Source organism: Cervus canadensis, chromosome 7 (genome assembly GCF_019320065.1).
Source record: "Cervus canadensis isolate Bull #8, Minnesota chromosome 7, ASM1932006v1, whole genome shotgun sequence".
NCBI lineage: Eukaryota > Metazoa > Chordata > Mammalia > Artiodactyla > Cervidae > Cervus > Cervus canadensis.
The window spans coordinates 90,329,630-90,401,718 of record NC_057392.1 but is presented as its reverse complement, the minus strand read 5'-3'; the positions used below and the strand labels follow the sequence as shown (position 1 = coordinate 90,401,718).

The window sequence follows — 72,089 nt, the reverse complement described above, 5'->3', positions numbered from 1 at the left end:
TCTTCCACCATCATGAGACCTCCAAACAACACAAAAATCCAGAAAGTAGTTCCTCTTCCTGAGTTTGGGAACATCTAATCTGGTGGCTGATATATTATCAAATGGAGCCATGGCGAGAACATGGACCCAAGGGGCACCCAGATCCAGTTCAAATGTGGCTCTGATTCTCAACCCCTGAGGAAATCCTCAGTCTCTCTCAGGCTGAACATCTTCATCTCCGAACAAGAGGTGATAATGCTTATCCAGTAGCGTTGCTGTAGAAATTCCATGAAGACACATTTAAGCATTTACCACACTGCCTGGCACGTGCTAAACACTTATTCTTTTCCATCTCTCTCTGTTCTCACTTTTTCTCCATTTTCAAGGAACCCTGCTAAATATGCAATTGTTGTCTCTTGTTATACAATTCTTTCTACTTTTATATATACTGGAATTCTCCATTATAAAAAAGTTTTAAATAAAATAATTTAAAATGATCATTTGAGAATGTTAGCAATGTTTAGTAAATGCAAATAATCTTTTAGCCCTGTAGTTTTGGGTAACAATACATTTTAAAGAGAATAATAATTTAGAAACTAGAGAATATCATGTCATTCAAACTGAGACATAAACATCCAATATTCTTAAGGAAGTTTTTTTTTTTTTTTTGGAAGTTTTATTCCAATATGGTAACTCTCTGGTAAGGCTATAATCACAGATGAAGTTAACTATTACATATGAAATATTATTCTGATTATGTATATACATGTCTGGAAATACTATTTTTATCAAAAATATTACCTATTTCTCCTTTCAGTGTATGTAATTCAGAATAATCACAGGATAATTCTGTAATTATCTACAAATAATTTTGTAGGTGCCCAAATTGGGTATCTTTTCAAATAAATGTTTTTTTTTTTATACTTGTTTTTTAAATTAATTTATCTATTTGGGTATGTAGGGTCTTAGGTGTGGCACACAGGATCTTTGATCTTCATTGCAGCATGTGGGATCTAGTTCCCTGACCAGGGATCAAACCCAGGCCCCCTGCAGTGGGAGTGTGGAGTCTTAGTCACTAGGCCACCAGGGAAGTCCCTTAAATAAACTGATTTTGTCATCAGCTGTCATATGTATGTAGCCTGAATGTTGATCAATAACTGATGAAATCATATTCAGTTTGATACATTTAAATAAAATTGGTTAGTTCATGGTTCAGAATAAATATTTGTTTATGTTTTTGCAAAGTACTATCTTCCACTTAAGAGGCAATATTTTGCCCTTTGTAATAAGAGCTCATGCTTTTTACCTAAGTTATAAAATATAAACATGTTAATCCTTGGTTCTATGTGTTTCTTGGGACTAATGTGGTTAAATGCTTAAGGTCAACTCACTTGGTCTCTCTAAATTTCAGTTTCCCAAGTTAGATAAATAATAATACTTTCCACTTATAATAAACCTTTCTTTTAAAGAGTTCATAATGCATTGGACTACTCTATTATTAATTCTGGAACATTCCTGTAGACTTAGTTAAGGGTATCTGTTAAATGCAGCCCATTTGGTAAAAATGGGAAGCATGGTACATATACACCATGGAATATTACTCAGCCATTAAAAAGAATTCATTTGAATCAGTTCTAATGAGATGGATGAAACTGGAGCCCATTATACAGAGTGAGGTAAGCCAGAAAGATAAAGACCATTACAGTATACTAACACATATATATGGAATTTAGAAAGATGGTAATGATATCCCTATATGCAAAACAGAAAAAGAGACACAGATGTACAGAACAGACTTTTGGACTCTGTGGGAGAAGGCGAGGGTGGGATGTTTCGAGAGAACAGCATCGAAACATGTATATTATCTAGGGTGAAACAGATCACCAGCCCAGGCTGGATGCATGAGACAAGTGCTCGGGGCTGGTGCACTGGGAAGACCCAGAGGGATCGGGTAGAGAGGGAGGTGGGAGGGGGGATCGGGATGGGGAATACATGTAAATCCATGGCTGATTCATGTCAATGTATGACAAAAACCACTACAATATTGTAAAGTAATTAGCCTCCAACTAATAAAGATAAATGAAAAAAAAAAAAAAATGGGAAGCATGGCCATGGGCTGAATGACTTGTCCAAAGTCATAGATACATAGTTATAAGGGTGAAATGATATGATACATGGCAAGAGTTTAACAACCATAAAGTGTAAAATGAGTGCAAGGTATGATCAGAGATGTGAACAGTTACATAATCAGTTCTTACAGTTATTGACTGCTATTCTTGACACTCTTTTCCCTTGATTTTCTAGTCAAACTAAAATAATACTTGCCACCAAAAAACCTCTAAAACATAGTAAGGAATAAAGAGAAATGGGAAGTATATAGAACTCCTTGGAAATATGGTGCCTTGTTATTTTTATGGATATTAATAGTGACCCTGCTATTGAAATAGCCTCCATGATCCATCTACTTATTTATTTTTTAAGACTAAAACAATTCATATACTTTAACATTTAAAAAATAATAAAACAATTAAGTTTGGAATTCTGACCAAACTCTAACGTGGGACTTGACTTTCAGTACTTATTCTGAATGTCTCTTGCTGCGTCTACTCCATTCCCTACTTGACTAGGGAGTTACTGAGAAATCTCATAGTTCATTTGCAGTATTTGCCATGATGCCCTCAACGCAGCTGCAGAGTATCAGTAAAACTTGTGGATTATTCTCTGTTATTCTCACAACTGTTTCAGAGTATAATGAACTGCTTCGAAGAGGTCTGAAGGCCTCTAATGAAAGGTGTTTAGGACATGCCAAATACCATGGTTGCTATGAAAATTATCAGCCAACTAGAAACATTAGCTATTTTATGCCCAAAACAGTGTTTTAACAATGATTCATTTTTGGACTTTAGATGATTATCCTGAGTTCTCATTATATTAAAACTATATTGGCACCGAGAAAAAATGTTTTCAAATTTGGCTTCTTTTATGTGACGGTTCCATCTCTTATGTACCAACCATAAATTCTTTGCCTCTGGGACTGCAAATGCTTCAGGATGTAATGGAAAGTTGGTATCACGTGGCGAGACATTTGTTCCCATTGCAGAGTGAGGACAGCTCTGAAATTGAAACCCTAATGAGAACAAGTATGTAAATGAGAGCAGCCAAACCAAACATGAAGAAAACAAATCCCAAGGAGTCTATAAAAAAGACATTTTTTTAGTCTAGGTATTCATTAATCCATAACACTTAGACTTTATGAATTCAAAATAGACTTGTTTTTCCAATGTTTGTTACTATAGTGACATGTCTATAAGATCTATATTTTAAAAACTAAATAAGGACTTTTTAACCCCTAGAGTGATTCTATTTATTAAATTTTTCTATGTAAAGGAAATGCTATTTAAACTAAACTATTATACCAAATATTTAAGATATTTCAATGTGCCTTGAGTTAAATATGATTAAGAATGGCTAGCATCAAAGGAATGTGTATTCTTGATCAAAATTTCAACCTTCTGTTTTCTACAGAATACTAAAGATGCTATACTCTCAAGGACTTCTACATATGATCCAATATATATAGCTTGCATATCTTCTGAATTTTCTGCAAAAATTAAAATTGCTTCAATAAAAACCTTTATCTAATTTAAATATTTTTTCTTTTAAAGATACATGTTATTGCAGGGAATTTCCCACTGTTCCATGATTTTAGGCATATTGTTTTATTTTCATAATACTGAGTGAAACTGTAGGACATTATAAAAATGGAAAATTCATTTTTTTACACATTATTTACTGAGAATCTAATATGTGCCAGGCTCTATTAGAGATCTTGGAAATATAAGAATGAAGAAGACAGGTTAAAGACTTTGCCCTCTCCCTTTTCATTTTAGTGTGGGAAGATAGACAATAAATAAAAGAAATAACATAATATATTAGAAGGTAATAAGTACAATAGAGAAAAACAAAGCAGGAAACAGGGATAGATGTGGGAGGAGCTTATGGTTTTAAATAGTCAGGGTAGTCACACTGAAAAGGTAACATTTGAGAAAAGATTTGAAGAAGGTGAAGGAATTATGCAAATATCTCAGAGAAGGAGCAGAAGGTACAGTGAGTGCATAAGTCCTGATTCAGGAGGGTACCTTGAGGGAATCAGCCAACAACTAGCATATTCGAGTATTGCCAAAGCTAAAGCTCCCTTTCATGGATCATAGCCTTGTCTCAGCAAAGTGGCTCGTGGAATTCAATGAAGTTATGAGCCATGCCGAGCAGGGCCACCCAGGACAGACAGGTCATAGTGAAGAGTTCTGACAAAATGTGGTCCACTGGCGGAGGGAATGGCAATCCACTCCAGTATTCTTACCTGGAGAACACCATGAACAGTATGAAGAGACAAAACATATGACATTGGAAGCTAAGTGCCCCAGGTCAGAGGTGTCCAATATGCTACTGGGGAAGAGCAGAGGGCAGTTACTGATAGCTCCAGAAAGAATGAATCGGATGCGCCAAAGCAGAAATGATGCTAGGTTGTGGATGTGTCTGGTGGTGAAAAAGCAGAGAGATAGTGAAGGACAAAGGAGCCTGGTGTGCTGCAGTCCATGGGACTGCAACGAGTCAGACACAATTTAGCAACTGAACAACACAAATGCTAAAGCAAAAATGTTTTGTGGACCCATGTATATGTTGGCTGTTGCATGCAAAACCAAGGCTCCAATCTTGTTTTTTGGAAGTCTAGATTTATAAAATCTTAAAACCAAAAAGTCATCAAACCAAAAATAGTCCTCTCATTCAACCTGATTATTTTACAGATAAAGAATATGAGAGCCAAAGAGGTTATGACCTGTGCAAGGACACATAGCTAGACAGAAAGAAAGCTGCTGCGCATACAATAACAAAGGTGTCCTGACACACCAGTTGTATTCAGCTTTACTTCTCGTATTTTAAATAGTTTTCCATTCATGTCCTTTTAATTCCTTTTTGAATTCCTTTTTTATCTCGTAAGTTTGTTCTTTAAAATGTTTCTGCATTAATTTAATTCATCTGAAAAAGCAGTAATCATTCCTACTATTATCTTCTGATGGCATTCAAATATATAGTGCTCATGAGGGGCAATTTGTCTTTGGATAGCAATTATGAAGTTCCGTCTAACACATAAGTAAAATTATTGTCTCATATCTTCTGATACCTTTCTTAAGTCTCTTGGTTTAGGTAGCGTGTGTGAATACATTTTAAAAATATAATAGTAATACACTCAGATGAAAATTGCATGTGATCATTGCAGAAAATTTGGAAACTATTTTTTAAAATTAAACAAAAAAGCCTATAATCTCATCATCCAGAGATAGTCACCAAGTAAAGATATATTTTCCCCCAAATTCTTATCCTATGTGTACATGTAATTTTATCCCAAAGATGAGATACAATTTTGTTTAATGTTTTTTAACCTGATATTTTACCATCATTTTTAAAATATCAAATGATGACAAATGTTCATTTTTAAAATGGTTTTATGTCTCCTGCATTGGTAGGCAGGTTATTTATCACCAGCTCCAGAAAACAACAAAATCCTGTACAGCAATTATCCTTCAATTAAAAAATAAATAAATTTTTTAAAAATGGTTTTGATTATTGAAAATAGAAGTAAACCAACGTAAAATTCATTAATAGGGTAGGCTAAAGAGTCTGGGTGACTTTTTTCCACTAATAACAGTGTTATTGTAGAGTAATTTGATCAATATTCAAGCTGGTTTTAGAAAAGGCAGAGGAACCAGAGATCAAATTACCAACATCTGCTGGATCACTGAAAAAGCAAGAGAGTTCCAGAAAAAACATCTATTTCTGCTTTATTGACTATGCCAAAGCCTTTGACTGTGTGGATCACAATAAACTGTGGAAAATTCTGAAAGAGATAGGACTACCAGACCACCTGACCTGCCTCCTGAGAAACCTGTATGCAGGTCAAGAAGCAACAGTTAGAACTGGACATGGAAGAACAGACTGGTTCCAAATAGGAAAAGGAGTATGTCAAGGCTGTATATTGTCACCCTGCTTATTTAAATTACATGCAGAGTACATCATGAGAAACGCTGGGCTGGATGAAGCATAAGCTGGAATCAAGATAGCCGGGAGAAATATCAATAACCTCATATGTGTAGATGACACCACCCTTATGGAAGAAAGGGAAGAGGAACTAAAGAGCCTCTTGATGAAAGTCAGAGGAGAGTGAAAAAGTTGCCTTAAAACTAAACATTCAGAAAACTAAGATCATGGCATCTGATCCCATCACTTCATGGCAGATAGATGGGGAAACAGTGGCTGACTTTATTTTTCTGGGCTCCAAAATCACTGCAGATGGTGATTGCAGCCATGAAATTAAAAGACGCTTACTCTTTGGAAGGAAAGTTATGACCAACCTAGACAGCATATTAAAAAGCAGAGATATTACATTGTCAACAAAGGTCCATCTCATCAAGGCTATGGTTTTTCCAGTGGTCATGTATGGATGTGAGAGTTGGACTATAAAGAAAGCTGAGCGCTGAAGAATTGATGCTTTTGAACTGTGGTGTTGGAAAAGACTCTTGAGAGTCTCTTGGACTGCAAGGAGATCCAACCAGTCCATCCTAAAGCAGATCAGTCCTGGGTGTTCACTGGAAGGACTGATGCTGAAGCTGAAACTGCAATACTTTGGCCACCTGATGCGAAGAGCTGACTCATCTGAAAAGACCCTGGTGCTGGGAAAGATTGAGGGCAGGAAAAGAAGGGGACAACAGAGGATGAGATGGTTGGATGGCATCACCAACTCAATGGACATGGGTTTGGGTGGACTTCAGGAGTTGGTGATGGACAGGGAGGCCTGGTGTGCTGCAGTTCATGGGGTCGCAAAGAGTCAGACACGACTGAGCGACTGAACTGAACTCGATCAATATTCATAAGCTTCATAATTAAATTGTGAAAACATTTAAGAGTTTCAGAATATTTAACAAAAATACCACACTGAAACGTGAAATCCTTTTAAAGAATTTATATGATAACCTTGGCATACTACCCTTTTTCTCTTTTTAGTCTTGTTCTTTCTGCTCTTAAACATTTTTTTTTCAGATTCTTTTCTCTTACATTATTACAAAATATTGACTATAGTTCCCTCTTTTTAGTCTAATTTCTTTATAATCATACTTTCTAAAACACCAAATTCTATGAGAGATGATGGAGGATCACAAAACTTACTATGGTAATCATTTCATGATGCAAGTCAAATCATTATGATCTACATCTTAAATTCAATAAACAAAAAGTGTTAGTTGCTCAGCTGCATCCAACTCTTTGTGACTCCATGAACCATAGCTCACCCAGCTCCTCCATCTATGGGATTTTCCAGGCAAGAACATTGGAGTGGATTGCCATTTCTTTCTTCAATCAACAAAAAAACTGCCATCAAATAACAAATAGTATGTTTCAAAAGTATTGGACAAGGTAAGCAGGCTTTCTTTTTCCTTTTTGTTTGGAATTTATACCAGTGTGTTCACATTTACACAGGGGCCTATTAGTGCAAAACATCTAGGTGTTTCTTCTCCCGTGTTCAGTTAGGAAGACAGGTGCACTTTGTGTATTCCATAGGCCTGTGCATCTATCTCGGTGGAAGCACTCTGACATGACGGCCCTGTTTTGGAGTCCACCATGGTAAGAACTGGAGCGTCCCAGTGGCGCTAGTGGTGGAGAACCCTCCTGCCAACAGCACCGGAGATGTAAGAGATGGGTGTGGGGGTGGGTTGGATCCCTGGACAGGAAGATCCCCTGGAGGAGGGCATGGCAACCCACTGCAGTATTCTTGCCTGGAGAATCCGCTGGACAGAGAAGAGCCTGGAGGGCTACAGTTCATAGGGTCGCCAAGAGTCAGACAAAACCGAAGCGATTTAGCACACGTGCACGCTTAGTTAAGGGGCTTCCCTTGGGGCTCAGCTGGTTAAGAATCAGCCTACGATGCGGCAGACCTGGGTTGGGAAGATTCCCTGGAGAAGGGAAAGGTTTACCCACTCCAGTATTCTGGCCTGGAGAATTCCACGGACTGTATAGTCCATGAGGTCGCAAAGAGTCGACACAACTGTGTGCCTTTCAAATGCATGGTAAGAATTAATTTAACCTTCTTACACAAAGGACTGGAATCGGGAGAAGACAAAGGAAGGGGTGAAGAAAGTGGCCAGGCCAGCTGTGGCCACTAATACACCAGAGTGAAACCACTTTAAAGAATGCTATCTTAGTGTTCTCTTGCCAGCAAAGAAATAGCCCATGAAACCAAGTAAAACTCCCTAAAGGGAAATCAGGTAGTCATCTCTTAAAGAAAGTAAACCCAGCAATACCAAAATGTATGGCCTTGCCTCCTACCTCTTCCGAAATGGTTCCTCCTCTGTGGCTCTTTAACGACTCACCGAATACTTCAAAGTATCCCTAAATTTATCTATGGATATTTTTATCCCATTGGAAAAATGAGGCTCACTTCTGAGCCTCCCTAAAATTAGCTCTACTTGTTAGAAGTTCTTCTTGTCAGGTGGTCCTATCACACTTATCTAATTTTGCATTTAAGCAAAATGCAACTTTTTTCACCATTGTTTAGAGGTTTCGTTTTCTTTATATGGGGCATTTCACATTCTTCTTGAGTAATCAAAATCACTGCAATTAAGTTAGTTAGGGTTTCACTGAGAAAAAGATTTCTCTCTTATGAGTATTAACCTTTCATTTTGATATAAAGTTATTAAATCTCTATATAAGAACTGTCATGTAGATTGTTAGATATTTCTACCACTTTGGTATGACACAATATGATAGCCCTATAAACTTGTCTTTGACTATATAATGAAAAGCTTTAGCTTTGTCTAAACCTAATATACAACATATTCTAAACTATGAGAGATTAAGAAAACAAAAAGGGTTCTTTTTAAATGTAAATCAGGTTACATTAATCCTCTGCATACAACCCTCCCGTGGCTTTTCTTTACATTTAAAATAAAATACAAGTTTTTTGGCTTGGCCTCTGCTCCCTGCAGATGCTTCCCGCTCCCTCTCCACCACACACTGGTTTCCATCTCAGGGTCATTGTCTGCACCTGTCTCTCCTCCTTAAATGCTGGCTATTGACAATGAGCTTGCCCTTGACTCAAGAGAGTCTTTCCACAGGCCCACCTGCCACACACCTAAGGTGCCCTGGCTCCCACCTTCCATGATTGTTTTCCTTCTTCTTCACACTTAAAAATATTTGAAATTACAACTTTTTTTTTTTTTTTTGCTTTTCGGTGTCTGTTTCCCTGTTAAAACATAAGACCTTTAGAACAAGGGACTTTCCTTTTCTAGTCTAATTCATATGTGTTTTCTCCAAGTCTAGAGAAGAGGCCAGCATATAGTGGGCTTCTAAATATTTTTTGAATAAAGAAACAAATAGATATTTAAAGCTGTTTATTCAGGGACCTCCCTGGTGGTCCAATGTTAAGACTTGGCCTTCCAACGCAGGGGGTGCAGGTTCCATTCCTGCCCAGGGAACTAAGATCCTACGTGCCTAACAGCCATAAAAAACAAAACATAAGACAGAGGCAATGTTGTAACAGATTCAATGAAGGCTTTAAACAATGGTCCATGTCAAAAAAAAAAAAAATCTTTAAAGCTGTTTGTTCAAAATATAAGGCTAATGCTACCAGGAGATTTTTTTTCTACCATCAAAATATAATATTTCAGATGAAATATTAAAAAAGCACAACTATTTAAGCACAGTAATTAAGCTGAAAGAAATTCAGTGGAGAATACTTGGATAATGTGAATGAATCATTACCACATAATTTCTCTTTCTTGAAAATATGCATTTTTGTGGAAAAGGTTGACTATCTTTTCCTCCAAGGGTAGAACCGCTGTATTGACAGAGTACCTATACAGCAAATAAGACTGAAAATTTTATAAACAAAAAATCTAGAATTAGATCAGTCAGTGAATGAATGTATGCAATATGCAAAAAAAAGAGAAATTAGTATCGAGATCCAAAAAAGACAGGGAGAAGATGGAGAAAATATCCTAAATATTTGAAGATGAAAATATATTTGTATCTGGTCAATTTAGTTTAAAAATAGGTAAGTACCTCCAAATAGATGCCACAATAACAGTATTATGATTATTCATTAGGGATTTGACAGCCATAACTGGAATGACCTTTCGGTTAGCATTTCACCTTGATTTTGCACTTTTCCCCTATTTCCCTTCTTTTCCAAAGATCTTAGGCAACAGATGGAAAGAGAAGTATTAATTTGCAGAGAAGCAGCTTGTTACATGGACATTTTAAGTAACACACAAATCCTTGTACAAACATGGATCATGAGTTGAGCTTTTAATGAGAATGAATGCTGTCAAATTTGGATTTCAAGTATTCTAAAGTTAAATGCTAAAAGTGTTTTGTTCCCAGTGACTAAAGAACTAGTTAGTTTTGAATTAAAACATAACTTCAAATACAAAGTAGTCAAGATTCCAGCTGTGCCTTTCAACCTTTTGTTCCTTTAAATTAAAAGTAGTCCCATCAGCCAGGTTAGAATGACCATCAGATTATTAGCCAACAACACTTCAGTTCAGTTCAGTCGCTCAGCCGTGTCCAACTCTTTGCGACCCCATGAACTGCAGAACGCCAGGCCTCCCTGTCCATCACCAACTGCCGGAGTCTACCCAAACCCACGTCTATTGAATCGGTGATGCCATCCAACCGTCTCATCCTGTGTTGTCCCCTTCTCCTCCTGCCCTCAATCTTTCCCAGCATCAGGGTCTTTTCAGATGAGTCAGCTCTTTGCATCAGGTGGCCAAAGTATTGGAGTTTCAGCTTCAGTATCAGTCCTTCCAATGAACACCCAGGACTGATCTCCTTTAGGATGGACTGGTTGGATCTCCTTGCAGTCCAAGGGACTCTCAAGAGTCTTCTCCAACACCACAGTTCAAAAGCATCAATTCTTCAGCGCTCAGCTTTCTTTATAGTCTAACTCTTACATCCGTACATGACTATTGGAAACACTTATACCATCCTTTACATCCAAATAACATGTATGTAAGTTTCTACTCAAAACATATTTAAAAAAAAAACTTTGTAAGATGATAATATTAAAATACAGAGGGAAATATAACCCAGAAGTCTAGAAACTGGCAATGTCTTTCAATGTTCTTTTGTGAGTGTTAAAGTCATAACTTAAAATTATAGGTATATCATCACTTGAAATGATACATAATCACAACTGTGCATATACCAACTTCATATACACAGGGACAGAATAGACGGTGATGATGCACATACCAAACGATATGCTAGTAAATGTTTGTAAATAAATAGCTCATCTATGACAGAATACGTCTTCTTCCTAAAATCATGTACACCTCATAACTTTGTTTTTAATTAACAAATTGTATTGAAACTATTAATACCAATAGCATCACATTCCCAAAGATGTCAAAGATACTATCTTCCCAAAGACGCCGAAACAGTGCTACGTGTAGTACTTCTCCCATCCATTCTTTCTCTGGGGTTGTAAGTTTGACACCCCTTTACCACAATGTTGCTTCTTTTTAGGGAAACTGAGGGATTAATAAAGACTTCTCAGCAATCACAGAACAAATTGATAGCAAAACTGGAGATTACTCTTGATCTCAAGTTCTCTCCAATTAGACAACGTAGATTAATTTTATTCCAAGTGGTAACATAATGTTTAAAAAAAAATGGTGGCAGGGGATATAGTCATTAATAGATTTTCTTATTTAAGCTAGATTTCAAAACCACAGAATTAATGTTTTGGATTCTAAATTAAGTTCCATAATAAAAGAAAATGGGCTTTAATAGGATATTTATTATTTAGTTCAGGATGCACCCTTTTCTTTCACCAAATTGCTATATTTTGCCTGAACTTCAAAGATCTTTGGGACTCAAGGAAATCTTCACTATTAAAAAAAGGACATCATTGTTTCCTAGTATATCAAACTTTAGAAGAGTATCTAAGAAATTTTCTTAAATGTGAAAATTTTACATACTTTGTCCTCAAAGTTTGTACATCTCAGATTATCAGATTATATTTTTCTTTATAAAAGTATTCATGGAATTTCACTAGCCTTAGTCCTCTTCTGTTACATTTTTTTTTTTTCCTTTTTGGAAAATAGTATAAAATAGCCTCACTGTAAGGGGTTATTAACAAGATATTATTCCAGAAACGAGACCCAAGGTAAATCATAGTAATAAATGAAGTACTTATTATTTAGACAACCAATATTTATTTCCAACAAATGCTCTTGGAACCTGAAAATTAGTCCTCCACTTTGTGTTTTTCTAACAATTTAGTAATAAAATTATAGAAATAGGGACTTCCCTGGCAGTGCAGTAGTTAAGACTCTTGTGCTTCCACTGTAGGAGGCGCAGGTTTGATCCTTAGTCAGGAACTAAGGTATCACATGCTGCATGGTGCAGTCAAGGAAAAAAAAAAAAAAAACTTTTTTAGTATAGAAAATAAATACATGTTATTTCTAAATTCCAGAAAAATTTCTTTGCTGGAATACACATCATCCAATTCCTAATTCACATAAGAGAACGCTCAATAAATGCCACTGTCTGACTGGTAGTATTAAGTCTAAAGAGTTACTTCTCTTTATCTAGGCAGTTGCTTCATTTTAATGAAAGTATTGCTTTCTTTTCTCTATCCCAGAGTGTTTACATTATGTACTATTACTATTTTAAATATAATATTCATTCATTGAAAAAAAAGTCAGGTTTTCTTGAGTATCTCTGGTTTACATCCTAGGATCTTGTGACTATAAAATAGTTTTCCATCTGGGAATCAATGCTTTCAAATTGCGGTGCAGTCCCTTGAACTGCAAGGAGATCAAATAAGTCAATCCTAAAGGAAATCAACTCTGAATAGTCATTGGAAGCATTCATGCTGAAGCTGAAACTCCAATACTTTGGCCACCTGATGTGAAGAGCCAACTCATTGGAAAAGACCCTGATGCTAGGAAAGATGGAAGGCAGGAGAAGAAGGGGATGACAGAGGATGAGATGGTAGGATGGCATCACTGATTCAATGGACATGAGTTTGAGCAAACTCAGGGAAATAGTGAAGGACAGGGATGCTTGGCATGCTGCAGTCCATGGTATCCCAAAGAGTCAGACATGACTTAGCAACTGAACAGCAAATTGATAAGGGTAGATGATAACCTAGTAAAATTTGGGGGTATGATGTTCTCACATGATGAAAAAATCTTTCTGCCATAACTGTTTTGTGTTTTGTTTTGCTTTTTCCCAATCAGTGGAAATACTCCTTAGTTTCTAAGTCATTTCCCCCCCTGCATTGTTCTTCCTAAATGTGCTTCTCATACACTGCTTCAAATTAAGTCTTTGAAGGAAGAATCAAGCACAGAACAATCAAGTTGGACGTGCTAGAGCAGTAACCAAGGATTCCCACAGTTTCCACCTGCAGTTTCTGGGTCAGGCAAGAAACAAGGATAGTTGCCTTAATACAGCTAGTCTTGAGTTTTGGCACTCCAGGGAGCTTCCCAGTTCCAGTGAGTTATATTACCAAGTTACTTATTATGAACTTTACACACACACACACACACACACACACATTTGTTGTTGTTTAGTCACTAAGTCGTGTCTGACTCTTTTGCAACCCCATGGACTATAGCCCACCAGGTCCTCTGTCCATGGGATTTCCCAAGCAAGAATACCAGATTGGGTTTCCATTTTTTTCTACAGGGGATCTTCCCAAGCCAGGGATTGAACGCATGTGTCCTGCATTGGCAGGAAGATTCTTTACCACTGAGCCACCCGGGAAGCCACCCCCTGCCCCCCGCCCCAACACACACATACATACTTGCATGTGTATCCTGCTTTTAGTTACATGTTGGCTTTTAATTTTTTGTGGGCCAACCAGAAATTACATAGCTTTTTGTAGTTTCATCATAGTTATATGATTTTTTGTTCTATATAAAGTTTCAAACTTATTTACATAAAGCAGAATTCTTATCATTTCTTAATAGAAATGTTATGCAATGAATTCCTTACATTTTAAAATAGAAAATGTATAAAAGAAGCTAGGGCCTTAAAAGCTTTTGGAAAACTTACTTTCAAGAGAACTATATTAACTATATTAATAAGAGAACTAACTATATTATTAGTTTAAACACACACAAGTCCTTCAACAGACAAATAAAAATTTTAACTTTATAAATCTTATTTTTTGCTAAGATGTCTTTAACATCTTTAACTCTATCCTTACTAGAAATATAGCCCATTACTGATGTCTTCTAAGTTGCCTTTGTCATCACTTTCATTTCATAAAATATCTTTTAAGGAGAAATAGTCTTATGGATTACTTAACATCTTAAATGTTTCCTTTAAATGTAAGAGTATCATAACAAGCAATCAAGAAATTGATGTGGGATTCCCCTGATGGTTCAGTGGTTAAGAATCCACCTTCCAATGCAGGGGACATGGGTTCAATCCCTGGTCCAGGAACTAAGAGTCTACGTACCATGGGGCAACCAAGTCCAAGCACCACAACTAAGGCCTGACACAGCCAAATAAATAAATTGTGGATCACAATAAACTGTGGAAAATTCTGAAAGAGATAAGAATACCAGACCACTTGACCTGCCTCTTGAGAAATCTGTATGCAGGTCAGGAAGCAACAGTTAGAACTGGACATGGAACAACAGACTGGTTCAAATAGGAAAAGGAGTATGTCAAGGCTGTATATTGTCACCCTGCTTATTTAACTTATATGCAGTGTGAAGTGAAGTAAAAAGTCGCTCAGTCGTGTCCGACTCTTTGCGACCCCATGGACTGTAGCCCACCAGGCTCCTCCATCCATGGAATTTTCTAGGCAAGAGTACTGGAGTGGGTTGCCATTTCCTTCTCCAGGGGATCTTCCTGACCTGGGGATCGAACCCAGGTCTCCTGCATTGTGGGCAGATGCTTTACCGTCTTGTACATCATGAGAAATGCTGGGCTGGATAAAGCACAAGCTGGAATCAAGATTGCTGGGGAGAAATATCAATAACCTCAGATATGCAGATGACACCACCCTTATGGCAGAAAGGGAAGAGGAACTAAAGAGCCTCTTGATGAAAGTCAAAGAGGAGCATGAAAAAGTTGGCTTAAAGCTCAACATTCAGAAAATTAAGATCATGGCATCCAGTCCCATCACTTCATGGCAAATAGATGGGGAAACAGTGGAAACAGTGGCTGACTTTATTTTTCTGGGCTCCAAAATCACTGCAGATGGTGATTGCAGCCATGAAATTAAAAGACACTTACTCCTTGGAAGGAAAGTTATGACCAACCTAGACAGCATATTAAAAAGCAGAGACATTACATTGCCAAGAAAGGTCTGTCTAGTCAAGGCTATGGTTTTTACAGTAGTCATGTATGGATGATGGGCAAGTTGGCCTTTAAAGAAAGCTGAGCGCTGAAGAATTGATGCTTTTGAACTGTGGTGTTGGAGAAGACTCTTGAGAGTCCCTTGGACTGTAAGGAGATCCAACCAGTCCATCCTAAAGGAGATCAGTACAGAGTGTTCATTGGAAGGACTGATGCTGAAACTGAAACTCCAATACTTTGGCCACCTGATGCAAAGAACTGACTCATTTGAAAAGACCCTGATGCTGGGAAAGATTGAAGGCGAGAGGAGAAGGGGATGACAGAGGATGAGATGGTGGGACGGCATCACTAACTCAATGGCCATGAGTCTGAGTAAGCTCCAGAAGTTGGTGATGGACGGGGAGGCCTGGCATGCTGCAGTCCATGGTGTTGCAAAGAGTTGGACATGACTGAGTGACTGAACTGAACTAATACACACACATATATATATATGAAGTTGATAATATAACATAATAGGACAAGCAGGCATACAATATTTACTTTTCCAAAAGCTGCACATGCAATATCACCCATTGATCATTACTTTTAACAATCTAGTAAATCAATCCAAAATGAAGGTAAGTTTTTATAAACTCACATTTGATGCAACCAGTTGATCTAACTTATTGATGGGAAACTCTAACAACTACTGAAATTACAGATTTAGTAATGAAACATTCCATTAACTATCTTTGCCACAATAGCAGCAGCATGTTACCCTTGGTTCCTTTACTCTCTCCCACCCCCTTAAGAAGTAGGGATTTTATTATGTGGTCTTATTTCACATCCTGACCTCAGTCACTTGTATTCGCAATATATAATTTCTCCTAAAGTTTAATGATGTAGATGTATCCTTGTATATTATTTTCAACTAATGACCTAAAAAGTTCTCTGAAATTTTAAATTATCAAAAGATCCTTTGGGATAAAAATATTTCTATTCTTCAAAGATTAGAGAACTGAATACAATGATTACCTTGATTTATGTCAGTCATGATATGAGTGCTAAAGCTGTAATAGATATTAAACTTTGAATTCCATCAAGACACTTTAGATTTTACCTAAACGATGTGTCAAAGAGCCACCTTCCTCTTTTTTTTTTTTTTTTTAACTATTTAAAAGAATGACATTACCATTTTCTTTTGCCAGAGAGTAACTAAATTATGGTTAGTTAAATAAAGTTCTCCAGTACTTGCATAGCTGCTTTCTGGACAGGAAAGAGTGCTAACTTGCTCTGATTGTTCATGGCCCAATCCAAACCATCTAACACTCTGGCTCTAACTAAGAGTTTCAGAATAAATAAAAGAAAGAACTACAACTATTTAACGCAGTAGGTTCTACATTTATGGAGCCCATAAGCTGATTTCATGCTGAAAGTAAAAACAGTCTCAAGATGTTTAAACGAACTCTTCGATTCTGGAATCAAAACAAACTCAGGAAAATTAGGAATATGTTGGTAACCTCTAATCTTTTTTTAAACTGACCTCATCCTGGGCAAGTAACCATCTCCTGATGCCATTGTTGGAGACAAAATTTCTGGCTGACTCAGTCTGGCTTGCTATTCTTGGTTAATCGTCCCCATTTCTCTCAACATTTCACTCTTCTGACTATAGTGGATATCATTCATTTTCAGGAAAGGCTTTTTATAAGTGATTCGGTTCCTCCAGCCGTCTCCCTCTTTATCCTAGCTAAATCCCCCAACCTCCATTCCTATCGCCTGCTTTCACTAAGATTTTGCTAAACATTAGACATAGCAAGCACATGACCTCCAGTCTTCCAATGTCTCGGAATAAAACGATAAAAAAAACCTTCAATTGACGCGGCTGTAAGTTTTCCTCGAGTTGGAATTTAAGAGTCTTTAGTTCTTCAACTCTTAAAGACCTACAGGGCAAAATTTAAATTTAAAAAAAATTTTAAATTGAAAAAAAAAACCGCTCCCCGTTTTTAACCTTTAGCCCCGCCTACTACCCCCCCCCCCAGCCTCCACGCGAAACGCTGCAGGAAACCGGAGGGGCGGGGCGGTGACGTCACGACGCCGGTGCGTCACGGAACGGCGGCGGCTGCGGCGCTGGCGGTGGCTGCGGCAGCGGCGGCATTTTAGTCGGCAGCGGCGGCGGCAGCGGGGCTGCTGCTCCTCCCAGCATCCCTGGCGCGGCCATTTCAGCCCCATCTTGGCCGAGGGGAGGGAGCTGCAGCCGCCGCTTCAGCAGTTTGAATTTCAGTTTCTCCAGGGCCTGCGAACCGGGCGCACCGAGGAAGAATCGAAGAAGCCACCGCAGCTACCTCACACAGCCGGCGCGCCGTCGCTAGCCGGCCTGCCGGCCGCCGCCCCTCACTCTCAGGAGCCGCGAGGGGAAGGCCGAGACCGCCGCCACCGCCCGCCCGCGGGGGTGGCTCCCCCTGTATAGGGGAGGACCGAGCCGGCTTTCCCCTCCCCCGGAGCAGGTTTCCGCCTGAGACAGTCGACATGTCCCTGGGGCTGAGCTCCGGCTAGAGCCGGGGAGGGAGGGCCGCCCGCCCGTGCCGAAGCTCGCCACCCGCCCGCGGCTCCTGGCTGAATCAGGAATCCCTGGCTCCGGACTCGCCACTCCTACTCCTGCTTTCCTCGGCGTCCGAGAGCCCGGAGCTGACGCCGGCACTGGTTCGAAGAGTCGGAGCGGGGCAGCACCGCCCCTCACGCCGCCGCCGCCTCCCCTTCGCCCTCCCACTCCCACCCCCAGCCTAGGCCTGCTGACCGCGCCGAGCTGGATTGACCACGGCGGCCCGAAGACGCGAGGAGGAAGCAGCTGACCCGCCCCTGGGATCGTGCTCTCGCCGCCACTGGGGGGATTGAATTGAGGCGCCGCGACTGCGGGAGGCAAGAAGGAAGGAGGAGCCGCCGCACGAGTGAGACCGGGCCAGAGCCGAAGAGACCGACTCCGATAAGGAAACGGGAGGAGGATGTCTCACGGAGCGGCCGGCGCCCGGATCAGCCCGTGACTCTTAACAGCGACGGGCCTCAGACCCCTGCACGGACGCGGACTTTTGTCTTTGGGGGCCAGTGTTCTGCCCTTCCTGGTTTCCGGTAAGATCGCGGAGGAGCCGGCGTGCCTCTCTGCCCTCCAGCCTTCCTCACCATGTCCAAGATGCCGGCCAAGAAGAAGAGCTGCTTCCAGATCACCAGTGTCACCACGGCCCAGGTGGCTACTAGCATCACCGAGGACACCGAAAGCCTGGACGACCCGGATGAGTCACGCACAGAGGACGTTTCTTCCGAGATATTCGACGTTTCTCGGGCCACGGATTACGGCCCCGAGGAGGTCTGCGAGCGCAGCTCCTCCGAAGAGACGCTCAACAATGTTGGGGATGCGGAGACTCCCGGGACCGTCTCCCCCAACCTCCTCCTGGACGGACAGCTGGCGGCCGCGACAGCCGCTCCGGCCAACGGAGGAGGAGCCGTTTCGGCCCGGAGCGTGGCCGGGGTGCTGCCCAGCACCGTGTCGCCGGCCTCCACCTCAGTCCCCTCCTCAGGGGCCCCCGGCGCTCCCCCGGTCACGGGCCCGTCCGCCACGCCAGGAGCTGCCGCCTCATCACAGCCCCCCACCACTTGTAGTTCGCGTTTTCGCGTGATCAAGCTGGACCACGGCAGCGGGGAGCCTTACAGACGCGGCCGATGGACGTGCATGGAATACTATGAGCGGGATTCCGATAGCAGCGTCCTGACCCGGTCCGGGGATTGCATTAGGCACAGCAATACTTTTGACCAGACTGCGGAGCGGGACAGCGGCCTGGGCGCCACCGGAGGGTCGGTGGTGGTGGTGGTGGCCTCCATGCCGGGCGCGCACGGGCCCGACTCGGGAACTGACAGCTCCTTGACTGCTGTGTCACAGCTACCCCCGTCGGAGAAAATGAGCCAACCCGCCCCGGCCCCGCCGCAGAGTTTTGGCGTTGGGCAGCCGCAGCCGCCGCCTCCGCCCGTAGGTGGGGCTGTGGCTCCAAGTTCGGCTTCGTTGCCGCTGTTCCCGGGAGCCGCGGCCGTGCCGCCGCAGAGGTTGGCAGCCCCGCCGCCCAGCCAGGCCCAGGGCGCCGGGCCCCCGGGGCCCAACGGACAGGGCCTGCCGCTGACGAATGTAACCCTGGCGCAGCCCGGCCTGGCCGTGGGCGCTGCCACCGCGCCCCCGCCCCAGCAGTTCGCGTATCCTCAGCCTCCGATGCCGCCGGGCCATCTGCTGCCTGTCCCGCCCGCCGGCCAGAGTGAGTACCTGCAGCCGCACGTGGCCGGCCTGCAGCCGCCCAGCCCTGCGCAGCCCTCTTCCGCGGGCGCAGCAGCGGGTCTCCCCGCGGGCACCGGCCAGAACGCCGCCTCCGCTGGCGCGCAGATGATGGGTGCGCCCTCCTTGCCCGGAGAAGCGGTGGCCCCTGGGCCGGGCCCCGCGCCCGGTCAGCCGGCCGGAGTGCCCCCGGCTGCAGTGGGAGGCACGGCGCCGTCGGGCCTGGTTCCCGCTGGGGTCGGGCAGCCGCAGGCCGCGCCTCCGCCGCAGATGGGTGGCAGCGGCGCGCCGTCGGTCGTGCCCGGCGGCCCTCTCGCCGTGGTGCCCGGAGTTGCCAACGTGCCTGCAGCCGCGCCCGCTCCCAGCGTGCCTAGTGTGTCGACCACTTCTGTTACTATGCCAAATGTCCCCGCGCCCCTGGGCCAGGCGCCGCAGCTTTGCAGCCAGCCTCCGGTCAGCAGGAGCGGCAGCAGCATCCAGCACGTGGGGCTGCCCTTAGCGCCCGGCACAGCCAGTGCCCCGACGAGTCTACCGCAGTCTGACCTGAGCCAGTTTCAGACTCAGACCCAGCCTTTAGTCGGGCAAGTTGACGATACTAGAAGAAAATCAGAACCCCTACCTCAACCACCACTTTCTCTCATTGCTGAAAATAAGCCTGTTGTGAAGCCTCCTGTTGCAGATGCCCTGGCAAACCCCCTTCAGTTAACACCTATGAACAGTCTCGCCACCTCTGTATTCAGCATAGCTATTCCTGTTGATGGTGATGAAGACAGGTATGGAAATCTTATTTGAAATATTTGATGGGAATGCTTGACCAAACGTTTTAGTTTGGGATGCAACTGTGGGAGAGTTTTTTGGGTTTTTTTTTTTTTCCACTTTGAGGACCTTAACATTTCTAAATATAAACGATAGTCTGTATTTAATAAAATTGATTTATCGGTTCTTGAAAAGACATTCGTTTTAGATTACTGATGTAAAAATGATAGAATTGATGTCACAGTTGTTTAAAAGCACCAAAGTGGGTAGTAATGCAACATTGTTGATTCGAAAGGGTGGCTATTAGTTTAATCTTCTCGATTTGTAAGTGGTAGCTAGTAGGTTATACCCGTAGGATTGTCCCTTTATTAGATGTCGATCACACTTGAACACCTAATGGCATTGTGTTTTGTCAGTGTGAGTTTTGAGGCTGAGACATAAAATCAGTTAAGACTTTCCCATTCTGGAAAACAAGGAGGCCCTGTAATAGAGAAAGAACCATGTAAGGTATCTCCAGTGTATCTGGAAAGGGTGGGGAGAGAATGATGAAATGTCAGATGCGGCTTTGAAGATCCTGTCTTCAGCCCTTTAATAAAAGAGGACAGGTCAGGAGGCTTCCTAGTGACTTCTTTTAAGTTTGTTTTTTTTTTTTTTTAAGGCAGAAAGTGTACTGGAAAGATATTCCTGTTTTCCATCAATCTTTTTACTGTAGAAATGGGAGGTGTGAGACTTGACAGAAGGGAAAGCTGTAGTTCTTAAAAATTAGAGTGATTTTTTAGTAAAAATATGAACGTTAACAGCTGGTTCCCTCTGTTTAGGGGGGATGCTTTTTAAACAGTTCAAGGGCAGATTGGTACATTGCCATACCAAGTCCAGTACAGTTGATGTTTGGTTATGGTTTAATAAGGATTTTAAGTGGTTTTGAGGAAATGTCACATGAAAATGTGATGTCGTATGTATAATACAAATTTTAAAAAACTGGCTTATTACCAAAAATTACATTTGAAAATCACAGAGAAAGTTTCAGGTAGTTCACAGTTAGAAATTTATTTTCTGGGGTTTTTGTTTTGAGAAAGGTTTAATTTTATACATGGTAAACGATCAGAAGTACCTTTATAGGTTTCTGAAGTAATTGGTATCTAGAATACAATAAGACCTGTTAAAACTTTTTCTTCTTACTTTCTCCCGAGTTTCTTCACATTCTTTTTATTTTGAATTACCCTTGTATTTTTGTTACATACTTCTGTGGGTTTGAAATGTTCACTGAAATTCATCCTCTCTGCTTTTTGTAATTCAAAATTCATCTTTTTTTTATAGGAGATTTGCTTGTGGGGTGTCTTTCTTTTGAGAACCCGTAGAGAATACCACATGTCCATGAGTGAGCTCAAGCTATTTAGATTGATTTTATGTGGATGGGGCTACCAAGTAAAGACTGATTCCACAAGCCACACAGAAAAACCCTTCTCTACATTTTCTGCCACATTTCACTTTTCACACATAGGTGCACACCTGAAACGCCACTTGAGTTTATTTGTTCACCTTTGGTAATAGTCAGCAGGCATCTTCCCTTTTCTAGCTGCCAGAAGCCAATTTTTTTGATGGGTTGGTAAATAACCATTTGCTTACCTCTCTGTTCCTGTTGTACATCCCCCCACCTCATATCTCTTCAAGAAATTATGACTGGTTTCTCAGCCCCTCAGCACCCCAAAAAACACATGCACACCTGTGAATTGAATGTATTTTTCTCTCCTTCACACCTCTCAGTTTTTTTGCAGTTACATTCGCCAGAACTTTAATGTGATGATATGGTATGAAGCAGAGAGAGGTGTTGATAAATGGGAGCTCTGGGTTGTATTCTTTAGGATATGACCTCAAAGAGGCATTTATTTCTTCTCTTTATTAAAAGAGTTGGTAATTTCAAGAATCTTATTTCCAAGTATATGACTATCTGAATTACGGATACTACTGTATCAGTGTTCTTATCAATTTTAACAGTTAACCAGTGCTGGGGTTTTCCTGTGTGTATCCTCCTATTTTAAATGTGGACTTCCCTCCCCTACCCAGTCTTTTAAAATCTTCATTGCTTATCAAATGTGCATTTCTAATTTTTGCTAGTCTTTCATTGGTTTCTAATATAACATGCCAGTTTCCAAGATGTAATCTTACACATTTGACTGTTTTGTCACTGGACCAACATACCTGGTGAAGGAATAAATCCATTAAGTAGAAATAGTTTTGGGGTCTTTTTAAATTTGTTTTTTAATGGAAAGCCTTTGTAAAAGAGAGCACATTTTAAAGGTGTATGCTTGATGTTAAATAACAGTTTTTCCAGTGGTATGTTAAATTACTGAGATGAATGCTGTTGAGATAGTACTAAAAAAATCACATTAAATACGTTTAATGTGATTTTAAGTTGCCTTTGATTAAAATCTTCTTACAGTTTTATTTGCAGTCATTCAGATGTAAACAAAATATTGGAGTGAGTGATTATTAATAGGTTGACAAATTTCAGATCCTTAGAAAGTATTTTTTTAAAAGATGTTTGCCTTTTATAAAATCATTAAGACGTTAGTAAACAGTCTGTTTCTTTGAGAAAAGGAAGGAAAATGGAAGATAAAAAGGCTCAGGTGGTTTAAGTTGATGTATTAAACACTCTTATCTTGTGATATTGGTTCTGTTACTTAATACAAGGATCTGTATTGGCTCATTTTGAGACCATTTATTTTAAAGAATCAGACCTTATGTACTATCATATCTTTAAAGGGGCTGATGGTTTTGTATGCCAAGTAAGAAAAGTCTTGAAGTTCTCAGTTAACATTGCCTGTTGACCTTATATTGTTAATTAGCATAACATTTTATATCTTTCTAGCTTAATGGTCAGTTGTTGAGATTATTTAAGTTGATTTTGTGTAAACTGGAGGATATAATAGTGGTTGAAAACATGATTCATAAAAAATGCATAGACATTTCTACAGTAAAAGTTACAAAAATTTTTTAAACTACCTATAGGCTTAACAGACTCCTATTTGGTAAAAGGGGGGAGGTGCAAAATATCACTGGCCCTTTTGGAAAAGGAACGCAGCACAGATCGCTTTCCATAGATAACTGCCCAATGTGAGCTCTGTAGGCCACATTCCAGGAACTCATGAATGGCTGCGATTGTGAACTGTCAACTGCAACCAGAAGACCGCTGAAAACCTGATTGTAAGGATCCTCTAGTGGCAGATATCTTTATGTCTTGTTAATAGTTTTATTTGTGGAGTTTGCTAATGACTGCTGATAAAAGAGTATAAATTGTGAGTGTTAAGTGGTGTGTCCTGGTATGTGCTATAAACACAGATTTTGTTTGTATAGTTGTATATATAGATACGTGTATGAGATATACATATACTTTTTTTAATGAAGTTTTTTTTTACTTGACATTTAAGAGAGAGAATTACGTAAATGTGTATCGGGAGGCAAAACTGTCACTCTTACCTTTGTTTTAAAAACCTGTAAGTAGCTTCCCAGAGCTCTGAAAAAACTTAACTGCATTTAGTCTTTAAAAGTGAAAGCTCCTTACTTGAATCTGTATTTCTTTGGGAGCTTATGGTTCCTTATCATTATTGAATTGTGGAGATAATTTTGCCTTGTGGCTTTATAGTCGATGTTTAAATCACATGCTAGATACCATCTTATGCCTAAGTACTCTTACTAAGGATTTTGTAATCAAAGTTTGATTGACATCATATGAGTGACATTGTTATTTAGTGTAAAAACTGATATTGATGCATTCATCAGAGTGCCTCACTGGTATGCTTTAGTCATAAAACCTGGCTCTAAGTCAAGGAAATTATCATAGATTTCCAGAAAGGCCAATGATCAAAAAGTGCCTGAAGTCCTTAAAACCAGGAATTGTATCAGCAGGAATATGACCATTCACGGTGACACAGTTGTTTAAAATTTTTTGTGAACTAAGTTGTATGGACTGAACATTGGTTAACTTTTTTAGAAAATATAAGGGCTTTTATGTGTGTGGATAAGATAACATTGCCAAGTAACTAATTTATTAACAATCTTTTTCTTGGAAGGGATGGAGGGTATCTTGAATTATAGTGAAAAGTTTTTCTTTTTTTTCGGTACTGGTAGTGGGGTGTTTATTCTCCCTTATGAGAATAAATGTAAGACCAGTCTGTTCTTTGGGAATTTTGATAGCACTAATTTGAAAATAATAAAACATGATGCTAGATTTATGACCTGGTACTTGGTAATTCAGTTGGTAAAGAATTTGCCTGCAGTGCAGGAGACCCGGGTTCGATCCCTGGGTTGGGAAGATCCCCTGGAGAAGGAAATGGCAACCCACCCATTCAAGTATCCTTGCCTGGAAAATCTCATGGACAGAGGAGCCTGGTGGGCTGTAGTCCACGGGGTCGCAAAGAGTCCGGCACGACTGAGCGACTAACACATTTAGTTTTTCTCAGCACCAGAAGAAGTTGGAGGGCGCTCTAGAGTCCTCTAGTAACAAAGAGCTGTCCCACCAATCAGATGGTAAAGAAAGCAAAATGAATCTCTTCCCTGAGGAATGGTTTGATAGGGGAGTATAAAAGAATCTTGACTTTTTTTTTCTAAAATGGTAGAAGCTGAGGGGTTTAGGGAGTAGGAAGTAATAGCAGATAACCAAGACAGAAGTAAATATAGTGAAATAATATGAAATATGGTCTCAAAAGGAATAGGAACCATACCGTGTTACTAGCATGGAACAGGGGTCTAATTTCTTCTTTTAATAAATATTTTAGACCAGTATGTATTTCCTTTTCCAGAAAGATACTGTTTATTTCTTAATTGAATTACTCTTTAAATAGAAGAGAGGCTTTACAAAAACAGGTATATCTGGTTAAATGTAGCCTGAAAAATAATGTTCTAAGGATCTTTTTATTAGTGGGAAGAGCAGATTTTTAATAAGAAATCTTAATTGTTGACAGTGTTGAAGGGATATGTGTAACAAAATTTCTGAACTGGAATAAATCCCTTAAGTTTTTTTCTTTATACTATATCAGTAGTCTTGTGATTTGAAGCTGTTCTTTTAAATCATGTAATACAAATTACTGCATCCACAAAGAATATGCATTCCTGAGTTATTTGTATATTTAATTAGGTCTTTACCAGAATAATTCTTGAACATACCAGATTATTCAGTATTTGTTATATTCTTAATCTGGCTTTGCTTAGAGTAAAAATTGGGTCTCCTTCATAAAGATTTAGGAACAGCAATTTGTATCATTCTTATACATCATTACATGATTTTTCATAATATATTTTAATGTATACTCTTCAGATTTGACTGGAAACATTAAGGTATATTGATTATCTGCTCTACCTCTGAAAAGTATATGATTGGTTCTACTTTTAAATCAGGTGAATTAAATTTCGTCTATGCTACTTTGGACTGCTTACCACTCAAATTTAAAGCCTCAAGTCAGATTAAAGTTTTTAGTTTTAGTTTTATGTCTTTGTACTCAAGCTACCTTTTGTTAAAAAAAAAAAAGAATGAACTCATATTCTTTAACTTTTACATTTACATATGATGGTTATGTGAAAATTCTGTAGATCATTGAGTTAATAATGTTCATCATGGACATAGACAATTAGTAAACGTCCTGATAATTTATACTCATCAGAGTAGGCAAGACAAATAAGTGAAGTCTAAATGTTAAATTCCTTAAAGCCTCTTTTCCCATAAGCTTTTACTAAAATCTGATTAAAGAGTATAGATATCTAGAAGAGAAACTATGATTAATTTGTCAATTATTGTAAATAATGCTAGTGTGTTTTAAATGTTATTTGTAAAAATTTAGGCTATCCATCTTCATTGTTACACAAGTAAATTGTTTAATCTGTGTATGAAGGATACTCAAAGTTTAAGGCTGACTGGTTTCTAAAATAGAATTAGAATTCAGTTTTAATAACTGGTTTTATAAGTAAACCAAAACAAATCCACGGTATATGTTCTACCTAGCTTTTGGAAACAAAGGAGAGGGGGCTCTTGATCAAATAATCCATAGTGTGTTTAGTTGTGTACTATATGGCATATCACATGAGTGACCGGTACAGATGATGGAATCAAGAGTCTTCAGTTTTGATCCAAAAATGTAATTGCATAGCATGGATATAATCAGAGAAAAGGAGACATTGGTTCAGGGCAGAAAAAGTCATGATATAATACGTGGTTCAGAAACTTGTGTTCTAATCATGGCTTTTCCACCATTTAGCTGATTTATTTGGTCAAGTCATTTAATTTTCTTGGTTTTCCTCATTGGTAAAATTAAAATTTGAGCCTTTGGTCAGACTTGAAGATTCCCTAAGTATAAGTCTATACATGAGAGAGCTGCTAACTTAAACCCTTCTCTCGGTAAAACCCTTTTCCTGCCCTTAGACTAATGTGTGACAAAAAAATGAAGTTTACAAATACTCTGTAAGCAGGTTGAATGCCCAGGAAAACATTTGAAGTGGCAATATGTCAATCATTCAACTTTCTCTGCGTTCTTTGAGTAGTACGTACTGGGATACAGAAATAAGACTTACCTTCTCCTTTAAGATCTCAGAATTTATGGAAACAATTACCAATTGTATACTTCATTGTAGGCTGTGATGGAACAGTTAAGTTATTAATGTGAACAATTTAGGACATCAAGTCAGATTTGTGTAGGGCGGGAATAGTTAGACTGATTTCTGTTTAAATTATTCTCTGCATAGGTAATATGTTTACATAGTTCAAAATTCAAAATATGCAAGTATAAATTGAAAGCCTTTCTGCCACCTCTGTCATTCTACCAAATTTCTGTCCTCAGAAGCAACCCATTATTACTTTTGCATTCTATGGAAGCTAACTCTTGAACTGAATCTTAAGAGTCATTCAGATTGGGTCACTGATGAAAGAAGCGGATGATTTTCCAAGTAGGAGGGCAGTTTTGTGTAACAATGTGGAAGAGTGAGACTGTCAGATGTGGAACATGATGTGATTAATTTGACAGTAACCAGAGTGAAGGGCTTAAATGTCACAGAAAGAAATTGAGATTTTAACATTTAAGTTTGTGATTGCTGTTAAAGATGTTTCTTGAAGCTTTTATTGTTTAAGTAGTATGTATCTTGGGACCATTTCAATACCCTTTTATAGTGATTATTGTATTTTTAATTAAAATCTTGTCATAAAGTTGTGTATAAGGAAATCTGGGGAAGATGTGAATCTCAGAGGTAGAATTCTCCAATGGAATGGACTAAATAACTTGGTATATACCTGGTTCCAGGTTTATGTATTCTGCTTGCCTTAACTATTTTGTTTGCCCCAATAGTACCTTAATAATGGTAAAGTATTTGGTATATGTTAATATACTCTACCAAAAGTTGATTTTTATATAACATATTTAGAAATCATAACCCTGTGTTAAACACAGACCAGGCTTAATTGTTTTGGAGCCTATGTATACATAATCTCATTTCATCTTTTCAGCAATTGTAGTGACTGTTTTTCTCCCCTTTTTAATGGATTAAGGAAACTGAGGCTCTGAGGATTTGAATCACATAGCTATTAAGTGAAACAAGGCATAGGGTCAGATTCAGGCTTTCTGACTCCAAAACCAGCGCTTGGATATTTCCAGGGCTAGTTTTATTACTTTCCAGGCTATGAGATAGGATAAAGGAAAAGCATCTGTAGACACTGATCTGTTGTGGTGTAACCTTTTACCTAAAGGTTGTATTTTAAATCATTTGAAGTTTGTAGATGATAATGTTGGAGAGAGGGCCCTTGTTCCTTTGCTTACTGTGTTTCCCTGGTTTCTATTTAGAGATTTCTGAAGTTGATGTACATATGTTTTTTCTTGCTATTATAGTTGGTAACCCTGCAGAGATAATATCTTAGTTTAGCAGGTAGACATATGTCACATTTAACTTACTTTCTCAGGTATCATATTCCTGTACTTGGTAATTGTCATGACAGACTATTCAGTATATAAATTCAGAGAGAATGTTATTGTCTGCTGGTTTTGAAATTTTTTTACAAATAGGAAAACGGTGTTTTCCTTTAGCAGGCTGAAATAAATTCAGAGTAAGCCACACCTCACTCTTTGAAGAAATGCTTATTTGGCTTTATATTTAAATTAGTATCTTATATTTATATATAAATACTTTATATTTAGTTTACATTGACATCAAATATGTTGTTAGAAAAGTGGTTTCAAATTTTATTTCTTGAGCAGAAGAGCATTTGTGACCAAATCTCCATAAAATTCAGTATTTCTAACAAATTTTTAATATCAGTTGCTGCTTGATGCCTTCAAATATCATAGACTATGAACTTGAAATGCTCCCCATTAACAGTATTTTCCTTGGACTCTTGATTTCCTCAATTTTACGCCATTCCAAAACAAAAGTCTTTGATCTGGCCCTTCAGTATGTACACATGGCCCTTTTGAAATTCGTTATCAACTAGGTTTCATAGACTTGACTGCTTTAATCTGTGCCTGCTAATCAGTGTTTTGAGATTAATTGTTGCTATTTGCTAAAAATCTCTCAGTGTGTGGATAACATCCCAGCTTAAGTATTCCAGAAACCAAAAATTTCATATTTTTAAGACTATCTTAAATGTTTATCCCTGGAATCTCAGCTATTTAAAAATTTTTATACTGCATAGATTGTATAACTCCATATGGCTTATTTATTTTGAATATATATGTAAAAAGCAATTGTTAACTGCCAGCTCTTGCAACCTAAATGTATTTGTTGACATGTTCTAAAGACTTCTAAGTACACTTATAGTATTGTATTTCACAGATTTTTTTTCTTTCCTGCCGCCAGGATACACATATAACTGCAGATACATTCTTTTACACTTCTACCTTTGACTTATGAGAAACATTTCATTGTTAGTATCTATGCTAAAATGCTGGAATTTCATAACTAAAGTCTTGTGACTTTATTTAAAACCAATTTATTTGCATTTGGATTTAATTCAAATTAAATATGTATGTTTATATGTTTCCAAATTCGGGATCTAAAGATCTTTTAAAGTATATCACCCTTAAAAATATACTGTAAATGTTCTTTAATGAATTTTTAATTCCAGACTTGCAAAGTAACTTCCAAGTTTACTCTTTGTTATTTTCTTGTATTCACTACCTTCCTCTTTATGTCACTTTGTTAATTTTAAACCCAAGGTCTCCAAACAGACCTGTGTGAATAGCAAACTTGTTCCCATATGATCTTGGATGAGACTGCTAAAGAAAGCCAAATTGAGTTTTCAGTTGGTTTAGTTGGCTTTCATTTAATTCGGCAGACAGATTTTCTAAGTACAGTGAAAAAAAAGAGCCATGGTAAATACATCTACAGAGGGTACAAGTTGTTAAACAAACAATAGCAACCTCTTAATTCTCTCTTGATATTATTCGGTCTAGTCAGAGTCAGTGCCTTCCATTGCCTTGGACTTAGTCACGAGAAAAGTGCAGAAATAGAAAAAAGAACAGAAAGGAGTTGAAGTAGGGAAAGCGAAAAGAACACATACTGAAGACTCCTAATTAATCAAACAGTTGCATTGGTGACATGCTGGCATCTAGTGTCTATCTGCCTTTCTTAGTTTGGGATCATCTACCTTCCTGGTTAAAACTTAAAATGCCCCCCCCCCTTTTTTTTAATTAGTAGATAATATGCCTTAACTTGAGTTTTGTAATCATGGGATTCTCTTGAGTGTTTTATTTGATGATCATTGATACTTGCTGATACTTGGTGGTTATTCTAGTGGAACTCGGAGATAGTTTTCTTACTGTACTAATAACACTGCAGACTCTCCTAAGGCACTAGTTAGGATCTCAGAATTTCCATGTTGTATCTGAAGTTCATTTTGATGATAAAGATAATAGCTGTCACTTACTGAGCATTGACAGAATGCCAGGAACTTTATATATAGTCTCAGTTCTTGAACCACCCTGCAAGTCTAACTGGTAATATCACCATTTAACTGATTAAGAGACAGACCTAGAAAGGTTAAAATTTAACTCTGTTGTATGCTTAGCATAGTAGTTTAAGAGTATAAATGCTGGGACCAAATTGCCACTTTAGCTTTGTGACATTCGGCAAGTTCTTCTCTCTGATCCAGTTTCTGTGTCCATGAGATGGGAATAATAATAGCACCTGCCTCTTAAGACTGTTGTAGTATTGAGTTAATAAATGTAAAGCACTTAGAACAGAGTCTGGTATGTGGTAAGCACTTAGCTTGCTGCTATTATTCTGCTACAGCATGCATCAGGAATTATAGACGTGACATGGCAAGTGTACAGGTTGGGAGTTGGGGAGACTGTGGAAATATGCTGAGGTGGCAGAGAGACTGTTAGAAAGCAGGTTTGTTGAAAGGTAGTCACCTGAGAAACAACTTCTGAGATGCAAAGTGAAACAAGCGTGTTGGAAGCTTGCCCCATTAAGATTCTATAATATAGCCCTAAGGAATATTTCTCCAGGGGATAGTAGAACTGGATGGTGATAAAGCGTATAAGCTCTTACCCTGTAAAGGGACACTGTACAAATGTGAGAAATTAGAAAGCCCCCCTCTAGTTGCAGCACCATTTTTTGCCTTAACCCAGGGAAACCACACATAAATGGACTCTGAAGGTGGGAGTTGTGCAGAGTCCAACCCAGAAAAGGACTCGGTCACCATCAAATCCTGTCAAGTCAGTCCTGTGAAGAATTTTTATATTATGAAGGTTTAACTGACTTTATGTGAACACTGTACCTGAGAACAGCTTGGTTAAACTGTTGACATGTGTAGGGATTTATAAAGGCATCTGATACAAAACAGTTGCTGATTAAGCTGTGAGTTGATCACGCTCATATGCATACAAACATACACACACGCACACACACACACAACTGGATGCTAGTTAGTATTTAATTTTATCTGTATTACCCCATTTTTTCCTGCATTGTTGTAAGGGTCTGCTTTTTTTGTCCAGCTTTTAAATTTCTTTTGAAATGTTTTTAATCAAGCTAATTTGGGTGTTTTTTTGTTTTTGTTTTTTTTTAATTAAAGTGGTTGCACTGTGTTAGAAATCTAAAATATTCCTTCTTTTTTTGAAAAGTAGTGATTTTACTGTACTTTCTCAACTTCATTTCCATTTGATTCTTGGGTCTCACAGGAATCCTTCAACTGCTTTCTACCAAGCGTTCCATTTGAACACGGTTCAGGAATCAAAGAACCTCTGGGATAGGTATGAATACTTGCATATGAAATGCATACATGCAGCAGTGTATGCATGAATTGCTTTGCACTATATACTGGTTTCTCATCGTTAAAACTGATCTTTATTATTTTGGGGGGGGGGGGAATCACATAGTATCTAGCATGAGACAAAGCAGCAAAATAAACCAAAAGGACAATATGTATTTTAAATAGAATATAAACATACTTTCTTTGCATTTTAAAGTATGTTTTTGAAGGGCTTACTCTATTGGATTTTATTACATGAAATGTCCCCTTACCCCTGTGTGTTTAATATAAAAACATGTTCTATTTAAAAAAACTACAGTTAACTTTGTGCTGTTTTACATAATTTCTCTCTAAAAAGCCTTAGTGACTCAAAGCAGAATATTATTTCATGTTAAGAAATTGGGGAAGGGAAAAGACTAAGGTATCAAAGTAGCAATCGTTTAATTCTTGGCAAGAAATTTTAACCTTAAGCTTGTTAAGTCACTATATCTGCATTACAGTTTTATAAACTCCTAAAATAGTTTTTTTCACAGAAATGTATAAATTTTTTTTTGTAACTTTTTAAAGTATAGACTGGAGTCTTGGACTTCACATATGGCAAAAGATACTTTGGTTTATCTTTCTGCTTAATACACATTTTAGATAGTATATGCTCTGTTCACTTATTTTGCTGAATATTTATTAGCACTCCATCAATCTGTGTCTCATTAACAGAAGCTGAGTGCAAACAATGTTTTTAAAATTCACACAAAGCTTTGTTAGATTCTTTTAACTCTGCCTGGCAGCGCATTTGTGTCCTTTGGCATAATTTGGATAACACTTATGGACTCAACTCCATCTCTCATTAGAATAAAGTATTGCTGCGTGCATGTACATGTCAAGCTAAGACATGGTCTGTAACAGTCTTTTAATTCTTAGGCTTGATTTACTGTATCACTCAGGATATTTTCTAACTATCTTTTTGATAATGTGTTCCTTACTTAACTGGAAATGTCTCTAAGTGGTTGCTTGTAGAACAAGAAGTTTATAATGTGTAGTGCTGTATTTATAGATTCAGTTTTTAAATTGTACAGCTATAGCAATATCAAGACATAAATGTAAATTGTGGCATGAAACAGCATGAAGTTTTAATCATTCAGATGGCTTGCCAGTGTAGCCAGGGTGAGTACTTTGGGAATGTACTTTGTAAAAACTTTTCCCTTAGAGAAAGGAAAAATCATACTCTTCTTAGAAATGTTATAAAATGTTTTTAGATATATGATAATTTATTTGAAATAGCTAACTTTCATGAGCTACCATGATAGCAATATGAATAATACATATTATTTTCATGAAAATGATGTAGAAAGGTTTAAACTTTACTTTTTATAATTTGGATCTAATTAAAAGATTTGTTTTCATTATAAAGCAGCCATAGAAGTTGCTTCCTCATCATCCATTACCGCTAAATACTCCTTATCTGTTTTCTTTTTTAGATCCTAGAAATATTTAAGGTATCGGAAGTGAGGCAAGTTGCTATATCTATAGTTTCTCATGGATTGAAAATACTTCGTCTTCTTCTTGGAGCTCTTTTGTCCAGAGCCAGAGAAGTGCAGTGGGTACTTGGAGAGTTGTCTGTAGTTGTTAGTGCCAGAATGTAATCAGAACTTTCATTCTAGATCAGCCATTCTTCACTGGAAATTGACATGTTGTTACCAAGATGATGAACTCAACCCTGTGGAAACTGACTAGTTTCCTTTTAGCTTTTCATCTAGCTTAATTTTCAGTTGAGAAGAGGAGTAGTGGCTGGCTTTGTTAGTTCTAAGCATCCACGGCTTTAGTTGGATGCTTAAGGTTTAGTTACTAAACCTTTTAGTAGTTTAATACCTGGTAAAGTGTTGTGGGACTGTTTATTCTTCTTCATTGCAGACAGAGGTTGAAGATTAATCTGTGTTAAGCTTTGAAAAATGTCTCACCAAATTGCCTTGTTCATTTTTGACTATTACAAATTTAGGCTTTTTAAAATATTACTAATTTGGCAAGTCAGTATTTTTTAAGGATGATATTATTAAATAGAACCCATTAAAGGATTTAAGGGGCTATACACTCCTTACATCATTTACTCACTAAGAGGTATACATTTGTCTATCAGTATAGATATAATGGTTTTTCAGGCTCCCGTTTATGAAATCTTGGAAATCATTTTCAGTAGGGGCAGCTTTTAAGCCCTGTGCCAATTTTTATTAAACCTGCCCTAGATATCTGAAGATTCTTGGGTTCGCCTTACTCAGAAGACTGGGATCTTTTTTTTTCTAGAATTCTTTTAGCAGACTATCTTTTAATCAAAATATAGGTAACTAATATATCTTTCTCACATTGACTTAGAGCTGTCTAATGGCCTTTTTGTTTTCTCTACTATTTAAATTAGAATTAGCAAGCTGAGAGACTTTGTGTCAGTCTGCCTCTGCCTATATTTAGATAGTTCCTCTTTCTGTTGATATCCAATGCTTTATTCAGTTATTATACTGAAGTCGAAGCTCCTGTCAAGCCTTCCTTTCCCTTTTCCTGTAGGTGCCATCATTTTCTGTCTTCCCCATTTGTTATTTGCAAAGTCCTCAGGGAATCAGTCAGCTGAAACCATCACCAAATAAAGAACAGTAGATTCTAATAGCTAAAATAATACAACTTTTTCTTAGGAAACCCAAATTAATTGCATTGACTATTTTATTAAAATGAATAATGTAGCTTCCAGGTTTCACCTTTTAAGCTCTGTGCCAATGTTTAGTGATAGCCTAGCCCGTTGGCATTTCAGAACAGTAACTTGAAAATTTGATTTCCTATTTTTCTTCTTTAAAAAACCAACTTTCCAAACTTAATCATTGGCATTGCTTTGTTGCATCACAGAATTAGTTTAGAAAGTTACCCTGATAATCACGAGGGGATAGGCGCTCACTGGGAGTCCTTTGTGTGCATAAGCTAAGGGTGAGAATTTATAGCAAACAACTTTTACCCTGTTGTAAATATCAAATCAGGAAGATAAAGGAGTACTAAAGGGAAGAGACTTTACCTCAGGTAGACTAAAGAAAAAAATCAGGTAGCTTGTAAAGATTTATCCTTATTGATAAATACTTAGAAATGTTTCTGCCTTAACGAAGAAAATACTTAAAATGTAGTTAACAATTAGAGTAACAGTGGCTAGGTACACCATCCTCTTGAGTCGTTTTGTCCTTATGACAGCAGTAATATTTAAAAGAGAAATGAATAAGGGAAGTAGTATACATGAATTATTAGCTTAAAATGAATAAGTCTTTGGGTCTTTTACTTGGCTACTTGATGATTTCAATTAAGTCTTTATAGTGATTATTTACTTTCCTCTATTTATATCTGGTTTCTAAATTGTTGCATTAAAATGTTCTTATTAAATAACGTCAAGTATTTTGTGTTAGGAGTATCCCAAGTGGCTCAGTGGTAAAGAATCTGCCTGCCAAAGCAGGAGATGCAGGTTTGATCGCTGGGTTGGAAGATTGCCTGGAGAAGGAAATGGCAACCACTCCAGTATTCTTGCCTGGGAAATCCCATGGATAGAAGAGCCTGGTGAGCTACAGCTTATGGGTTGGCAAAAGAGCCTAATACAGCTTAGCAATGAAACAATAACAAATTTTGTGTTAGAAAAGGTGTCCAACATTTCCTATGGTTATGAGATTCCACTTTTGAAGTCAGGAGTAAATCAGAACTAAACTATGAGACGATTTGTTCTGTCCTCCTCCAGGAAACTTGGATACATCATTAACACCCACTTATTAACCCGAATGGGAAAAAATCAAGTTTCAAGAATTAACCACGGTAGGCTGCTTGTTAGATTGTACCACGGTGGGCTGCTTGTTAGATTGTAACTGGTTACTGTGCTCTCTGATAATCACACTTGTAAGTGCTTTGAGAATATGAGCCCAAGCTGTTGTGTAACCATACCAAATACATCTCTTAATAATTTGTACCTTAAATCTTATGTAATTTATTATCTGATTGTATTTTGACCAATTCCAATTAAGAGTATCTAGTAGAGGATAATCAGAGATGCTGAAAATTAGAGGAAGTTTTAATGGCCTGTCATCTTTCCCAGGTGGCAGTAGTGGTAAAGAACCCACCTGCCAGTGCAGGAGACGTAAGCGACCCAGGTTCAGTCCTTGGGTGGAGAAGATCCGTGGAGGAGGGCATGGCAGCCCACTCCAGTGTTCTCGCCTGGAGAACCCCATGGACAGAGGAGTGTGGCAGGCTCTAGTCCATGGGGTCACAAAGAGATGGACACGACTAAAGTGACTTAGCACGTCACCTTTTTTAGGACTGGATCTCAGAGTTAGAGGAAAACCTAAGAATATGCTTATAAAATGTTCAAATGACATTAAAGCAGGAAGTCATAGCTATTATTGGATGATAGCATTTGTGAATTTAACTGTCTAAAGTATGTGCAGAAATTCAGAAAGTGAAAGAACACGTATGTAAATTCAGGAAGGTTGAAACTTAAGCTGAATAGGTAGAGTAAAAAGTACCTAGATACACTAGTTGACTGTATTTTATAGTTACTGGTTAGCAAATGACAGGCCTGCCACAAAAGCTAATGTAATGTGAGGCAATATTTATATAACTAGGATAAATAGGAAAAGATGGTGACAGACTTACTGTACTTTATTTCTGTAGGCTGCTTGCTCTAAATACAAAGTTAACTAGAAAGTCTAATTTATATTCCACCTGGACAGCCAGGTGGGTATTTCAGTAGGAAGACTTGAGCTTATTTTCTGAAAGAAAATGGGTCCTCTGGGAAATAGCCCTGCCATCACTAGAAATAGTAAAGTGGTCTTCCTGGCTATTAGGAATGTTTGAGGTTTAGAGCCAGTTACTTTTAAAATCCCTACTGTGCAGAATATTATTGCGCCACTTAGTTCTAAAGGAAGAAGGAAAAGAGATAAGAAAAGTTTTGAAATTGATCCACCTCATTCTATTTTGTCTTTGCTGCCCATTAGTTTCAGAAAACCTCAAAGAGCGTTTATTTGTTTAAGGAATGGAGGCTTGACAGACCTTTGGAAGGTTAATAAAGTTCTTTCCCTATCAGGACAGATTTCCCATGTCAGAGGCAGTTAAGTGTGGCCGCAAATGCGGAAGCCAGTGATGGGTAGGGTTCAGTTGTGCGGACGTGCTCAGCCGCTTCCTTCAGTCATGGCTGACCCTCTGCGACCCTGTAGACTATACAGGCAAGAATACTGGGGCGGGTTGCCATTTCCTTCTCCAGGGGATCTTCCTGACCTAGGGCTCGAACCCTGGGTAGATCCTGCATTGAAGGGAAATTCTTTACCACTGAGTTACCCGGGAAGCCCCAGAATTTGGTCATGCAGAGTTAAAGGACTGAGAAGCCACACTCTGGTTAGAGGAAATGCTGTGAACCACTGGAAGTATATGGTACGGATGGTTACATTTGATTGGTGCGTAAAACATTTGAAGATAACAGAGAAAAGATGGTAGATTCGTTAGAGACCAGATATATTAGGAAGGTAACGAAGGTCTGAATTAGGCAATAGAGATGAGGAAAGGGGCTTCCTAGGTGGCGCTAGCAGTAAAGAGCCTGCCTGCCAGTGCCAGAGATACTAGAGACATAGATTCGATCTCTGGGTTGGGAAGATCCCCTGGAGAAGGTAATGGCAATCCACTCCAGTATTCTTGCCTGGAGAATCCCATGGACAGAGGAGCCTGGTGGGCTACAGTCCATGAGGTCACAAAAAGACTGAAGTGATTTGATGTGCTCACACTTAAAAAATGAAAGAATGGTTATCAGAAGGTAAGACTTAAAGAATTCTGCTACTGATTAGGTATGACAGGGAAACAGTCAAATTTGACTTTGTCAGACCTAACTGAAGAAATAGTGGTACCATTACTAGTATTACTGAAATAATTGGTTTGGGAAGAAGAAAATAGTAATGAGATTTTGCTTTGAGCCGAAGAGCCAGTGGAAGGTCAAGGTGGAAATATTCAGGTTACAGCTCTACCTGCAAACCTGCAGCTTGGTGGAGAAGTTAAGGCTAGAAAGGATTGAAGAATCTTTTATTTATTTGTTTCTTTATTTATATTATTATTTTACTCTAGAATTCAGGCTTTAGGAAAGGCTCTAGTTTTCTAGGAGCAGAGTAGTGGAAAGGGGGCAGGTCAGGACCTTGGGCAACACTATCTACATTTAGAGAACGAGAGAAACTTTGAAGAAGACACGTGGTCTTAGAGACTAGAAGAGTCTAAGAATATTAATTCTTACTCAAAAAGAAGGGGAGATGTTTGAATCTCTATTTGAAAAAATTTCAGATTTACAGAAAAACTATAAGACTAATACTGTTGACCCTTGAACAATGCGGGGATAAGGGGGTAACCAACCTTCTATGCGTGAAAATTCCCATGTAACTTATAGTCAGCTCTCCATAGCCACAGTTCCTCCATATCTGTGGTTTTGTATACGTGGGTTCAACCAACCATAGACTGTATAGTGCAGTAGTATGACTATTGGAAAAATCCACATATGAAGTGAACCTGCACAGTTCAAATCCATATTGTTCAGGAGTCAGCTGTACAAAAGCATTTCAGTAATCTTAACAAATTTGACATTTGTTAGCATTTAGTCACACTTGCTTTATCATCCTAACATACTGTTTAGGAACCATTTAAGAGTAACTTGCAGATGTATTGTTCATTAATTACACAGTACTTTAGCATATATTTCCTATTATGTAAAAATAGTATAGCTACCAAATTCAGATTTGTTAGACTTAACTAATATGTAGCATACAGTTCATGTACACATTCTGTTGGTTGTCCCAGTAATGTCCTTCATGACCATTTTTTACCTGATCAAAGAGCCTAAAAAGATGACAGATTACATTTAATTATGAAACATTTGTCTTTTTCCCTCCTGTCTTATGTAAATAAATACTGTATAAGTCTTCTTTAAGATTGTTTAAATAGTCACTAAAAAAGGAAGTGCCAGTGTTCTGCTTGAATAACAGGGGAAAATGCATCTGCCTTTTTACAGACGCATGTCTTTTTACAGTCTATGTTACAGGGGTTGGGAAAGGAGAGTGATGAAAGGGTGTGCTGACTAGGATCCAGCTAAAACAACTACTGGGAAGGAGAAGTTTTTAAGAAGAGTCCTATTTCCTAAAGTTTAGTGGGGACTGGCCAAGGAAGGAGAACATGCGGATATCAATGAGGGTGTATCCCTTACGAGAGAAACTGAGGTATATTCATACACCAGCTTTTTCTGTACTCTGGTTTTTATACATATGCATTAAGCTGGGATTTTAATTATCTTAAGTAGAGAAAAATAGTATAATTTGAAGACATTCTTACTCACCACTTAGGTTTACAAAATATGTGATTGCTGTCCTTTATAGTCTGATTTATCCTCCTAGTTTTATTGTGATAGTTGCCTAAGGTGGCTTGTTTCCTGCCAGATTTTTAACCATAGATCTGTATCTCATTGTCTGAAGTGGTATTTCAGTGGATCCTAAGCATTTGTTCTCCTGTCAGCTTTTCTGTGACTAACGGAAATGGGACACTTGACATGCTGATACTATTTTCAGCATGTGACTGGACTTCAGAATTGGTGATGAGAAATTATTAACTGTTCATTGATTATGATATGTTTCTTTGTGCATATGCTTACTGCCTTCCTCTTTAGTTAGTAAATTTTCTCCATAGAAGTCACCACAACCTACCTACACTGAAAGGTCATGATAGTTATTTTTAGGATGAAACTTGAAAAGTAGTTTTAAAACATGGAAATAGTTGGTAAGGTCTCTTTATTATTGTTGATATTAATTGTTTAACTTTTCACAGATAGATTTTAAGTAAATCAAACCCTTGAACAGAACAATGTGTGTATAATATGCTAAACCCATCTCTTGTTTTTTTCCTACAGAATCTAGAACTCTGTAGCAAAGCTTTTTAAGAAAAGACATACTGAATTTGTTCAGATGACAAGGAAATTCAAATATAACCTGAAATTGTTGAATCAGATCAAACATACAACAACTGTTTGGAGGTTTTTTCCATTCTAGTTCCTAACAGTTTAAAAATATGAATTCATACCTCTTCTATGTACTGAAACCTGCAGATAGTTTTGGCAGCCTATTGAGGAGAAAGAAATATTAAGTAGAATTACTTTAATATTTTTATTTTCAGCAAGATTTGGGTTGGTAGGTAGTTAGACAAGAGAAATGACTGATTCCATTCCAGTTGACATTCTTTGTGTGTGTGCATGTACTTGTACGAATATTCTAAATCATGCAAATCAGGAAATGTGTTAGATTTTTGTGATTGCCATAGATCATTTATATGCATTTGCTTACCAGAAGTTAGCTTCTATGTTTAGGTTTCACTTGACCACTTCTAAAATATTTTCCACGTTTGACAAGTAAATTTTAGATAGATGGCAATAATTTAGAATATGTATTCATTGATAAATATCCTCAGGTAGCATTTTTATGCTTTTTGTTTCCTGGTTATTGTCAAAGTGTAAAGACTTTGGTTATAAATAGGAAAAGATTTGGAGGGTGCTCATGGTATTTTTTTCAGTTTTTAATTTAATTGTGATATTTGGCATGGAAATAGTGGTGGTGTAACCTATATCCTGGAAGCCAGAAACATCTTTCTACATGTCTACTTGGTGGTAATATCGAGGTAAAGAAGTATTCTCCTTCTAGCCCTGTGCACTATTAGAAGGAGAACAAGAAGGGAAAAAAGAGTTGTTGTGTCTGACTAATCCCACTCCTGTTCACAGTGTCTATTAACCATTAATTTTCAGAAAATTTCTGTATTTACAGCAGCTGTTTCTTAGATATTACTTAGTCCAGAAAATGTTGCTAAATACATGTCTGGAATGGTTATGACATAGTTTGTTTCACGAAATTAGATGTTTACTCTTAAACATAATGTGATGATATTTGAAACTTTAAGAACAGTTCTATTTGCTTTATGTTCTGTTCTTAACAAAGCTCAAAGTCAAATATGCAGCTTTCTGTTAACAAAACCTGCAGAATGTTCTTGCATGTTTTTGAGTAATACATTGCTGGCTTCCACTTACTTTGTTTTTCCATTTTTATCTTCTCCGACCCCCAATTTCAATTTTTTGTTTTTTTGGTATCCCGTATAAACTTTTTTTGAAAGAGAAGTGTAAATCATTGTGAGTAAATGTGATCGGCTGATCTGTCTATAACTACCTTGTTAAAGCTCTTTTTCCAAAGCTATATTATTTTTATATGTTAATTTCTTGAAACACTGTCTTTCCAGTATTCTTATTCTACTAGGTACATTTGGACTGATTTTTTTTCATAAGTTTATCTTTGATATTTCTAGCCTGATTTCTCTTATACATATGGAAAGTCCATATGTAATTATCAGGGGCATGAGGGGTTGCTCCATATCCCCCCTTTCTCCATTAAAAAAATAAGCATTTCTGACCTTTTATAGAAAAGCAAGCATTGATTGTTATAATGTGTAGGAAATCTCAGAACAGTGTAGTGAACTTTTTAAAGAATTGTTGTTTACGCTTTAAAATGAAATTTTGTACCAAAAGAAGCTAAGCACATGCTATCAAGTAGCCAGTTCCTTTAGGAACTCATATATAGGTTTGTCTGATTTCACTTATAAGTTTTCAAATAATGACTTGGAAATTGCAAATGGTCCACCTCTTTGCCCCTATGCTCACTCTTTTATTCTGTTAATCTAAGTTTGCCGTAAAATTAGCTAAATGATGGTAAACTTTAGCCTGGTTCTTGCTGGGCTAAAAGAACATTTAATAGCTCATTCTCAGTTCAGTAGAAATTTTTTCCTCAAAAATTAAAGAATGAAGTGATAACTATAGGAAATATTCAAGATTTGTTTTTGATAGCAATCTTGCCAGAGATTCAAGATTATGAATAACTTCTAAATAAATATTCATTTTTAGGAGAATCTAAGTTAAATTTTAAAGGATATCTAATTAATTATAACTGTTTTCATCTACAAGCACTTCATTTACTCGGTTTTATTTCACATTTTTAATAAGAATTTCCTACATGTTAGAATTTAGTGATTGAAACTTCAGTTGTGAGCCTTGTTCTTGGTAGCAACTAATTTTGAGAATGCATGCTTGGGGAAAAATTGACACAGAAGTTTTGTATATTTTTAATGTGTACAACTTTTACATCCTAAATCTCCCATACATTTGTATGGTGCATGCAACCTTAAAGTACCATTTTCATAAGTGTCACAGTACAAATAATTAAATCTGCTTTAATGGCTGGTTTAATTCTATCTTTCAGAGGTTTTTTTTCCAGGCGATACAGTGCTTTTTGTTAGTAGGTCCTTTACTAAAAGACCAAGTGGTCTGCCATTTAAATGACCAGTTCATCAAAGTCTTACAGACAGGCAACTTACCAGCATTACTGATTATATAGTTCAAGATGCATTAATTTGCTAAATATGGCTGTGTATTGTATCTTCTCATGGGACTTGTCCCTCAAAAGAGTAAATCATTAAAGTAACTTCTTTTGTTTTTTAAATTATGGTAGTATTTTGGTTGATAGGAGATGAGAGTTGCTTAAAAACATTCTAAAAGCACAGTAGTGCTGATGAAATGACCACAACCTTCAACTATTATTTATCCTAATAAATATGGATTTTTGCCTTCACCAGGTGATTACATTGTAAGGCTGTCCTTTGAAAATAAAATCTTTGATTTTGTTGAAGTCAAATGTGTTGTCAGGTTACATTTGGAAAGATTATATTTGTAAATTAAAAAAATTCAAGTAGACCTTCAGACTACATAGAAGCCTTTTAAATGACCGTGCGTATTTAATAGAAAATTTAGCATTAAAAGTTAAAATCTATAACAACAGAACTCCAGCCCCCTATATTTGGGTCAAATATCTCTGGAGATGGCTGCAGAGTTTCCTTTATGATGCTGTCTTTGAGTTTTTTATAACTTTGCACATTTAATCTTCCTCAATAAGGGCTTTCCTCTTCCCCCCTACGCTTTTCCCCATTATGCCATTTTATTTAGGGGTTTAATGTAGGCAGAAATGTGCCCATAAATGTTTGGGTTGCCTTTTTATGGATTACTGCCGACTAAAAATATAAATAAGCATTCTTACCCAAAAAGAAAATTCAAGCAGAAAATGATAATATTACCTTCCAATGATTAAAACAGGTGCCCAATTGAAAGCTTTTTTGATAAAAATTTAGTAAATTTAAGACTATATTCTCAATGAAGTAATTTTTACAATTATTTAATCTTCCCATCCCCATATTTTCTTCCATGCGCATAGCAACTTAGCAGCAGCAGCAGCAAACACAGATGAGCAGCAGGATTACTTTTGAGTAGGATACGTTGTTACATCTGTTACATAAAACACGTACTGAAATTTTATTCTTTCCGTCCTGTTGTCTAATTTTTAAACTGGGGATGATAAAGATAGACTTGGATTTAGGTATTAAGTTGAATGCTGTCTTGAGCATTTAATGATTGATACAGATTATTACTGATCCAGCCACCTGTGCTGTGTAAGTCTAGAAACTGATATGGTTGTGGACCAAGCAATATAACTCAAGTGCCATTCTGCAGAACTACAAAGCTCTCTATACCAGGTTATGGTGTTAAATCATAATTTCTGGATCATGATCTTAAACCTTTGCTGGGTTCCATTTCTACTTGACTCTTTACTGACAAGTATTCCTGATGGCCTGAAAGCCCATGTTATTTAAAGCTTGAAGTATCCAGATCAAATATGAAATTATTTTACATTTAAAAAAAGTTAAGTACAAAATATCAGTTGTGTAATCATGGTAGAACATAAACCTTTGCTATAAAAGATTTTTAAAGGCTATTTGATTAAAACACTTATTTACTTAAACTCTTTGCTAGAATTTTTTTTAGAATTCAGCATCGGAGGAGGAATGTGACATAATAATGATCGAAAGCCGAAAGTTTAAAAGTTGTGATGCCCTCACATGGTTGAAGGGTTATTCTAGCTTCTAAGGACTGAATGTTGTCCACAAGAGTGTCTCATCAGGTCATAAATTGGTAAGACTTAATGGATTAGATTTTATGTATTATACCTGATGTTATTGTATTGAGATGAATATTTATGAACAAACTGAGCACATTGTATAACGTAAGAGTATAGTATTAAATATATACATTAAAACTTGGAATTTTTAATACTTGGAGTATGTAATCCTTCCAGGCTATATCTTTGCAGTGGTGTTTAATAAACAGTTTAAAAAATAAAGTGACATCCTATATCATAGTATGATTATTTAAATATTGCTATCGCATCTGCTGTAGATGCTTACAATATAATTAGGGACCCCATATACCTTCTAGTTAATATCCCAGGAAATATTTGAGAAATACCAATCTTTTATAGAAGTTTTACATCCATTTTTTAAATAAAATATAATTTAAATTAATTACTTAAAGGCATTTTTAATGCTGTCTCTAAAAATAAAAGCTGAAGAAATTCTCTCAGTTCTTAATTGAGAATACCTAAGATGATAATATCAAATGAAAATAATATACCAGAAGTCATTATGCATTATTTGTATACCCTGAGAAAACATTTCCTTTCAGAACTGTGTCCTGCTTAGGTAGCAGGAATTTGTAAACTTGTGTTATAATATGTCTTCTAATTTCGCTATGTTTTACACAGCTGTATTTTGTCGGGGAACTCTTAAAATAATATGGTTTAGATTAGGATAATACAGGTTAGATTTAGGATATCTTAATCCTCAATCTGATCATCATATTTTGCATATGAATAAAAAGAATCTATGTTAAGATATATTTCCAAGGTTATACAGAAAATATTAGAATTGATTATTTTTCATTAAAATATCGTACACACATACTGCAAGTCTGTCAGATATTTGAAAAAGCATCATCTGAATAGACTATGGTATCTATTTCTAACCTTAATCAGAAGTATGTTATTCTTTTGTACACATTCATACTAATTCTTTTTAATTATATTCTAAATTGCTCCAGATAATAGTATTCCATGACTTCATTTTGATCATATTTTGTATATAAACTTAAAAGTTTCTTAAACCAGTAATAGCAATCAGTGGTAGTCTGGAAGGAACTACAACAAACTAATAGCAGTTGTCCCTTATTCTATATATGTTTTTCATTTTTATTTTTTAATAAGTTTTAATTTCTTTAGTAAGATATCTATATTTAGTAGTCAGTGGGTAGGCTTCAGAGTGTCGTGAAGCCTGTGGAATTTTGGATAGAACATTATGTATGTTTTCAGTGAAAGATTCAGAGCATTTGCCAGGTTTTCAAAAACAGTTGGGTAACATTGCTAGTGAATGTTTGTGTCTAAGGAGCAGGCCTTGTTAGACACCCAAATATGTGACTTATGAAAGAAATTTTTAATGAGTACGCTAATCTGTAACTCTTACTGATTATATATTCAAGGCTAGTTTAAGTGATCATTAGACTGATGGAACAAATCAGAGCCTAATTGCTTTTAGTTTAGAATAAATCCTTTCAGTCTCTGTGATCAAGTGCTGATTGGATTTCTCCACAGAGTAGTTGTTTTTTTGCTACTTAGGGGTTACTATATATCAGGGACTGCTAAGTAAAAATACACAACATGATAACATGCCAAGTATTTTTGACCTGTTATTTAATTTTCACAGCAGATGTATCGATATTATCAACAGCCTCAGTTTATAGAGAAGGAAAGTGAAAGCTTAGATTAAGGAACTTTCTCAGGTCACATAGCCATTAAGTGGTGAAACTAGGTTCAGATCTAGCTTTCTCAGTGGAACATGGGCTCTCAGTTGTATGCAGGTCTAGAGAGTAACCCTGGAAAACTTGAAGGATAAGATAAGGGAGAATTTCATATTGTATGAAGATGTGAATACATAATTTTGATTTCCTTTGAATTTTAGTAGCAGGGGGTCATCCTCATTATAAAACCATCTTTTAAAGCACTTGCCAAAAAATGATAGGTTGCTTACTATCTAAAATTATTTATTGCATTGTAAAATAACCTCCATTTAAATTTAATGCTTATAATTATAAACAAGTATATACATATTAGAAAGTTTTAGTACTTACTGGAATAGTATTATATTAAGTGTAACCATTAAGAAGTTCACCCTTTAGTATTTAGGAGCTATAAATAGGAAACACCATCAGCAGTTTAAAAAGCTACTTCAGACTACAAATTTTTGGATAGGGAGATGAGTCAAATGTAAAACCCCTTACTAAACTACATCACATTTGCCCTTAGTTGTGAATAATTCCATGAAGAAACCTATTTTATATTTACTTTTAAAATATTTATGTAACATTTAATTTTGGGGGGTCGGAAAAACAGGATTTTTTTTGTTGAGCAACTACTTGTTGCAAGTCCTTGTCATTGGTTTCATTTTATCTTCAGATGAACTCCAAACCTTATAACCTTTAGCCTGTTTTTAAGTGTTTGTAACAGAGTTCCTGTGTCTAAATATGGCTTAGTAAATCTATGATAATATTACTGCTTAAGACAAAAACAAATGAAGCTGTAGCTTACTAATACAAATTGTGTAGTTAACGTATTAAGTATTTACCATGTGCCAGACACAAATGCATTATCTCACTGAACCCTAGCATCTGGTCCGCTTTATTATCCTTTGGAGAGGCTAAATAATTGGTGTGAAGTCATATCGTAAAAGAAATCAAATGGGGATTCAAACCTGGGTATGACTTCAGAGCAAAAACCTTTTATTTCGTACCACTTCTGAGTCTAGAATTATAAACCTGAGTTAGAAGGGAATGTAGTGGTCATTTAGTCAAACCACTTGTCTTAGACTTGAATTATGTCTACCACATACCTTCCAAGTTGTCATCTAGCCTTTGAACACCTCCAGTGATGTTTATCTTAGCTTCCTGGTCTTCTTTCTTTTTCCATTTCATGTTGAAACCTTTTATAAACCCTTTTTGTATAGCAGAGACTCTAAAATGTGAAGCAGAAAAATACCTTGCCATCGTTTAAAGATTTAGTAGAGAGGTTAGGTTCATGTAAAAATGTAAGCTGTACTACAAATTCTGTGGAAACATTGAACTGACAATATTCTGTAGTTAGTTACATTAGTTTTCATAGCAGCTGTAATCAAGAATATGGGTTCCAGTTCATGGCCATAAGTCATGGTTTTTAGTTCTGAAGCTCTTTCAATGGATAAGGCGACATTGCTTAACATCTTAGAGATGGCAAGATGTTTCCTTTCTTCCTAGTTGTTGATTCTAGAGGTGATACAAGGGTTTCATGGGACTCCTTTATATGTGCATTGATCCCCAGTATAAAAAGAGTGAAGTATATCTGAATTTCTTCAGAATCCTGGATCTACTTCACTTAGAACTTTTACTTGTTCATGATATACATTTAAAGACGTTGACAGTTTGAGCTGTCCGCTTTCTCTGACCTGACCAAACCAGCAAGCCTTTGAACTCCTCTTTCCACTTTCAGGATAGCTTTTGGTTTCATTTTCTTCTTCCCTGTGACTAAATTTTAAAGTCCAACTTTATTTTCCACAAAGTCTGCCATGACTTTATCATCCCCATAGAACTGCTAAGTTTCACTGGCATAATTTTGTCAGAAGTAACTGAAAATCCATAGCGCTCTGACTTTTCTTTTCTTCAGACTTAAGTTTCTCTACTTCGGTTACCTATGTTATATAGAAACTGTTACACTTTCTTCCTTTTCAGATGAAAGGAATATCAGAAGAAAGTTTATTGGCTTTTTGTTTAAGCTGACTTTGTCAGGGAGGAAAAAAATTCTAATGAAGTCTTCTCTTTTTTATTATGTTCCTGTGATATCTTTAGTTTCTAAGAGTTTAAGTATCTGATTGATTTCTTAACTCTTTTTCCCAGCACAGTAAGCTCAACTTGCTATAAGTTCATGTTGAACTTACAAAATATAATTAGATAATATATTAAATACTATATGTTTTATTCCATCGTTTTATTCAGTTAAATGTTCAGTATCAATTATATGCAGAGTGTTGTAATAAGTAGACCCTCAAGATGAATACAGTTCCTACCTTTAAGGTTTAATTCAAGGAAGAAGAACATTGAGTGAAGACAACAAAAACAATTATTTATGGAAGAGTCAGAGGGATAGGGCCTATTGGCAAGAAAAGAAGAGGGCAAAGATTATGTTGGTAAAGCATCCCATTTCATTTTATTATCTCTAGAATTTAAATTGATTTAACAAATTTCAGGTCATAAAAATCTAGAAACCAGCATAAAAATTTTACATAAATTGATGTGTACAAACTATTATAAAGTTCTGTCATTAGTCATGTCTGTTTTATGGAATTGTTATTGCCTGTAATAATTCAGGACATGGATCTAGGTTGAAATGAGAAAAAGCAGGGAGTCCCTGGCTGGTCCAGTGGTTGACATGGCACTTTCACTGCCAAGGGCCCAGGTTAAAAAGAAGAAATGAGAAAAAGTAATTAGCTGTTAAAACTTTTTGCCATTGATGTTCATTTTTGAGCACATTTCTCCATGAGTGAGAAAACCTTGTAACCCTTTAAATTTTATAATACTGCTAGTTTATACTTTTCTTTATTGTTCCAGAATCCCTTTTTGAGTTAAGTAATTCTAAAGCAGTGATTCTCAACTAAGGGAAATGTAGTTTAGAAGCAAAACAACACTTGATCTCACTCTTTTGAGTTTTTAGTAATATTTATGGTTGAAATGTCATGTAACACTAAAGAAGGGCATGAGATATTTTTGGTTATACCGGTTTTTGGAAATTTTTATGTTGGATTAAGCTGATTAAGTTATATCTCAGTGGCCTTTGGAAAAGTTTCCTACAGTAAGTTAAGATTATTTATATCTAAACAATGAAACTTTAAGATCCTATCAAAGATCAAAGAATTTTACTAATGTTCATGTCACAGGATTACTGTGCTTCATAAACATTGATGTAAGTTTAAATCTCAAGTCAAACAATTTTTTTTTAAGTCAAACAATTTTTATTAGCATATATTTTGTGACTGCATTGAATCTTTAACAAAGAGTACAAAGTAATCAAAGAAGTACAAAGAAATCAAGTAGATTTAAAGCATAACTAGCATTATTTCTTTCTCTGGGAAAGCCCATAAAGGCTGTTTGTTAATACTAATCATAATTTTTATTTGTACCTTACTGCTTCATTTTTAATCCAAGATACACTGGGATAGTAAACCTTAAACACTGTCAAAGTCCAAATTGATCCAAACAATAGAAGGAACAAAAAAATTTTAAGTACTACTATCGTAAAAAGTCTCATATAATCCTTACAGCAATCCTTTATGGTAGGTACAAACCAGGACCCATTTTACAGATGAGCGAACTGGTTTCAGTATGTTAACTTGGTAAGAGCACCTCATTAGTAAGTAGTGGAGTTGGGATTTTAAAACGAGTTTATCTAATTCTAAAACCTGTGTTCTTAAACCCCTTTATTACTCTTGGAGAATTCAGCCTTTTGCTTAGGCCGCTGCTAATGAGTCAACTGTCTTACCCCGAGAGTGAAGCAGAGAGCAGAAGGCAATTAAGCCAAATGGTAGTGAAGTGATAACGTTGACAGTTTTAAATCTTCAGGGCATGCCTTCACAGTACTCTTCTTAGATTTGTTGAAGATGAGCAACTTAATTCTTTGCTCAAACCCAGGCCAACCTATATTTTAAAAACATCCCAAATACAAAACATTAATTGATACATTAAAAGTAAAATAAACCAGATTTTTTTGCCTGATACAGTGCTCTCTCCATTCCATTGAAGGGTAGTGACCATGCCTGGCGCTGTCCCTTTAGTCTAATTCATAATGAAGCAACTGTCTCTTTAAAAACCTCATGATACTTTTTCTTTTATTCTTCTGGGTTTATCCCTATTTTGAAACAGTTCCTTGAAAACCTCCATTCTTATTTGTTACTACTCTTGGACTTTGGGGACAGATTAGGAAAGTAAATATGGTAAAGAAAGGTTAATTATTAACCTGGGAACAAAAGCTGGGTTTTAGTCAGATAACCCTAATGGTTAACCTGATACAGTGTTACTTTGTCAAATATATTGTCCGTAGAATTACGCTTTTTCTATAAAAGCTTGTTTAAATGACATCTCTACAGGCATAAATGAAGAGATGAGCTGTAAGACAAGCAACAATTACGATCTCTTCACTGGTATTTGGCATTTGATATTCAAGGGGATAGTCTCATTTTGACTTGTTTGGTTAGGCCTCATTGCGGAAATGGGATTGAGAGGATTTGTTCACGAATAGCTGCTTAGTTTAAAAAAATTAATATGTGGAATGCTTGAGAAAGAAGAGACAATTATGAGGCTGTTCAGTGAAAGAAATAACCAGCTTTCTCAAGAAAGGGCAGTTTCTTCCCAGCCCGTCTTCTGTAACTTTTCACCTGCTGGTCTTCCCCAGTGTCCTGGCCCTGTTTGTCTTCACTCTTTAACTAGGCTCATCTCTCACAGTCTGAGCTACCTGCCACATCCTGACAACTCTCAAACCTAGACTTCTCGCCAGAGATTACTCTATAGAGTTCTACGTACCTATTTCTGGTAACCTTATTTCTCAACTTTTGTTTCTCCACCGTGATCTATATCCTAGATTCAGCATTCCCAAATGTAGCTTAAAATGTCTCATTTCCATCTGCAAGTTTCTTTACCACTCACTCCGCACCCCTCAAAAAATCTTAACAATCTTTCTTACAACACATTAACCATCTCCCCACTCCTGAGTTGCTCCATACTGAAGACTGCAGTCCTTCTTGGTGTCTGTTATAGGTGACTCTCACTTTGATCATCCCTCTGATTTCTCAAAGCTTCTCTTGCTTGGGTTATAAAACCTTCACTTTCCCTCGCTTCACCCCTGTGACCGAGCATTCTGCAGGGTCCAGCTGTCCCCTGTACTCCTTTACTTGCGTGGGCGACTTTTTAAGACTTGTCCTGAATGTTACTATCCTTTCTTCTCACTGAATCTGCTCCCCTTTTCCCTCCCCCCCCCCCCCAGCCAAACACACACCACCACATTGGAGTAGATAGGGTGTTTCATAAGTCTCTAAAACTAAATGCTGAAGGAAAAAAGCCTAATAAGAGTAACTTGCCTCTGGGCATAGTAAACCTGAGGTGAGGCTAAGTTGCAATGTGTATTTGCTAATTCCATATCTAGTGGTCTTCTCTGTGGTGAACACTGTCTAACTTCATGTTCTTTCACCCAGTATTTGTTGAGTATTGTGTGTGTGCAGAGGAGACAGATTAGATTTTTATTTTATTTTTTTACAAAAGTGTCATCTAGAAAGGTAAATGTTACTGAGATTTGGCTATTAGGAAATCAGAGGCAGAAGTTTGTTCAGGATTTATGACCTGTTACCACCAAAGGTATTTGAATTTAGGTATATGGATTATTTTGTTAGTATTAGCGAGGACATATAGCAAGTTTAGTTTCAAATTGAAAATGAGAAATAAGAGTAAGGAATGTTTCCTCAATTGTTTGTTTTGTGTTTGGTTAAAATAATAGCGTTCCCCAAGTTTATTAAATACCAAGGAATGTTGGAGAAAGTCAGTTTTGCTGTGAAGTGTAGGAAATGATTGGGAGGTGATCCAGGACAGCTACTTTGTGTTTCAACTTTAAGGAGAAAAAGGCCCGGGAGTCAGCATAGCAGGTCATGTATTCAGGACTCAAATTCGAAGTATACAGTTTTTGAGTCTTAAGTTCTGTAGCATTGTATATTAACTGTCTGCCAGCCGCATGGTAGATGGTTAGCGCTTTTGTGATAGGAGACTGGTGAAGCTGTTAGAACACACCCTGTATCCTGAGTGCTGCGAGCGTAATGTGAAGCATGACTTACCATATTACTTACCATATTACCATATTACTGTAGGGAGAGCTACAGAGGGCTTTTCAGAAGAGAAGATGTTTGAGCTGAAAGCTCTGAAAGAATGGTAGAGTATTTAGCGTGAGGAGCAGTATCAACAAAGAGAATAAAAGGAAACCACGGAGCATCTTAAGGAGTTTAGGCTTTTCAGTTCAAAAGTTGCAGGCATTTGGAGTTGGCGGGAGGTGAGGTGGGATAATGTAAAGGTTAGCATTAGAGATACATTCTTCCCCAACTCCCCCCACCACACACACTTTGGCCCATTTGTATGTGATTGCTGAAGAATTCAAAGTTACTTTAAAAATTGTAGATGAATTTAGCTACATAAAAAGGCTGTTTTTATAATAGGCCCACTGCTAGGTAAAAATTTATTCAGTGCTTCTTGGCCTCTGAAATGAAATGCAAATCTTAAGAGCTTTACATTTTTGTTTTTATTGCCCTTGGATTTCTTTTTTATCGTGTTCTTTCTCCAATTTTGTTCATTTTCATATATTTACACCATGAAAATTTCCTCAGTTTGTGACAGTGTCATTATTTCCTCATAGTCAAAGGGAAGGAATGCCATATTGTTTACCATTTAAAGGAGAATTGATCTTAACTACAAAATGGCTGTTAAACGTAGTCCTTTCCCTGGAAGTCTTTTTCTTAATCTTTATCCTTTTCCTGACACAGCTGGAAAAATTTGAGCTTTTATGTGTTTGTAATGTCTTCATTCATATTAAGAATTTTTATTGAATTTTTCTCTTCTACTGAAGTTTTGTATTTTGTAGGGAAGATAGTTCTTAAAACCAGTATCAGAAACCATAGAACTTTTACTAGGTTGACCTATATGGTACTTTAATCACCAAATTCTGATATTTTTAGATATTGATTAACTATCAGCTTCTATCCCAGCAGACTAAGGGAATGGCTTTAGAATATCTAAAATGAATATATGGAACTATATCCACTATGTTATTTTTCAGTATAACTATGTTAATAGGTTTTTGTTAGTTATTCTGAACATGAGTTGGGAAAAATACCTTCCTAATCTCTCTCCTTCTTTTTTTACTCTCAGATATCAGTGTACATCTCAGTCTAGATAATTGTCAGTCATATACGGTTTTCCCCAGTCTCCAGGAAGTAAAGTTAGCCAGGACTATAGTGTCAAATTTTTAATTTAGGCTTAAACACCTCAGTTATGTGTCCTTCACTCCCCTGTAATTACGCCATCACCAAATTACCAGTTGCTTCTTTGTAAACAGTAAAATGAAATCTCTTTCAAGAGAGTCTCCTTTAAATGTAAGCACTCCAACACTGGGGAGAAGGCTGCCCTCCTCCTACCCCTTTCCCACACCCTTTCTTTTTTCAGTCTGACTCAGAGGGAGGAAATAACTTTTTCATTGTGTCAAACCTTGCCTAATGCTAGTCTAATAAGAAACTACAGTTAGTGCATAAGCTCATTTATCTTATGTAGGTATGATTTTTCATGTTCTTATTACATTTAAGTATTTAACTTGAAGTAATAGAATGTTAAACTTTCTTAGTTTATTGGAATGTTTGGACTGTAATGGTAAAATTGCTATGCTGATTTCCTTTCTCCTAACTAAATTTTTCTATCTTCCATCTTGACTGTTTTAACAGAAAAATATTTTTAGTTTGGCTAGTTTTTGTTTCCTTAGAGTAGCTCAAGAAAAATATGTCAATAATTATATCAGATTTTACTATCAAATAATAATTCCCCCAAAATATCATAACTTTGAGGTGTGAAGAAATCTGGAAAAAATTTAAAAAGATCTTACCAATACTTTATTTGGAATTCATTTTTTAATGCAACACTGTGTAAGCTTATGTAGCCTGTTGTATCTTAGCTACTTATCTGAGAGACTTCTACTATTTAGTTACCAGCATCACTTTGAACAGATATAATGGTACTGGGAGTTATGTTTTTAAGTGATTTTAATTCACCCTAAGCCAAGGAAGTAAATTTTACAAATCACAAGTATCATGTATATTAATAGTTTCCTGTGTTAAACATAGTACCTAATCTTTCAGAAAGAAAAAGTTCCAAAAGCAAGTGGGGTTGTTGGTCCTCTTCCCTCCTTTCCTCCTTTCTTGTTTCCTGTCTGCCTTTGGTCATGTCTTAAGTTCACACCGTAATAACTCCTTTATGAGTCATTTTCATTTTGGAAAATGTTTTTCAGTATTCTTCAAAGTGCGTGAAAGTAGTCTTCGATCCCTATTCCCCTTGCTCCTGCCTTCGCAGACAGATCGCTTTCTTTGTGTATCTGTGTGTTTCCGGTCTCCGCATATATAAGCAAACACATAATCTCCCTCTTCACATAAATGATAGTCTGTACACATCATATAGTTTCCATCTCAGTACACAGAACAGCATCTTTGTGGGGTTTTTCCCCCTTACTAAATGGCTAGTATTAAATGAATGGCTGTGCCCCTTCTCTACTGCTAGTCAGAAACCTTGCTGTTTGGAACAACGTTGTAATGAGTAGTTTTGCCACTACATTTTTCCTATGTATGTAAAAATACCTGTTGGGTAAATACCCACTTGTAGTATTGCTGACTTGAAGAGTGAGAGTGTGTATGTATGCGCACAATTTATTAGATGTAGCCAAACTGCTCTCTGTAAGGATTATACCATTATACCATTTTTCGCCAGCACAGTAAGAGAAGGCCCATTCTCCCACAGCCTCACTAATTTTGCATTGAATTTTAATATGTTTACCAGTGTGTTTAGGGAAATAATATCACATATTATAGTTTTAGTCTATATTTTTACTATGAGATATAGAGTTATTTTTTAATGTCTTGTGAATGTTCATGTGTATTCTACCCATTTTTCTATTGGGGCTTCTTGTCTTACAGATTTATAGAAGTACTTCATATATTTTGAGGCATATAGTTAGAAAGGCCTCTCCCACTCCAAAACAGTAAAGAATTCCTTCCTAAATGGACTTTTTTAAGGTCACTGACACAGTTGACTCTGGACAAAGGGAATCTGAGGTAGGAGAGGGACTTTATACGGATGGTTTGCCTTTCTGTGTGCGCTCACTGAGTTCATTCGACTTCCCTGGTGACTCAGATGGTAAAGCATCTGCCTACAATGCAGGAGACCCGGGTTCGATCCCCGAGTTGGGAAGGTCCCCTGGAAAGGAAATGGCAACCCATTCCAGTACTCTTGCCTGGAGAATCCCATGGATGGAGGAGCCTGGTGGGCTATAGCCCATGGTGTCGCAGAGAGTCAGACATGGCTGAGTGACTTCACTTTCACTTTCCTTTCACTGAATTTATTCTTTATCATGTACTTGTATCTCCTTTAAATCTTTTATTTGGAATACTTACAGATAAGTTGTCCCCAAAAACAGAAGTGCGGGGAGGCCTCATGTACCCCTTCATGCAGTTCTCCCCCAGTGGTAAAATTTTGCATGACTGAAGTCCATATAACACCTGAAGTCCAGAAATTGACATTGGTATAATCCACAGTGTGTATCCTTTTTTCCTCTTTTTAAATAATCTTTTCTGGAAGAAAATTTCAGGATTTTGACCTGAAATTAATTAGATGAGTATAAAATATGCTAAGGGCATTGATGAGCAAGGTTTTTATAGATGCTAAAAACAAATGTCAATCTTTGTATATTTAGCTGGGTTTTTAATATTTCCTTGGTAAAAAGCTTTTTTCACAGTAAGATTGAGTACTTGATAAGGTTTAGTTTTGTGAATAGCCATTTTACCTGCTTGCTTAGCATTGATAATAGCTTTTATGGTCCACAGAAATCACTTATTTTGTGTTACTGAGAATAAAAATCTCCATGGGGCCTTTTGTCTGTGTTTTTTAAACCATGAAATTAAACATTATTTTTACATTGGTAGAACTTAAGGTTAATAATTAGGATACATACAGTTCTTGAGTTCTTAGACAAAATTAACATAAAATTAAGCTAACAGTTTTATTCTTAACCACAGAGGTTTGCATTTAGCCAGAGACTATCTATATGAATTTTTATCTACATAGGCTTTTTTGGAAGGAGGATTGTTATTTGCTCTTAATTGTGATAAAATTAAATATTTTTAAAATTCTTTTTACAGAAAGGATGATAGTTTTGTTGTTTTGTTTTTTTTTAAACTTGATAAGCTTGCTGAGCTTGTAGATTCATTGGATTTCTTCTTTTGCAGTCAGCTACTTAACAATTACTTTCTAAAAATAAAACACATTTCTTTGAGAGGAGGCTAAGTGTAATTCAGGTTAGAATTAAAGCATTTCTAGCACTAATGATATAGAGATTATTGTGAGGGGCAGGCAACGGGATGAAGATTGTAAATGACGTATTGGAAACAGTATGTGATTCCTGAGGACTGGCCTCCAAGAAAGACTATAGCTTCTACTTTTAAGTTTAAAAAGAATTGATTTTACCTGGTTTGGGTAAGGGTGCTTGAACCTTAGTGTATGAGATTGCCAATTCAGTCAAATAAGTTCTTATCACACAACATTTTATTTTGTGATTTGTGGAATTCCTGTTTTAATTGTATTGTGATTCAACAGAGAAGATTAGGAGGGTCTTTGAGTAAAACAGAGTAATTTTTTAAATAATATTCTGCTTATGGATCTATATAGTCTTAAGGTACCTTCAACTTTCTAACAAAAGAACATTTTAGACCTTAGTAGAGAATCAAACTATGCTGGTTGTCTAAAGATCACTGAACAAGTGCCTTTTCCTAGAAGCTACCTACCTCGTTTTCAGACCTGAACCTCTTCTAGGAATATGCTAGATAAGATAAATGGCATGTTATGAGCATAGTTGGATCCATGCTTATGGTTTCACAGCTGAGTTTAAGTGCTTTTCACAATGCACACAAGTCTGCATTTCTTTTAGGTTGTTATAGAGCGCTTCTTTCTTCCTTTCACAGTCTTATGTTGTGATAGGAGAAGCATGTGTTTTGACATTAATTAGGTTTTAATCCTGTCCCTAGGGTTGTGTCTGAGTAAGTTACTAGGCTTCAGTTTCCTCAACTGTAAAATGAGAGTATTACTCAGGCTTGGAGTAAGAACTCACTAAAGTGTGTGTGCTGCCATGAAGTGAGAAGTCATTTGTTTTCCTTTCCTCTCCCTTGTTGCTTTGTTAACGAGCATTTGTGGGACTTCCCTGGCAGTCAGGTGGTTTAGACTATGCTCTTCCACTACAGGGGTCACAGGTTCAGTTCCTAGTGGGGGAACTAAGATGTGCATGCTGCACAGTGTGGCCAAAGAATGATTAATTTTTTAAATGGCATTTCTATTGAGAAGAAAGAGAACAGTAGTCAAAGTGTAATAGCAAAGAAATTTGCACTATTTTTATCTTAAACAGTAGTCATGATGTCTCTCTCCACATTAATAAAGAAAAATTTTGATTTCTCATAAGGAATTTTTCTTAAATATGAGATCCAGTTAAGCCTAACTTTGCTTTCACTGGTTTTAATTTTTAGAGAGGAAAGACGGGATGAGTTGCAGTCACTGAGCTGAGAGCATGGTTGAGAGTTAGCCTATTAAGGAGGATGCAGGTGTGAGACACTGGTGAAGCCAGAGCAGAGTCTCCTCTCTGGCCCCTTGCCTTCTCAGTGAGGTTGCAGGTGATCTAATGTGATAAGAGGAAGCAGGCCTGGGGAGCAAATCTGTGGTGGGAAACCAAAGACAAACAGCGTGGAAATCCATCCTACACTGATTATTAAGTTTTACTTTTCTTATGATTGTGATTGTAATTTACTTTGTTTAGAGCACTATCAAGCTCCTTTTGGTTCTTTTGGGAGCCACAATTCCAAGAAATGACATTCATTATATAAAAAAGTAATAGTCATTCTTGTGTTTTTTCTCACAGTTCTATATTTCTGTCCATTCCCTCAGTACCCACAATTTTTTATTCATCTAATAAATGCTAATCCACTTATGATTTTATTCTAAAAGAGTGACCCATAGTAAACAGAAAGTTTCTTTATGAAAATTATCCCCTTTTGTAGCACTGTATAGTTTATCAGAATAGTTACAGAGTGTTAGGAAGCCTTCTCTTACGGAACTTAAGTTCGGAAACTGGTTATTAATCGCCCAGTTATAGTGTGGTGAATGCAATAAGAAAGAAAACAAGGTCTAATACTGTAACATTAGATCAAGGAAGCAAATAAAAGAAAAGTGTTCATTCTGCTAGCTAATCATTCTCATTTTAAAATAAGAGCATAAACCCCAGACTTTGAACACAGTAGGAAACAGCTTATTACCCTTATTGATCCCATGTTCTGGGGTCTTCAAATAGAATACCCCCCTATTTGTTTCCATCTAAAACTCCCATATTGGTGCTTGCTTGCTTAGTCGCTGTGTCCAGCTCTTTTGAGCCACTAGGCTCCTCTGTCCACAGGATTTCCCAGGCAAGAATACTGGAGTGTGTTCCCATTTCCATGTCCAGGGGGTTGAACCCAAGCCTCCTGTATTGCAGGCAGAGTGTTTACCACTGAGCCACTTGGGAAGCCCATTTTGTATCTTTATTTTTAAAGCAGTGGTTCTCAAACTTTAGTTTCTTTCATATCAGCTGGAGGAGTTATTAAAATAGATTTTTTGAATCCTACCTCGAAAGTAGGTTTGAGTGGACCCGAATATTTGTGTTTCTAACAAGTTCCCAGATTATGCTGATGCTCCTGGTCCAGGGACCACAACACTGAGAACTACTGATTTATTTAAATTCAAAAAAATATAATGGCTTCCTAATATGAACCAGTAATCGTTTCTAATATATTCAGGAACTGTTGTCATACTGACTCTTTCTGCACACACCGAGTTCCTATGTGCCAAGCACTGTTCTCCTCACCGAGGTGAAGATGATAATGAGCCTCGCTCAGAGGGCTCAGTCTGGTAGAGCTAACAGTGGCAGTATTATTTAAAGGCACGTAACGCTCACAGGAGTGGAGTTCTGTGAGTTGGGGTTATAATCCTTGCTCCTTGCTCAGTCACCTCCGACTCTGCAACCCCATGGACAGTAGCTCGCCAGGCTCCTCTGTCCATGGGGTTTCCCAGGCAAGAATCCTGAAGATACCATCCTTATTTTAGGTTTTAAAAAAAAAAAAGCTGAGGTCTAGGAAGGTTAAATAAATAATTTCCTAGAATTCACAGTGAGTATATAGAGGGGCCAGAATTTCATGGTTATGCACTGTAAAAAGTTTGTGATTATTTTAGTGAAACCACAAAAGGGATGGAATATCTGTTCACCTTAGAAAACTAGAAGGCATTCCAGAAGAGATGGCAGTGAGCATCTTAAGAAACAAGTCACAGAAAGCCAGGTGAATTGGAATTATGAGCCTTTGCCACTGTGGGAACAGTTTCTGCAAAGCCTTGGGGCCCTGAGAGGATACACACAGACAATACATTCCTCAGACTGCAGACAGCTGTGTCAGACACAGTATGCCAGACAGAGTATCAGAGAGGGTACGGCGGAAGGCACAGGTCAAGCTTGTGCAGGGTATTGTGTACCAGGCTGAGAAATTTTTAAAATAGATTTTTAAAAAACTATTTCCCTTCTAGCTTTCATCTCTGTAAGCCAGTGGTTCTCAGAAGTATGGTTTGTCAGGCAGCAGAATCAGCATCGCCTAGAACTTGTTAGAAATGCTGCATAGTTTCTGGGCCCCGTCCCAGACCTACTGAACCTGAAACTGAGGCGGAACCCAGCAATCTGTTTTTTAATAAGACATACAGGTGACTGGTGCAATGGTAAAGTTTGAGAACCTCTGCAATAGGTTATAGTATTCTTGGTAACAGCCTTCAAAGTGGCCAAAGGTGAATAGTGATAGTAATTGTATCTGTGACTGACCTGATTCTGTTAAAGTACAATATTTAACAAAATTGAAATGATAATACCTTCTAAAGGGCACATACCTTCAGTATGATCCTATTTAATTTACACTTTGCAAGCCTGTTCCTCTGTAGCAATAAAAGATACGTAAGTCAGGATTGGAGGTTATTTTATCAACAAAGAGTAGGATGCTAATTATTGTTCCTTAGCTGAGGGAATGGTTTGGAAACTGACTAGGTTTTATTGTAATTATCAGAAAATAAGAAGAAATCTTTTAAGAGTTTGAGATTCATTTAGTTTTTTTTGTTTGCTCATTAGTATGTAAAACTGATATTAAAGTTAGCATTTACAATATTCTATTTAAAACTGATATGTTAAAAGAATTGATTGTATTTAAGTCATGAAATGATTTCAGTTGTCCCTTGATACAGAATAAAAAAGTATAATCCAGGATTCTCAGGCAAATTCTAATCTAAATGTCTATTACCATCTTTTTTGCCAAATTATGGCCAGTATTGGTGACTATCCATATGGTGTCTGAACTGAACTTTACACTAAAGTTTATATAGTTCTGTAGTTTATAGTTACATGAATCCATACTTAGTCTCTACAAGCCTTTAAAGCCTAATATATATAAATATTAATGATCTATATATCCTTTCCAGTTATTAGGTATACAGAAGCTCCTTTTCATCTTAGCAATAGCAGGAAGTGAAGTAGTATGCTGTATTTAATATTGTTAATGCTCAGATAAACAAGCTTAGTGTTTTCCATGCATTGACTCAGAGTTTAGAGGATTAAAAAATTCAAAGGCCACTGAGGCATAGATACCAGCCCCTTCATTTTACAGATGAGGAAACTGAGGCCTGAGGAAGCTAAATAGATGATTTACTGATGTAGGTAGTGAGTAACAAAACCAGGATTGTAACCATATCTACTTAGATTACAATATAAAAGGTACCACTACATCAGACAGGATATTTCTGAGCCTCAGTCTAATATAACATTGAAGGTCCCCATCATCTAAAGTAAAATAGTCTTCAGATATATTAGGACTTAAATTTATCACTAAATACTAAATGAAGAGTGTGCAGTAAAGTTTTATATAAAAATAATTTAAAGACCTTTTTCTGTATTGATACAGTAGATTAATATATCAGATTTATATTTACAAGAAAATCTAATAACTGTTCTTTAAAATTTACAAAAACACCAACAAAAGGATATAGGTCCTTGCTATATACATAGGAAAATATAAACTGCCAAAGAGGATAATTATTCATCCTTCTGTGTCATTATCATATAAATGCTAAAATGATACTTGAACTTGAGATGTACTTACCAGCTAGACTGTTTCCAATTGTTTCTAGGAAAAATTGGTCTAAACCACATACCTTAGTTGATGATTTTTGCCAGGTAGCAAGCTACAGTCAAAGCATATGGGTCTGCCAGACGGTTGAGTTCCTTGTTAACCAACCCTCCAAGTACTGTTTGCCCAAAAGCCCTCTGAATCATTTTTACAAGCCAGTTTTTAAAATTTTAAAACCAGATATTAAAAATATAAAAATCTATAGGAGAGAGGTAGTCATCTGAATTTACTGCAATAAGAAACCACTGAAATTTTTGCATGAAAGTTAATTAGAATACATAGTTAGTAAATGAAGAGATGTGGAGCAGATACTGCTCATTTGAAATATATCTTAAGGTCACTGAATTGAGAACTCCTGAATAGAACTGGGAGTTAATTTTTAAAGTAGCGTATATATTTCATAGGCAAGTTGGAAATATTGAAACTACAAAGGATTTTTAGAAGTCATCTATTTACTGAGATCCTCATTTTCAAAGTGAGAGCTCTGAGTATGAAATTCTGAAAATAGGCTAATAGTCTATTTTAAATTACTATTTTGGTTTTAAGTAAAACACAAATGTTTTTATTTACTTTAAGAGTTGGAAGGGAGCTTACATTTTTTTTAGAATAATTTAATGAAATATTCTGATTTTTTCCAGTGCATCTGGGGGAGGTGGTGTAGCCATTGACAACAAAATAGAACAAGCAATGGTAAGTAAAAATTTATAGTCTTCTCATTTCATACATTCTTGGGTTTTATCAGTCCTAAAAAACAAGTATCTAATTTCTTTAAACCAAGATAACCAAAGTATATTTTTCAATAATAAGATTTAGTTGAAAATGCTAAAACACTGAGAATTTTTAGTCTAGAAATACCACTGGAGTAAATACTTTTCCTACTTGAACATCTTACGTTTCATGTTATGCTATTGATAAGGACCATTTTGGGGGGTATATATAATCAACATGCATTTGATCCCCTAAATATCTCAGCATCAAGAATACTTTAGAGACCTGGACTTCTTGGTGGTCCACTGGGCAGAGAGTGTTACTCAGCTTTAAATAAACAGACCTGTTTCTGTTGACTCTGGTTCTGATTTCTGCTGTTACTATCAGTTTTTCTGTTTTTCTTAAAGATTTACTCCACATTCTTAAAAATATTTTGATTCAAGTTATTAAAATCATAAATAGGTTGTAAATAAAGGCCATTAGTCGGCTTTTTTTTTTTAATCCTAAGATTTTGAAGTTGGAAATTTCAGGTCACTTGATTTCTTAAAGCATTACTATAACTAGTTTAATATTAGTTTCATTTCCTTTGTTCTCTTCATCTGACATCTAAGTATATGATTTTAAACTTTTTTTTAATTCCAAGCTTTATTAATTGACAATTTAAGGAGCTGGTTTTTTTTTTTTAATCACTCTCAACTTTGAAAAGAAAATTCTGGACTCCTGCCCCAGTTAGGAACTAGATTTTTTCCACCCCATCTTCCTCAGGGTCGGTCAGGAACAGTAGAAACATAAAAAGCAAGAGCAGGAAATTAGCATAAAATCGTTTTTGTGTTTATAAGGAGAACCAGATAGCAGCTCCTTCCCCTTTCACTCTTCTTGACATTCCTCATTTTGTTTTTCACAGGATCTGGTGAAAAGCCATTTGATGTATGCAGTAAGAGAAGAAGTGGAAGTTCTAAAGGAACAAATAAAAGAATTAGTTGAGAGAAACTCTTTACTTGAACGAGAAAATGCACTGTTAAAATCTCTGTCAAACAGTGATCAGTTATCCCAGCTCCCAGCCCAGCAGGCCAGCCCCAGTAGCACTTCCCAGCCGCAAGCAGTGATAGCACAGCCTCCGCAGCCAGCGCCACCTCCGCAGCAGCCGAATGTCTCCTCAGCGTAAAGCTTTCTCGCCGCGTTAAGGAAAAACTGAAAGCAATCTACCCTTGTGTGCCACTGGTGTTCTTTCCACTTTATACGAAAGCAAGTAGCCATGCTTCGGTGTGTGTCCGGCCCTTTCAGTATTAGACAATCATTCTGCAGGAGCTTCCTCTCTGAGATGTCACGCGGCGCTTGGTGTCCAGTTCTGTCCCCAGTACCCAGGAGAGGGGCAGGCGGTGTGCATTAGGGCGGGCAGTTTGCCTTTTACCTGGTGCGCACGAGCGGGGTCTCTAAGAGCTTTGGGGGCTCTCCATGTTTCCTATTACCGTGGATTTACCCTGAGCCTTCCTCTCACTTTATAAATAACAGTTCATCTAAAGAGCCACTTTTCTTTCAATATCAGTAACATTTGCCTACATAAGTTTTCATTTATTTGTGTTTTATTTATTACAGGGCTGCTATTTTCATAATGTACATGAACAATGTCACAGAACTTTTTTAATTTTTTTGAATAATTATAAGTATCAGTAAAGGAATTGAAAGACAGGATTGCATTTAATAGATAAAACGTTTAGGCAATAATTGAACAAAAGACTCCTGGCATATTTCTAACACTAATGGCAATTTACCTTCGGTATTTATTTTCAGTAGTAAAGACCCAGCTTGAATGTAAATTTTGTATAGTGTAAGTATGAAGACATAGTGCAACTGTACAGGTAGTCACCAGTTATTGTGATATAATAAATAATTGGGCTATTTTGATGAAGAAAACTTTGTTCATTTGTTTCTACTTTCTAATAGAGAAATTGCCACGATTCCTCTGCTTTTTGACATTTCGTATGACTTTTTTCGGGTGGGAATAAGAAGCTGTGAAATTGTTCAACCTACTTTGTAACCAAAGAAGCAAAGCTGTGTAATGGAGTTTTGTTTTTGTTTTTTTTTTTTTTTTTATAATGCACATTCTTTATGTATTTTTATTTAGTGTTTTCTCGGTCACAATTTTCTTTGCTGTCTAGCATGATCTGCATGACCTATAATCTTTGAACCACTTTCGTACCTCATGTTTTTATCCAGCACTCTTATTGTAATATGTACTAGTCTGTGAACAATGTCAAATAAAAAAGAACGAACAGGTAGTGTGGTGGAGCTGAGCTAGTGTATTATACACTAGTTGTAAAAATAAAAATGAAGTGAGCCATCTTTTGTTCATTTAAAATGGTGTTTTGAATTTCGTATGCAGAAAACGTTTTGTTACATTGCAGATTTTAATGTATTTAATAAATGCAACATGCAGATTAAGTGCAGTGTATACTGAGTATTTAAATTAAAATGTACATTTCATAAATACAGTTTCAAGAGAAAGCATCATTTTGTGTATACTAACACATTAAGTGTATGTCAGAAATTGATGTATAAATATATATTTTAACACATTTTCTGAAATTAAACTGCAGTTTTGTTGAAATATTTGGCTCTATATGTGTTCAAAATTTAATTTGATTAGATTTGTATTTTCACAGTTCCAAATATTCCTTCAATGAAAACCTGTTACTAATGACTTAAGGATGGTTCTTAAATCTTCCAGGTAAAATAATTTAAAGAATGCAAGAACAGTGAGCAATATTTGTACTCGATATTCATATGTCAGTGACATTTAAGTAGGAAATCCTTGTCTACCAAAACTTTTACTTGAATTCAGAAAGGTGCCTGTAGAAATTAACATGCTCTATATCTATAGCCAACTAGCTAATCAGGAGTTATTGAGAATCGATAATTAGCTCTCTGCATTAAAAGAAGATAAATGTTCTTTATTTAAAATAAAAACTTAAGCCACAAACTAAATGCATAAAATCAGAGTGTACATGGAACTTCCAATTATTTTATATTCTAGTTATGCTGCAGGATATATTCACAAAAAAAAACAGAATTTTAATGTTAATAGAAATGACTAAAGGAACTTAAGTGCTTAGGCTTGAAGAAGCAACCTGAAGATACGGAGTAAGTTGCTAAGTGGAGCTGTCCCAGATGAGCTAGAAAGTGAAACTTCTGTGTTGGAATGTTTACCAGAAGGCTCGCCGGGTGTGCCCCTGAAGTGTGAACAGTATATTTAATACAGGGGGAGAGAAACTAGTGTTAGAAAAGGTTGGGATTTTTGTGAAAATATCAATTTTGGTGTTGGGAGTAGAAAAGCACTATAATTGCTAAGTAATAGTCACGAAATGATTAATATGTTTAAAATGGTAATTAAAAGCAATTATTACTATTACATTTTTTAAAAATCAGTAGAATACATGAATAGTTCACAGAAGAAATAAATGGCAGTTTCTAAGGGTTCAACCTCTAGTAATCTAAGAAATACAAATTAATATTTAACAAAATCGTTTGTCTTTCAATAGCAGAACCTAATGTAGAAAGGCAAGCTTCCTGTGAGCGTCTAAAACGTACGTTGGCAAAAAGGTGCCGAGCCTTAAATGTTAACAAACTTCTCAGCTTAATGGCGTGAGAAGCGACCTAACGGTGCCATGCTCAGAAAACGCAGAACTGTAGTAGTGCCTGAGGTTCCCCCCAACTCCCCGGCCTCCCCTTGGGACCTGTGAAAGGAAGCCTGTTCATCCACGCCTGCTCGCGTGAGTCCCCCACTCCAGAGTCAGGGACAGCTTAGGCTGCAAAAGCTGCATGCGTGTCTGCATCAGATAGACTGTACTTTAAAACAGCATCAAGCATTCCCCCAGTTGATTCAATCTTTAAATTTCAGCTTTACCTCTGATATTTAGGGTCTCCAGCTACACATAGCTGGAATATTAATTTACTAAGATGCCAGTTTAGGAGCACAGTCTTTGAATGCCATCTGTAATTTTCTCAGTGAAATGTTCATAGGCCAGGGTACCACAGAAGTTTTCTGTTTATTTACTTTAGCCAACTGCAAAATCATAGGACATTTTGTTTCTGATATGGCAATGTGTACAAACTTTATTGCCCCCTCCAAAAAAATTAGCTACAATGTGATTTTATAGCTTGCTGTACCACCCCCCACAAAAAGGGGTTGTGAGGTGGTTATTTTAACTAATTTTTTTGTCCAAAAAAAGCTGGATATTGCCAATTCTATTTCCAATGTTCTGAACTAAGCATAGTATAAAGACAGGAATGCTTTATCATCAAGCCCTCAATGATGGATAATTAAAACATTGTCATGGGTCAGAGATGAGGATATTTCTCCAAGTTCCAAACACTAGTCACTTCTGGACCTTTAAAAAAAAAAAATTGGAAGGGGGACAAGGGGTGCAATGTACTTAAGATTATAGTAACCAAAATATCAGTTCATGAAAATTCTTCCTTGTAGAACCAGAATTAAAATATCACTGGATTTTTTGGAAGCACATTTTTAAGATGAAGTCCTTTTTTTCGGGAAGTTATAAGCTCAGTGGCAGGCACTTTGTGATGTGACTCAGTTCTCTTTAATAATCTTTTGAAAAGGACAAAGCCCACCCCTCAACATTCAGAGTTTTGTTAAGGATATAGATAAACCAAAAGATACAGTGGCAATAATAAAGATCTGTTATGCACCATCAAGGATGGCTTTGTTAGGGAAGATTTCCTCAAAAGAGGTGACACCTGAGTCTTGAAGGTCACAAAACTAAAACAGTGCTCAAAGGAGAGTATAAGCGAGGCTTGGGTAGCTACAGAACTGTTGCTTCCTAGGAGGCAGGCAGTCTGACTGCCTCACTCACCGGGGTAGTCTGGCATCGTTAGGAAAGCAGGAATGATTTAGTGAATTTAAGCAATGGGATTGTAATCAGAATTTCATTTCAGGAAAATTAATCATTCCGGCAGTACATAAGAGGTCATTGGGGGCCAAAACTAGAAGCTGACAGATAATTTAGGAAGGACAAGAGTATTACGTAAAAGAAATGATGGATAGGCAAAATTACCCAGGCAGTCTCCTGAGATTCATGAAGGAGGTTGGTCCTGAGTCTGTCTGTATCATCTTTGCCTCCATGATGAACATTCCATTCCCAGCCTCAGGTGCCTCTTGCTCCAAGGAAAGATGAGAGAGAACTCTAAGTCTTAGAAAGTTTGAGGAAGACTTTTGCTTCCATATACCTCTATGAAATGAAAGTCTTTGTTTCCTGTTTAAGGAATTTCAAGAATTTAAGTAAAGGGTAGGGGGACTAGATGAGCCTTGGCCGTCTTTTAACGCCTGTGTGTAAATCCAGTCCTAAAGGTAAGCCAAATTTAGCCCTTTTATAGTGACTAGGGATTAGAGTGGCCCAGAAGGATGAATTCAAGGTCTGTCCCTCAGAGCTCTCTCTTCCTCCCCAGAAAGGATAATATGGGTTCTACCTCCATTGCAGACATTTGACAACCCAAATCAGAAGGGGTTCTGCTAGGCTGTAGCCTTTCATTCTTTGACAGAGTTCAGTTCAGGTTCCTTTCTGCCCTATGAGCCCCTGGCTAAGTAAAACTGGACATTTTCTTCCACCTCCTCCTGGCTAGTAATCCATGTTTCTATATTCTAGCAATACTAATAGTTTATTATTTAGAGATGTATATTTGCATCCTATTTTTTCCCTTTTTGACTTTCCAGAATGCATTCTGGTTTCCTTTATTTCTCTAGCAGGTCACAGAATTTTTATGGTAAGATCAGCTCTTCATAAGCATGTATTCCTTTCATCAGTAGAGAGATTCTTGTAAAAATGCTTCTTAATGATTTCCTTAGTAGTCTACAATTGGACTGACATGTTGTGTTCACAAGTAAAAATGCTAAGGGGGGCACTATACAAAGAAAGTTAAAGGTCTTAGATGTCCTTTTTGTTTTTAACAGAATCATCAAAAATAAAAGACAGCCTTTCAGGATTGATAATGGTAAAGTAAGAAGCTGCTATTTTGCACCGACACAATCTACTTGGCTCATAGAACTTGTTCAACATTCTTGGATGGTGTGAGTTAGCTTTATCTTTCCTTCTCCTCATCAGGGAAACTGATAGATTAAATAGTTTGGGGAATTTTCCCAAGGTCTAATGTCTTAAGTTGAGCTATTAAACAGAGCATTGAAGTTTATGAACTAAGGCATTACCCATGAGAGCCAAAGTTACTCCTCTGAAAGAAGGAAAAGGTGTGCTAACTTGGATCATAAAAATAACTGAATTTTAAAATACAGCAAATGTAACACTTTTGCTTTCCCATAAAAAGTTGAATTTACCTTTTTAATTTGTTCTTTTGCATGCCTGATAGATTTCTGTATAACAACCATGAAGTATGCTTGCCCACTGCAATTCAGAAATGTTTTCCAGACCTCAGTCCTTGCTGTCGTTCAGCAGGCAAGCAGTGTACCTAGAGACAGATCATACCTGATGCAGTCCAGGAACAGCCCGGGGACATTTTTCTCACACTTGGTTGTGAACTGTCAGGTCAGTGTTTAATTCTAGTGTTCCTACCTTAAGAAAACAATAAAAATTCACAAAATATATGTAACTGAATCAGGTGGCAGATGGACAGAAAAAAATAAATATGCATAACTTTGTTATGCCCCTAAATTTTTTTTTTTTTTTGAGAAATGTTTTGTTTTTTTTATTTTATAGGAACACTATTGAAATGCAATTCAGTTCTAGTTCAAGTCAGGCACTGCCTGCAGCCTGAAGGGAACGTGTTGGGGTAGAAAGATGAGGCATGATTTAAACACTTCAGGAGTTCATAGTCCAATGTAAAAGTAAAAGCTAGAGCGTCACATTATTCAAAGTGTATCTCATGATTTGTGGACCTCATTTCATTTGTTGAATGCAACCTTCTTATAAATGAACAGTAGTATTGCCATGCCATGTGAAGCCCTTTGACATTACCAGGAAACAACTTTAAATCACCAAAAAGCTTTAACATCAAATACTTCTAGAAAGAGGGGACCTGGCAAAAAGACCTTCCATCTCTATATTTAACCTGCAAGGTATCCCCTAAGAAAGGAACTTGTCTGGAAGAGAAGTTTACACATTTCTTAATACTCTTAAGTTTGTAGATTACAGAATTGATTTAAATAAAAACAATTCTTGTGTCATGAATTATATCATCTATTGTCTCATAAACAACACATTCATTATCTTAGCTGACAAAATCAGCTACCATTCAGTGAACCAAGTCAATAATAATTCAGGTACCTAACACCAAAATTAAATCTGATAAAGCTGAGAATCCAGAAAGAAACACACACATACTGAGTAAGTGATAAAAGGGACATTTCAAATCAGTAAGGGAAGAATGGGTTATTCAGCAAATAGTACTGAAACAACATAACCATTTGGGAAAAAATAATTTTAGATCCTTAATTCACAAAAATTGATTCCAGCAGGACTCACGCTTTTTGGTCACATACACATATTTAGAAATATTCCTATGAAAATGTACGTAAGCAAGTTTTACAAGTAGGTTGTGAAGAGATGGCCAACTTTAGTCAAATAAGGGGAATGCACATTGAAACACGAGAGACTGTCTCAGATCCAACTGGCAAAATATTTAAAATATAAATCAAGAGTGTGAGGAAACAGGATTCCTACCTTACCAGTGAGCATGTAAATTAGCACAGCCACTTCTAAAGACTACTAAGTGGTATCCATTACAGTTTTAAATTCACATATGCCCTATGACCCAATATTTCTAATTAAATTTTAATGAAACACACTTTACACACTTTTATTCATAATGTAGCTTCTACAGTGATGTCGGTGGTTCCTTTGGTTGTAACTATAAAACTGGAAAAACCAAAATATGCATCTAGGGAATGGAGCATGGTACATGTTATAGATCATTAGGCATCAGTGAAAAAGAATTGAGAGTCCTTCATGCCCTGACATGGAAAGATCTCTTAAGATGCAATGTTAAGTTCTTTAAAAGTTTAGGGGAAAATAGAAGGATAATACATGAAATACACATGGTACCACTGTTGTTAAAACACATACCACACCCATTCACACAGAGACTGTATAGTGTACATCTTAAGTACCTAACTGTGTATTATAAAAATGTACAGAGAAGGTCTGGAAGGGCACTAGACTGCTCACAGTAGTCTGGTGGAGTGCATCAGCTTTACCTGTAATGTTTGATGTTTTTGAGTATGCTTTCATGTATTGTTTGTGTAATGGACCAATTAATAAATTAGAAATAAAATAAAATAGAAGATGTTTTCTTCTTGTCTGTTGCTAAAGTCTCTCCTGGTGCTTTGGATCTTATCATCCTCAACCTTGCTCCCCACAATTGCTTTCCCCTCAGTTCTCTCCTATTTCTTTTCCTTGGCTCTCTCCCCTGGCTTCATGGCATCAGTCTTTACACAGGCTCAAATGGGTAAACAAACGATAAGTAACCACTCTTCCCCAACTAGGAATGTGCCTCCTCCACTTGCCCTTACTGGTCCTTCTGCCTTTCTGCTTCTTTCTCTCCCATTCACTGCATGCCACACACAATCTGGTTGGGGTCCCACTGGGACCCCAAACCATTTTTGTCAAGATCACCAGTGGTCACTTTGCTACTAATTCCTTTCAGTGCATTTCATTCTTATCTTATTGAACTGCTTTACCTAATTTCAGCTTCTTATCATTTATTTAAGCCTAGTCGATAGCTATCTACTATCTCTTCATTTTCCTCCTTTTCATTTTTGTAGGGATTTCTCTTGTAGTGTGTGTGTGTGTGTGTGTGTGTGTGTGTGTGTGTATACAAAGTTGAATTTTTTTAACCCAGTCTATCTTTTGGGTGTGGGGGAAGGCTGCCCGCTTGGCTTGCAGGATCTTAGTTCCCGACTAGGGATTGAATCTGGGCTCTCTGCAGTGAAAATGAGGAGTCCTAACCACTGAACCCCCAGGGAATTTCCCAATATCTCTCTCTCTCTCTCTATATATATATATATATATATATGTATATATATATATATATATATATTTTTTTTTAGTAGAACAAGAAGTTTAAAAAAAAAAAAAAAAAAAGAAGAAGTTTATTACTCCCACTCAGTAAAAAATATGGAACGCTTAACGAATTTGCCTGTCGTCCTTGTGCAGGGGCCGTGCTAATCTCTGTATTGCTCCAATTTTTAGTGTATGTGCTGCCGAAGCGAGCACCCCAGTCTACACTGTAATAGACTGATTAGCCGTCTCCGTCTGTCACCGTCACGGGCACTTTTACATATGCTTCTGCCATCTTGCTTTGTGTTTTCTCCTTGAAATGTTTTCTAGATTCCCCCGCCACGCAGACTTTTTCCCTTTTCTTGCCTTTTGTTTTCTTATTCATTTTTATCTCTTCTAAGGGTTGGGAAGTTATACATTCCATATCTATTCTTCCAGGGGTTTATCTTACAGATTTTATCACTTTGTTGTGGAAATTTTCAATTATATACAAAAGTAAACAGCATAATGAATTTCTGTGTACCTATCATTCAGCTTAAACCATTATCTAATCTTAAATTATTTATACTTGCACCCCATTTCCCCCATGGACCTCTGGATTATACTGAAAGAAATTCAAGATACCATAACACTTAATATATTTTTAAAATAAAACATCTTTAAAATATAAGGTTTCTTTAAAAAAAATAACTATACTATTATTCCACTACAAAAGTAACAATAATTCCTTAATATCATTAAAAAATAGTCAATGTCTATGTTCCCCTGTTTATCTTAAATTTTTTTCATAGTGCATTTGTTTGAATTTGAATCAAAATAATGTCCATATGTTGCAACTCGTTGGCATGCTTCTTAAGTCTCTTTTAATCTACAGATTCCTCACTCCCCTCTTTCCCTCTTGAAATTAAAAATCAGAGTTGCTTGTCCAACAACTTTCCCAAGTTTTCCTGATTACATTCTTGTAGAGTCACTGATCCCTGCATTTCCTGTAAATTAGTTAGATCTAGGAGCTTAGTCAGATCTGGGTTCATATCTTGTCAAGATGAATTCATAAGTAGCGGTGTATACTTCCATCACATAAGGTCTGGCTGTCCCTATTCTGTGATTTGGCAGCACTGATAAGCATTACCTAGACCCATTAACCTATTGGCTCTCATTCCTTCTCACTCATTAGCAAAACACTTTCTCTAGAGAGAAAATTACCCTTTTTAATCATTCAGTGACCTTGAAAAGGTGAAAGTGAAGTTGCTCAGCCGTGTCCGGTAGCCTACCAGGCTCCTCCGTCCATGGGATTTTCCAGGCAAGAGTACTGGAGTGGGTTGCCATTTCCTTCTCCAGGAGATCTTCAAGACCCAGGGATTGAACCCGGGTCTCCCGCATTGCAGGCAGATGCTTTACCCTCTGAGCCACCAGGGAAGTCATAGCAACCTTGAGGTACAGTTCATATAAGGAGGTCAGGGACTTAATTCTTTCCTTTTATTTCTCAGTTTTCAGAATAATAAGTTGAATATCTAGAAAGAAATAAAAAGTAAATGAGTGACTGGGGAAGACTTCCTTGACATTTTATTCTGAGAAGAAGCTGATCTGGGATGATATATTTCAGGGGCTGGTAGGGAGACACCAGGAAATCATAACTCCCAAAAAGCTGAGGTTGGGA

General features: G+C 37.1%; 2 protein-coding genes and 1 non-coding gene across 8 annotated transcripts; 1 reads left to right on the top strand and 2 right to left on the bottom strand.

The window, feature by feature from the left end:
* Positions 1-17,280: 17,280 nt before the first annotated feature.
* LOC122445050 lies at positions 17,281-17,855 on the bottom strand. Its single transcript, XM_043474038.1, has one exon. The coding sequence runs from the start codon at positions 17,853-17,855 to the stop codon at positions 17,547-17,549; it is 309 nt and encodes a 102-aa protein (XP_043329973.1). The 3' UTR covers positions 17,281-17,546.
* Positions 17,856-18,502: 647 nt separating this feature from the next.
* Positions 18,503-64,020, top strand: TSC22D2 (TSC22 domain family member 2). Of its 6 annotated transcripts, none has more exons than XR_006270428.1 (4): positions 18,503-20,409; positions 31,549-31,620; positions 43,534-43,692; positions 61,343-61,392. XR_006270428.1 is itself a non-coding variant. In XM_043474034.1 (4 exons), exons 1-4 carry the CDS (start codon positions 18,503-18,505, stop codon positions 62,575-62,577), a joined length of 2,292 nt encoding a protein of 763 aa, XP_043329969.1. In that variant the 3' UTR covers positions 62,578-64,020. The 6 variants fall into 6 exon arrangements, 4 of the variants coding, with proteins under 4 accessions (XP_043329969.1, XP_043329970.1, XP_043329971.1 ...); XM_043474034.1 differs by lacking the exon at positions 43,534-43,692 and adding an exon at positions 62,317-64,020 and having other exon boundaries at positions 61,343-61,394; XR_006270429.1 differs by lacking the exon at positions 31,549-31,620.
* Positions 64,021-70,543: 6,523 nt separating this feature from the next.
* LOC122445636 lies at positions 70,544-70,648 on the bottom strand. Its single transcript, XR_006270602.1, has one exon. It is a non-coding gene; the product is annotated as a U6 spliceosomal RNA (small nuclear RNA).
* Between the last annotated feature and the right edge of the window lie 1,441 nt (positions 70,649-72,089).

What these genes read in the sequence shown, in the direction of transcription:
- LOC122445050 (XM_043474038.1), bottom strand. Translation starts at nt 17,855, where the DNA reads ATGTCGACTGTCTCAGGCGGAAACCTGCTCCGGGGGAGGGGAAAGCCG.
- TSC22D2 (XM_043474034.1), top strand. Translation starts at nt 18,503, where the DNA reads ATGTCCAAGATGCCGGCCAAGAAGAAGAGCTGCTTCCAGATCACCAGT. An exon ending in GTTGATGGTGATGAAGACAG is followed by an intron (nt 20,410 to 31,548) that starts GTATGGAAATCT and finishes TGGGTCTCACAG; the next exon opens with GAATCCTTCAACTGCTTTCT. An exon ending in TCAAAGAACCTCTGGGATAG is followed by an intron (nt 31,621 to 61,342) that starts GTATGAATACTT and finishes GATTTTTTCCAG; the next exon opens with TGCATCTGGGGGAGGTGGTG.